General features: G+C 34.3%; 1 protein-coding gene across 3 annotated transcripts; it reads left to right on the top strand.

Moving 5' to 3' along the window:
- Nucleotides 1-1,367: 1,367 nt before the first annotated feature.
- LOC149083403 (uncharacterized) lies at nucleotides 1,368-18,817 on the top strand. 3 transcript variants are annotated; one of them, XR_016193254.1, is made up of 10 exons: nucleotides 1,368-1,783; nucleotides 4,467-4,788; nucleotides 5,011-5,199; nucleotides 6,706-6,832; nucleotides 7,721-7,832; nucleotides 8,737-8,842; nucleotides 9,880-10,060; nucleotides 10,281-10,794; nucleotides 15,297-15,435; nucleotides 17,142-18,817. XR_016193254.1 is itself a non-coding variant. In XM_089236687.1 (9 exons), exons 1-9 carry the CDS (start codon nucleotides 1,655-1,657, stop codon nucleotides 15,339-15,341), a joined length of 1,725 nt encoding a protein of 574 aa, XP_089092813.1. In that variant the 5' UTR covers nucleotides 1,408-1,654; the 3' UTR covers nucleotides 15,342-16,808. The 3 variants fall into 3 exon arrangements, 2 of the variants coding, with proteins under 2 accessions (XP_089092813.1, XP_089092811.1); XM_089236687.1 differs by lacking the exon at nucleotides 17,142-18,817 and having other exon boundaries at nucleotides 1,408-1,783; nucleotides 15,297-16,808; XM_089236685.1 differs by lacking the exon at nucleotides 15,297-15,435 and having other exon boundaries at nucleotides 1,449-1,783; nucleotides 17,142-17,351.
- The last annotated feature ends 42,787 nt before the right edge of the window (nucleotides 18,818-61,604 follow it).

Here is a 61,604-nt window from a genome sequence, read left to right as displayed (position 1 = left end):
AAATTAGGGAAACTTATTTGTGCCCTCTCAAGAAGGAGCGCGTTAAGACCGAAGTAAAAGGGCGGAAAAATGGGAAAACAATTTCTTCCCGCTCTAGGAGCGCTAAATTCATCGAGCTCTAAGGCTAAATCTAAGGTAAAAGGGCAAAAAAAAAAAAAAAAAAAAAAAAATTCGACATGAGAGAGATACGTTATGACATAAAATATCGCTGTTCCTTTGAACGCATCGAAACGAAGCGATTGAAACCAAAGGTTTTTTTTTTTAACTGTGGGAGGTAAGTCCAGCTCGGATAGAGATTTTGTCTCAAGCCCCGCCCCTCTGCCTCTTGTGAATGGTGAAACAGAAATTAATTTTGGATGAGAAGACACTATGTATTTCGTGGGGGGGGGGGGGGGGGAACTTAGAGGAGAAAAATTGAGAGCTTCATTTCTCCTCGATGGGGGGGGGGGGGACCAACAGGGCCAGATCTTGAATCCTGCGAACTACCCGTTGTCACAGAAGGCGCAAACTGAAGGGAAGGGGTGGGGCAGAGGTGGATTTAACGGCGGGCGCACAGAGCCTCGACTTCTAAAGGGCCAAAACTCCACACTTTTTTTCTAATTTAAGGAGCCCAATATTTTCTTTTGCGTCCGGGGCTTGGGCCGACTTTAATCCGCTACTAGGTGGGGGGTTTATCACTGAAACATATATTCGCTTACACTTGGAAAAATGTCCAGAATAGAGGCCTCGCGCGCGCGGAACCTTATGCGTTATGCACCTGTGGTGCTTGGATTGAGCTTTATATGGCAAATTTTGATTTTTGAATGAATTTTAGTAGGGGTGCTCAGACCAGTGGCATAGAATACTGTGGGTGCTTGAACACCCACTGCAACCCCGGCTCCGACGCAGGGCCGTCTTAAGAGCACCATGGGTCCTCGGACCAAGTGGTTTTTCTGAGGCCTTACCAAGTAAATTATAGAAAACTCCAACCAAATCTCACTTTTGGGAGGCCCTCTTCTCTTGAGGCCCCCGGGACATGCTCGGGTAGGCCCATGCGTTAAGGCGGAACTGCTCCGACGACACTGCTTCAGACAGAACCATTCTTGGGGGGGCTAAAATAAAAGACCACTTCCATCACCAAAAGAATTTACCCTTGTAAAAGCTTATTAATGCATCCGTCAGATGACATTGCAATAAACTGAAAAAAGATGCATTTCCTTTCCTTATAGCTCAGGGGGTCTGATAGCTTGATACAATTAAATAGAACGTTGCAATATCATTTATGTATATTTGAATCAGAAACCATTTTTGATTTGTCAGTACTGCACCCTCGTGCACGCGTGTTGCCACGCGAGAGCCGATGCGGATAACAACCACTACTAATTCTCGTAAAAATCGATTTATCGAGGCTATAATCGCCGTGACGTCATATTTATGAATATAGTTTGTTATTAAACATAGTAAATATTGTCTTTTTTTATATATAAAAATACAAGCGCACAATCTGAGGTTGTTTACACGTGAAACTTACGGATGGCATTTTTTGGTGACGATTTCGGTCGGCGATTTTCTCCGATGTTCGGGCGATTTTTGATGTCGGAAGAGGCCTAAATAATATCGCCGTAATATATCGCAGCGTCCGTAATATTTATTTATTTATTTTAAAGCGTTAGAAATGCAGTCCAACAACGTGACGCTAAACACTCCGAATCCCAACATGGATTTCCATTCGGTCATGGAAACGTTCGCTGAGGCCTGGGTCGCTGCCAATACCCACACTCCCCTCATAGAAGCCGCTGAACAGGTAATTAATTAATTCATTTATTTTAACTCAACGCTAGTAATCGCTGAATTTTAATACACAAGCATTTTGCAAATTGTATTCAGAGCGGCGCGACATTTTGCTCGATATGATTAAAACAATCTATTCGTATTATCCCTCTTCAAACAAACAATATAGCAATGCGAAATTTCGAAGGTATCAAATCAGTCGATACTGATTCATATGAAGACCATAGGTGTAATCTTGCATTGGGCCCACGGGCTGAGAAAGGCCCTGATCCAGGACGATAGGATGGAAGGAGGGTGAATTGCATTAGTACCTTTGATCGCCCCGTATTTTATTAGACAGAACATTTCCGTATTATTATGTTCTTGGCACCCTCATATGCCATTCACATGGGCAAGTAGGGCATTCGCTCAGGGCCCAATGATTTTCGGGGCCTAAAATTTACACAACATGAAACCATTGACCAACGAAGCATCTTTGACATTAGCCGCATGGGCTCCATAATTTATGCTTTGCCCAAGGTCCTAATCATTGGCTTATGCTGGGGGGGGGGGGGGGTTAGTACCCCACTCTTGAGCTGAGATTATAGTGTTATTTTGCAGGAAAAAATTTTAAAACTCGCTTCAAGAGGTCAAAAGAAATGCAACCCTTCCCTTGAGAAAATCCTGCTTACACCTATGGTCCTCATCATATTGAAATTGGTTTCTGCAACTAGTACCATCATAGAGCACCATTGAAGTCCCCCCCCCCCACCCCAGGGAGAGATGTTCTGGGGCCCTCTACCCAGGGCTTCAGACAGAAATTGCTTTTGGATAGGGTGACTCCTAGTATTTTGCACATACAGAATTAGGACGATGTGAAGGGAGGGGTGAATTGTGTAACTTAGTTTGGTCGTCCTATATTTTATGGGGCAGACAAATTTTCCCATATTAAGCCTATTTGTCTTTTGAGGGGGGGGGGGGAAGTGGTTCCCATCCTTCCTCTGGATGTGCACCTGAGCGAAATCGGATATCTTCAGCTACAAAAGGAGTTAAGGCAGGCGTCGTCAAATGTAAATAAAGCTGCAAGTATCTTCAGCTGCAAATGAAGCAGAAATAGATATCTTCAGCTCTGAAGCCAAGGCAGACATGTAGGCCTACAGCTTCGAATGGAGAGAAGGCAGACATTTTCAGCTGTGAATGAGCAGAGGCAGGTATCTTCAACCTGCCAAATCATCCCCCCCCCCCTTATCTGTGCCTGAGCAAAGGCAGACATCTTCAGCAGCCAAAGTTTAGCTATGAATGGAGCAGAGGCAAACATCTTCAGCTGTGAATGGAGCAAACACAGGAGCCCCAAAGCAGAATGTTTAGCACTGTTCTGCGACGAGCCCTCCTGACCGGAAATGTTCTGCGGTAAAAATCCCCATACATGTAATAGTGGTTTTTTGCACTTTTTCTTCCAAATTGTTCTGCAGTAGCGCCCATATAATTTGTTTAAAATACCTGCCCATGAATTTACATGCTTAGTCTTGAAAATTTTAACTAGATCTGATTTGGCTGATGCAAAGATATATTTAGGAGAGAGAAAAAGTTCTACTGCCCTTGCATGGAATTGAACTTGTGTTCTTTTTTACTTCCCCGTTGAGTGCACTAGACTACAAAGGCAACCGAACATCTCAATCTTTCCTTGGAGCTTGTTTGCACTGAATGGGACCGTACATGGACAGTCGAACCTAACTCAGGCCAAAGCTCACAATTGCTGTCACTGCCACCAGTTGGGGACTTATCCGAGGATGTTGTAATCTCTGCCAGACTGGCAGTTTTAATAATAATAACGCGATCCTCACGTATTCCCAAGGGATCAGCATGATCCGTCCAGGGAATTTGTTAGTGTTAGTAAACATCCATGCTCAAACCGGGATTCGAACCCAGACCTGCACAGTGAGAAGCTAGTTCCCTAACCACTCGACTGCCAGGCGGCCCAGCCAAATTGAGCTGGTTTGAAAAAGGTTTGGCAGAAAGTTTTTAACTTTGGTGGGTGGTTTTTTCGTGGCAAATTACAATTTTTTTTCCTTTCTTCGAGAGCAAAGAGATTGTTCTTTTCATTCATTCTTCAATCCAGTACTGTCTTAATGCGCGGGCCCACCCGGGCGTGACCCGGGGGCTTCAAGGGAAGAGGGGCCTCAGAAAAATGAAAAGTTGTTACAAGAATTTACTATGTATGGCATTAACTCAGAAAAATCACTTTGCCCTGTGGTCCATGATAGGATTGTCTTAAGAGCATCATGGGCCCCCGGGCTAAGTGATTTTTTTGAAACTCCACCCAGTAAATTTCAGAAAATTTCTACCAGATCTCATTTTTGTGGGATTCTCCCCTTCTCTTGAGACCCCTGGGCAGTGTCAGGGTGGGTTCATGCATTAAGATGGTAATAGCCATGATGCTCTTAAGATGGCCTTGCTTCTCAGTTCCCAATACAAACATGTGAGTTTGTAATTTCTTGATGTAGATAGTCTACCTTTAACCTCAGAGAATTCAAGGCTGTTTACATAGGCCTGTGCGGAGTAGTCACCTCTCATCTCCAATGGCTAATTTGAGATACCAAAGTTTGATTGCAGGGCCCTCGTTTATTGAGATGTTGTTTCAAACATGTTTTTATTATTGCATTTTTCTTCATGTTTTGTTGAAAATTCATTGATATTATTTAATAAAATACTTTCAGGGTTTGATAAATGGCCCATCGAATGCTCCACCTACTTCACACGCATCAGTAGGACAAAATTCCTTCACTCAACCTGTTTTACATGAAAATTCGAATGAAAGACACGATGCTGAAACATCCACTGATACAGCATTTCTCAATCGCCACAGCCCAATGGATACACAACACAGCAGTCCTTTAGACACTCATCATAGCAGTCCTGTAGATACTCGTCACAGCAGCCCAGTGGATACTCATAATAATAGTTCAATAGATGCACATCAGAGTTGTTCAGTTATTGCTGAGTTGCGACCTCCTTTGAAAAATCTTTCGAATCCTCATGGTAAGCAACTATTCAGATACTAAATTAAAAAGCGCATATAATTACTTACTCTCACGCTTTTTTTACCTAATAATTTTTATATAGCATATTTTAAAGATTTTAATGCAATGTGTAATCGGTAGCCCATGTGTACATAGTTTGGATTCCCTATTCTTATAGATGAAAAAGACTCATGATTTTTGGTTGCGTGCTTATAATCTTGTGAATTGTTTTTTCCCCCAGGAATGAACAAATCTAAATGCATTCCCATACACTGCATTGTAGAGCAAATACCAGGTCCCCAAGCTTGTGGTCAGTATGTTGAACTTGACAGCTATGCAATTATTCCTGGTGATTCCTTGTTCAGCGAGTTGGTGAGAAATTCACTTATGAAGCTTGGTTACTCCGATAAACAAATACTCGGTGCAAAAGGTATGTTATATGAATACATAAACCACCGTATATTATATCACAGGGTTGTTTGCTTAATTGAATAAATTTGGCATATCAGTGTATTTTAATAAAAGAACTTTTACATTTTTATAAATTACAAAATCATAACAAATTAAAGAAAAAAAAAGTACAAACATAGAGGAGCTCCACCGATAGTCATTGATGTCTCACAGTAAAGTTGAAATTGGTAATTGAAAATTTTTTATTGCCACAGATGTTATCTTCTCTTTCTCTCTCTGAAATATTTGCTATGAGATATATAATATTATAGCACACAACATCTCACATTGGGAAATATTTATGACCATGAATTTGGGATGGGACGAATAGTGATTTGGCCAAATGCCTAAATATTCATCTACTTTTTTTTGGCAGAACACTCACACACACACACTGAATATTTCGTGGCAGAATATCAGTTTTCTAAAAATTCATCACAATTATTAATAAAATTGGTTTTTTTAATTAAAAATAAAGTTATTGGTAATTTTAAACTACATTGAATGTTAATTATGCAATTTATATTATTGAAATTGGTAATTGAAAATTTTTTATTGCCACAATACTGAAAATCCAATTTAACGATGATACATTGTATTTTTTAATATTACAGTACTTGTAGAATCGGTTTTTCTTTTCAACACTTGTTAAATTTTACATCTAATTATCCCTTTCGGACCCACATCAAATTCATTGGAAGAAAAAAAGTTTTTCTATAGCAAAAATATGCAGGGTGGTTCAAAAGCACAGTTACTGACATAAATCATGGCAATGTTGCCAGCGTATAAATATAAATCTCATTCAGTGGAAGGATTGTTGTCAGTACCAAAAACTCAATAATGAACCTTATCACGTGATAAAAAAATTTGCTGTGAACATTCGAAGGTTATGTCCATTGAGATGGACACTGGGTCTGAAAGGGTTAAGAGAATGTCTTGACCATTATTTACTCTTAACTAGTAATGCATCATAAAATTTATGACTTATTTGCTTATTTTTCCTCTTTAGATGTTTTTGCCCTCCCTTTTGCCTCTTTCAGTAGCTCAAAGTGCTTATTGTCTGGGTACATCCTTCAGTTATTGCCTTACTTCCACTTTATTGCAGTAGGATTCTATTTTCAGTTTCATGTTTTTCTTATCCTAAAAATTCATCCTGACATAATCTCTTTCATAGGAAGGGATGTACACCACACAATAAAATATAATTAGTAAATTTTTAAGTTATGGCAAAAATTCTAATTAACATAATTTTTTAAAATTAGTTTGATGTACTGTACTAGTCTTAGATTTACACAGATATTTGGCTAAATACCTAAGCATTATTTATCCTGCCAGACCGAATATTTTGCAAAAGGGCCAAATAAGCCAAATACCAAATAGTTGCCAAATATCCGTCCCATCTCTACTATTAATGTACAAGCTTTGTATCATAGTATTTATGTTATTAGATAAAAAATTATATTAATTGTTACATATTTATTCTCAGGCGCTATACAAATGAAAAATTGGAAGCCTCTCTCATTCGATCAAATCACTGATAACCGGCTGGCGACTCTAGTAGATATTCTCGGTGATTTGACAACTGTTGCGACTCTTCATATTAGACTATACAGGTGAATACACCCTTTTTTAAAGCAGTTATGTGTAGGATTACATTTCTTGATGTAAAAATTTACTGTGATGTAATTTAACAGAAATTTCTATCTGTAGTCTTCAGGACCTTACTGATTCTGGATTAAGAGTTTCCGTATTATGCATCTGTTGTCTGCCATTGAATTAATATAAACATTAAAACATGTACTATTGAGAACGTTCAATCTTATCTTTCTTGAAAAGATCATCAGTAGAGCAAAGTATCTATTTGTAATACTATTGAAAAACATTCCTTTTTAATTCATAACTTCTAATTTTCGTTTACTGTATCCAAATTAAACATCTACAAACCCCTTTACTTGAAACATTTTTAACAGGAATGACACTGAATTTATTCATTATTTTCTTTTGTTCCATGAACTCTGAGTTATGTTCTAGGTTTTCTTTTATAGGCCTATTTTGTAAAAAGTTATGATCTTATTAATAGCTATAGTGATTCAATATTCTAGACCACTATCCTAAATAATTAACTGAGCAGCTCTCTTTGTTCCATTATGTGTTTCAGATTGCAGAGTTTCTACTGTGATGTTTATCATTTAATCAGCAAATGTGGGTTAACAGAAAGTGATGGTAGAGATATGGTGTATAAACTGCCATGTTAACCTGCTTCGTGATGTTGCGCTTGTGCATCTTGTATTTTTTACTGGTATTCAAAATTAAGAGAGTTCACACATTTTGTCAAATTTCTAAGAAAGTAATGGACAAATTTTAGTGAAATATGATGAGATGTCACAGATTGCGAACAAGAATAGAAAAAAAGATTTATTTTTTGGGAGGAATTTTTCTTTTTATATTGTTTTGAAGTAAAAAAAAAATTTTTTTTCTATACCAAAACACATTTTTTTTAGTGTACCAGATAGTCTCCAGGAATGGACAGATACAACTGTTAGGAATGCTGTGCTTGAATTGCTCAGGGAAATGTCTCAGGTCAAACTGGCTAAGCTGTGTCCTCTATCTCAGGCAAGTAATAACTCTGACAACTTTATATGCAATCTTAGACCAAAGATATAGTGAATTAATGTAGAAAGATTATTTCTTGCAGTTGCAAATTCAAGTATTTTTGTTGTAAACGGTTCATTATCTGTTCTCCGGCAAAACCCCTTTCACAAGGACACATTACATGTGTCATAGTAGAAATCATTAAATATTCTTTAAAAGATAGCTGGGCTGGTGGTGATTTTCAAAATAAGAGGCTAAATGCGCCATAAAATAAAGAGGTGAGATATCTTGTCAGTGTCAAAATACAGCTCGTCTGGTTCTAATTTCTTGTAACTTTTCTTAGTTCTTTACTTATGCATATGTTCAGATCCAATTATGATTTTTTTTGTCTGTCTTGCATAAAAATGGTTTTTACAATAAAGAAATGCTCATAATATTTAAAAAACCAAATGTACACACTCACTTAACTACACTTCTAAGATTAATTCTTTTTTTTTTCTCTTTTTCTTCCAAATTTTTGTATGGTAATTTATTATGCAGCTATCCTAATGTTTTTAAGAACTGCACAATTTATTTAAATCCTAGTTTCTCTCTGACATTGCCAGATCAGTTGTATCTTTCTAGTGTACTTGAAATTTTTCTCTTATCAAAATTTTTTAGCTGTAAGTTTTTATGGTGATGTTTCTTATAAAAGCAGCACAAATTTTTTTAATCAAAAAGAATTCACTTAATTTTAATTGGCTTGTGTGATTAGATTTGAATTGTAATTTATTTTAAATGATCTGTTAATGAAATGCTACGACACACTTTAACTAGCAGTTTTAGCGGGGTTTTTTTTTCAATTATTGAAGTTAATTCCTTTTTATTTTGCAAAAGTTTGTGCAATTAGTCTGTCTTTTAACCAGTTTTATCTATTTTATTTCAGCCAATGTTATCAAATATTATAAATAACAGGTATATGGGAAAGATAGGAAAAGAGAAGTGCCAAGAATTTGGGAAATGGTATCTAAATTATAGGAAACAGCATCCTGGTGAGAAATTTTTAGGTTGTAGATATGTTTCTCAAATTTTTAGTATATATACAGTCAAACCTAGTTAATGCGTCACTCTTGGGAGAGCAAAAATATGACTTAGTAAGCGGAGTGACGGAGTAAGCCATACCTATGCTAATTCCTGTCCCAGGACAATTGGGAATTCCAAAAAGTGACCCGATAAGCGGAGTGACGTATTAACCGGGTGACACACTAACGAGGTTTGACTGTATATACTGGAAGACATTTATGATTTGCTAGCTATAATACCTGGTGCTTGCCTGGGTTTTCTTCAATTACTGGGAGGATTGGAAAAGTCACAAACGGTGACTTTTGAATAAAGGCATAGACTATTATACATATACTGGCAGGATTAAAAAAGTGACAAACCACTGTAATGGCATATACATTTCAGAAACGTGTTGTAAGAAACCACGGTAACCAAAGTAAACATTCCGAAAGTGATTTTTGAGGCCCAGGAACCATTGTTGCCCATTTTGGGTATTTATCCAGCTCTGATGAACTTTTAAAGTGGCCTGTCGTTCAAGTCGGGTCCTGTTTGGTATATAGCAAAATTTGGCAACAATAGATCTAAAATTGTAGATTTGTATAGAGAACATACAAACTCACAGACAGAAAATCAATTTTATATATGTAAATTGTACTCTTAGTTTCCCTTATATAGTTTTGTAATTTCCTTATTTATTTATTTTTTTTATGTATGGGAAATTGTTATGCAATTTGAATGTACAGGTGCAATTTGAATGTACAGGTGCAATTTAAAGTGCAGATGCAATATAAAATTTAAAATACAAGTTAAAATATTTAATTTAAATTTTTTTTCTTAAACTTTTAAATTGAAGCGTGAAGCTTTTTTAAGTTTAAAGGATTGATTTTTTTGGATGATTTAGATTTCTAATTGAATGCCTCAAGCTTGATATTTCTTCTGCTATTAATTGCCTTTTTATATTGGGAGCCTACCTAACTAGAGGTGGTCTATTTAAAATTAACAGTGTCTCATTGTATTAATTTTTTAGAAGGAAACACGCCAGAAATTGTGCCATGTAATAAACCTGTTGATGGGCGTTTGACGTTTCATCCAACAAAAGAGTTGCCAGTGATGCGTGATTGGTTCCAAAGTTGCAGAAATCCATCTCGAAAGACACTGCAGATGTATGTGGATATCCTTAATCAAGGACCAGTTCGTCAGCAAGAGAGGTACCAATTCTGTCGTTAATTAGTTAATTAATTAATTCAAAGTTTATCTTATGCTCTGTGAGTTTTTAGCTTCAGGAATATAATCCATGCTTTTTCTTTAACATATAATGATGTCACCCGCATTTATTAAATTCAGCTCATTAATACATGTGCAAAACCATAGATATCATACTTTTATTTTCATTTCTTTTGTCTCAAAGGTTTTTTGTTTTTCTTTCAGGCCAAAAATTGCATACGTAACGTTAAAAAACTGGTGGAAGAATGAAAAACAAAGAGAGAGGAAGCAAAAAGCTGAAGGAGGTGTTGGCCATGAAAACAAAAAGAGACGGCCAAGAAAGACTGTGCCAAGACAAAAGCAAGATATCCAGAGAGATGAAGAAATTGATGGTCGCCTGGAAGTTATAGAAGTTTCACAGTTGTCCGAACCAAGAAATTTGTCGATTTCTGAAAAGTCATCCTCAACTTCTACTTCATTGTCTTTTGTTAATGAGCCTGCCGATATGAGCATGAGCAGGCACTCTGAACATTCCCTTCTCAACAAGGCAGACTATGTTGTTCTTCAAGTACCTGAACGTAACAAGACACCTATGATACTGAACAGTGTTCCTGGACATGTGCAAAGTCCTAGTGGCTTATTTCAAAGATTACCTGGCCATTTTGCACATGCAACTCATATGCAGAAAATGTTCCCCAACATACCTGAACGCTTTTTCATGCAAGCGGAAAATCCTAAGGTATATTATCCCAGAGTCTCTGATAAAATGTATGATAAACATCATCATTATCATAATCAGATGGGTTTAGACCATATAGTTGTTGATGTTTGATTATTTTCTGTTATGAATTTGGTGATTTCTTGTGAGAAGTCGTGCTGAGTATATTTGTTTTTCTAGTGAAAAAGTTTTACAAAACTTGGCGATTTTATAACTGATTTAGGGTGATGATTTTGAGCATAAACTATAAATTTTGATATGGGAGTAGTTGAGGGAGAGTTTGGTTAAAAAAAACTGGTTTTGAGACCAGTTTTATGGTCGGGGGAAGGGGAGGGAAGATATCTAACTTTATACAACCAGACTGTGGTTAAAAGTTCAACATTGGTACCTTTTTAATGTGGCTTAATTTTCTTCCTTGATATTATGTGACTTTGTGAAGAAATTTGGAGGATTGTATATCCAATGTGAATCCTTATAACATACTTTCCTTCCAACCACCATGATCCATGATTTTAAATTGCTGATTGCTCAATTTCTTTGTTGAATGCTTTTATCATGAAAAAAAAAAAAAAAAAAAAAAAAAAAAAAAGAAGGTAAGAGTGAATTTACTCATAAAATAAAGTAATATTTGGGGGGGGGGAAGATCTGGAATGCAACACAGTAATAGCTCTAGCTAGGTCGGTGGTGTAAGGCATGTGTTTGATGTGCGTAATTGAATATAGTAAAATTAAATGATGGAGGGGGCATTTCTCAAATGCAGTAGTAAAATTGAAAACCATGCTTTGACATTTTTTCATTGCTTTGCATCAATACCACACTTTTGAATGATGGTAGATGGCACAAACACTGCACAGATGTGACAACATGTAACATCACTGGTTTTGTCTCCTAGTCAAAGAAAGGTAATTCTTCTAATTGTTAGGAAATAACAGGTCGTTCACAATTCCCTGAGTTTAGCGAAAGAAAAAGTACAGTTGATGCTTCTTTTTTGTGAACCCGTATGGATTGGAAAAATAGTTCATAAAATTGAAAGTTCATAAATTGAGAAGACATATAAAAAAATAGTATATTGCTTGGGACCACAAGATTAGTCTGTGAAAACGTGCAGTCAGTAAGTTGGTTATTTGATTATCAAGCTCTCCCGAAAGTTCCCATCGATCCACAAAAGCATTTATGAACACAGTTAGTACTGCCGAATAGCAGAAGAACAAAAGTTTTGTGTTAGACAAGTTAAGAGTTTCAAAAGTTGAACTTATTTTCAAGTTATACAAATTACCAAACATAGATATGGATACTAGAATCTTTCTCTTGTTCGTTTTCAAACTCCATTGAATTATATATATAGAAATCTCATGTGCTTGATAGCTATAGAAGTTTGTTTAACCTTTTAAGAGGTTTTTAAAAATTTCCTGATCTGCATTATAACCCTGGGCGGAGATACGGGGGGGGGGGGGGGCCCAGCATCAAAAATGGAGTAGACTGATCTAATGTATAAATGTATATATGAATTGACATCATCATCGTCGTGCCCCCCTAGCAATAATGACCGTGCCCCCCCCCCGACTTCCAAGTCTATCTCCGCCTATGATTATAACTGCCACATTAGAAATGAAAGCGTGTTTAGAACCTAAGATATTTCGGAGTGACCGAAATAAAGCAGATCAAGTTTGATGAGATATCGAGATATCTCGGGATTGCCGCTGTAAGGGTTATACGTCTGAATAAAGCTTACCCATACATAAATCAGTCATAATTTATATTCAATTCACATACAGTTTTGAGGATGATTGCTATGCAATCATTATGTTCATTCTCTTTTACAAAAACAGTATTTGCTTTTATAACATGAAATCTGGAAAATGACAGGTAATTTTCTTAAAAAGTTTTTTTTGTGTGTGTGTGTTTGAAAATTAAGCATTTGGAAAATGAAAATTTTACTGTTAGAAAATTGTGTATACAATTCAAATGTGATTGGTGTGAAAGTGTTATTGGATAAGTGAGCACCTGATTTCATCTGGTTAGTGTGACTGATCATCAACTTATTTATTCTTTCTTTATGTGGTGTTGGTTCGATTTGTTGATTACTGGAATGAATTTATTATAGGAACATGTGAACATGTGTATACATGTATCTCAAATTGTGTATATTTTCCTGGTGTGATGGAGTTTTTCTATCAGAACTACTTCTTTGCTGGCATATATCATAAAAATGATGATAATTGGAAATATAGTTGTTATTATACCATTTACTAAATAATCACTACTCATGAAGTGTAACCATAATTTACTAATCTCTCTACTGAATGAACCAAAAAAAATACCCTTGTTCTAAGGAAGATAGAATACTAATATATAGAATTTTTTTTTTCCATTAATATCTCTTGCTTGGTGAAATGAAATGGGTGCATGCATTTCTGTTACTCTTAGAAAAGCACTATTTTTTTCTTCATTGTTACATGGTGGTTGGATGCACTGTTACTGAAAAAATATTTTTCCTTCCTATGAAATTCTTTATTCATGTTGATTTTAATGTGGTTCTTATAGGAAGTTCTTTTCTAGGAAGCATTTTACATTGCAAATGACATTTAAAAAAAATTATGTATTTTTTAAAAAGTCAATTGAAAGCATAAAATATAGGTGTAATGAATGAATGAGTCATAAAAACAGAGCATAAATTTGAAAATTGCCTATTCCTTGTCAGAAACTTTACTTACACTGAGGTACAACAGAAATAATGATAACACAACCTCAGAATGCATATATATTTGTCTCTGGAACCTGCGGATCTTGAAACACAAGCATAAAAGAATATGTTTTTGAATAATTTAAACAATTTGTAAAAAGTAATGATGTTTTTTTAGCAAATATTTCAAGAATTCATCCGTTAAGTTGAATGATTCAGCTAGTCATAGAGTTGTAGATTGAATTCACTTGAGTGAATAATTTTTAGGTGTTTAGCTTAGCAACAGTGTTATTAAAAAAAAACTGCAATGTTTTAAATTTTGATGGCTGAGCTTTCAATTCTAAAATGATAATTAATCAGATCTATACACCAATCTTTAAATCAGTATTGTCACTTTCATTTCAGAATATAAGTATAATTTTAAGAAACAAATAATTTTGATGATATTTCTTTGAAATTACGAAAATTTACCCTTTTTAACTTATTCAATTTAGTGATTCTTCCTGCATTTGCTTTATAAATTTCATTTTCAAGTTTATGAAGCTGAAAAAGAGGAAAGAGGACACAGTAGCCCAGGTCAATAATACCTACTGTTCCAAAGGATGCTCAGAGGTGTAGAGAGTTTGATACCAGAATATTCCTTGTCAGAAACTTTTCTTACACTGAGGTACAACAGAAATAATGATAACACAACCTCAGAATGCATTGCTACTGCAAGAAGTCCTCCACTAAGGGGTTAGAACACCAACCTCAACCTGTCGATGAGACACACATATGAAAAAATAAATAAATTCAAATCGACAACAAATTATAGGTCAGGATAGGTTCTTGACCTATGGGTTGTGTAACTCTTAGAATCCAATTATAAATCCATTTGCTGAATCACTGATTTTAGAGGTGTCTTAAGAATTTGGTGGCTTGGGTTTGGGCCCAGAAATTTTTTAGGCCCTTTCGAATCATGATTCTTATGTACAGTATTTTTAATTCATCATCCAATGTGACATGAAATTATTGCAGAATGCATGTGAATGCTGAAAATTATCTATGTCAAATTATGAATGCATTAAACAAACATTAATGGAAATTCGGACGTGATAAGAAATGAAAGAACAACAGGATTCTAGAATTAATGAAAAATTTTCCCAGAACTAATGAAATTTTTTTAAAAAGGAATCAACCATAATCAGAGAAATTAATGAGAGGAAAAATTCTGAAGTTATCTGTTTCACAAATTCTAGAATTCGTGATGGTTTTCGAAAATTTTGAGCCTTCCCTCTGTTTGATTCTTGTCCCTGCTGTCCCATCTTTTAAAATGACATGAACTGGTTTAGCTTATTTCGAAAAACTGAACGTTTTGTTAATCATAAATATCTTACACAATTTTTTTGTTGAAAAAATAGACAGATGGGTTGTAAAGTTGATCAAGATGTTGATTTTAGATTGTGGCTGAAAAGGTTGAGAACCCCTGCTGTAGGTCCTGGTCCAATTATCCCTCATGTGTGCAGAAGTGATTGTGGTGCGGAAAAAAATTATCAATGAGCTGAAAAAGATTAGTCCTTGTTACTTCACAATGCTACATAATCGCCATATTATATATCAATTAGATAAGAAAAACCTTATTGAAAAGACTTTTTAATACAACAAAGCATATATTCACTAATGCCAAGTACTCATGGTTGAAACTTAGAATCTACAGTTTCTGAAATAATGATAAAGGTCACCATCTTTAATATAATAGGGAAATTAATAGTTTTTTGTTTTTTTGTTATTGTTTTTAAGTATGTTATTTTCATGAGTTTTATTTCAAGTTTTATTCTTTTTTACAAACAAATTGATATAGGAGGAAAGAAGATTATGTCGACAACTGAAGATATGTGGAATGTGAAAACTGAACAGATTTTGCATAAGGCTGTACTATTAGATTAACCGCCGTCCACAACCATGAGAAAAAGTCTTTGCTTGATTAGTGCACCAACCATGTAAAAAAGTGCTTATGTTGAATTAATCACTGCATAACAATATAATTTTTTTTGTGGTCTGCCTAACAAAGAACTGTGTAATCATATGTAATGCATTTTAGAATTATGGTGTAAGAATTAATGAGCTAACAAGTTTTCATGTCCATTCGTTGAATTGAATGTTTGGAAAAACCGTTGTTTGATGAGTGGAAAGCGCTGAGTGATTTTCAGAATGAAATAATATTGCTAAAAATTCTAATCTAGCACAGTTAAAATGATTTCAACCATGTAAATTGAATGCATGTAAAAAAAAAGATGTGAGGTGACCAAATAGTTCTGTTTGTTTTTGGTAGAGAGTGATGCATTATCTGGTTTTTGTTGTGAATGACTCTCATGAAAGCAGCACTTTGATGAGTCGCATACCTTTGAGAATCATTTCGAATTGTGAAAGACCATAGTTTTTGTTCTTTCTTTTCTTTTTTGTAGCTAATCCTTTTACAGGCAACTTTTTTTTTTAAATTTTTATCGTGGTTTTAGGGGGGATCAGGATGTCGATGTGTTTAACAAGCAAAATTTATGTACAATTTAAAAGAAGCATTTATTTTTCTTTCAAAATTTATCAAGGTCACCATCCATAGGAAGTCCTTAAACAGTCTCTTTTAATTTCAGCAGACCAATGAGCATACAGATGCTGGAATTCAACCAGGGGCCTATGGTTTCTGACCCTGTGGTGTCATTCATCATGGCAGCTATCATTATGATGAAGAGGTTTATATATCTATATAGAAGATCCTGTTAAGAATTTTAATAAGTGAGACACAAGCCATTAAAAACCTTAGGTTCTTAATCTTTTTGTGTTTCACAGACCCTTTGTGCCAATGAGATAGAAGCCAGGGATCTTCTTTGACAATGAGGTGTAGACCACAGACCCTATTACTGAATGACATTCAGCCCATAATAATGTAAAAATAAGTCAATTGTATTCTTATCCAAGCTCACCAATACCCAGAAATTCCTCTAACCCTTTGAAGGGCAGGCATTTTTTCAAAACTCATAGAAAACCATGTAAATGGGTGCGAGGTCATTTGTCCCCCCCCCCCCCCCCTCAAAGGGTTAAGGACTCTTGACTAAGAACAACTGCGTCAAACCACATCAAATCAACCTTTACCATGCTTTACATTATTAGATAATGTAAAAAATGTAAGCAGGACTGATAGCAGATGACAGCACTATAAAAAGCACATAGAGACAAACTTCATGTTAGGTTCACAATACATGCACACATTTTCCAGCATGACCCAGGCCTTCGATCACCTGCTTGCATCTCTTCATTGAGACAGAGTGGCGGGCAATGACCTGGTTAGGAAGAAGAGGTTAGCAGGATCCACACACAATGATATCAATACGTCAATGAGCTGACATATTGATATTGGAAGAGACAGATGTCCATCATATAAATTAATTTCTTTTTTTGGATTTTTTGTTCATGTTTGATGGAAAATAGATCTATAGCTAATAAAAGTGTAAGGACACATCAGTTAAAGATCTAATCTCCCATCTCTCTTCCCTATTGTCATGTAGAAACGTTTATGCTCTATGTATGATGGAATAGTTTTGGCTGGAATTGTATGCATTGTGTTATACAGTACAAATTATTTGTAATATTAATCACAATATAATATGTTATCCATCAGACATGTAATTACATCACATATTGTTTTCTAAAGGCCAAACAGTTACGGCTGAGGTCTACGCTTGTCAACTCAAATGTCAGCTGGATGCATTGATTCACACAGAAACAGCCAGGGCTCTCGGAGAGGAAATAAAGTGAAGTTCAGATGCAGAACAATGCCAAACCGCATACATCAAATAGTTACCTATAGTGTGATTATTGCTTTGGAAGGAAAACTATTCATCCACATTATTACTCTAACATTTCTCAAATGCTATTCTTGTTGTGGACTAACATATGCAAAAACGATACTGTGTTGATATGAAACAAAGATTAAAGGTGTGTTTTTAATGCTGACGATAGACGAATGCTGTTACCTCAATGGGCGAAAAGTTGTTTGGTTGTGATCACTTATATTTTGTGTTTTCAAAAGGCAGAACTTGGCAGAAGGTTGCCTTTTACGATTCATTCTTGTAATGATAAACTTTTTAAAATAGTCATGGATTGAGCAGACCTCACATCACTGGAACTTAACTTTTGTTTTTTATTCAAATTCTGTCATTGTGCAAAACTTTTTTTTTGAAAAAAATGAGTTATATTTTCCTTTGTCTGAAATATAAGCTTCAAAATTGCTGCATTTGATAGTGTTTTAACCATTTCATTTATACAGTTAATTATATAGTTGCAATATGATTGAATACATGATGGACATATCTGCATATTGATGTAGGGTTCCTATATCTAGAGTGAATTGGCTATGAAAGCAAAAAAAAAATATTTACTTTTTATTCAGTCTCTTTGACATCCTTTGTTTTGCTAATGTATGAAATATGCAATTGCGTCGATAATACAAATTATGCAGTTGTTCTACTAATTCTCTTTAATCATGGTTAATATTTCTCTTCTACGGAAGAGTAGTAGCAAGTGATTAAATATATGCAATTGCGTCGATAATACAAATTATGCAGTTGTTCTACTAATTCTCTTTAATCATGGTTAATATTTCTCTTCTGCGGAAGAGTAGTAGCAAGTGATTAAATTGATTTACCAGTTTTTTGTCTTCCAGCAAGAATTTACGAATTGTACATTTTTGTTTATTTTCATTGTTTACTTTGATGATTATTGCCACAAAGAAGATTGAAATTTTGTTGTTTTTGAATAATGTAAATTTGTGTTTTTATTGCGTTGCTAATAGAATTTTATGTACTGATTATCGAATTGATTTTATTTGCATGACAGTTATAGATGACGTGACTTTCACTGTGTTAAGTAGAAAGAAAAATTAATTAATGAAATGAGTTTTTAAAATGAAGTCTGCTATTGGTAAGTTCTTAGCAAATTGTGGTATTTGCTTAGCAAAGAATAACCAATAAATTGCTGCACAGAATATGGTTTCATTAAATAAGAGTTCATGGACCGCCATTGAAAAAAAAAAAGAAAAGCACTGAGTGTAGAAATTTTTCACATTGTAAAAATATTCCTGTAATTGGAGAAAACTTTTAAAAAGAGATATACCTGTATGCGTGTCCTGTAGTACACTATAATCGTATGAACAAGAGAAAAAATTTTCCTCTCAATAATATTCCTATAATGAAATGTGTTTATATAAAGAAATGAGTGAATGTGCTTTTATGAAAAATTCTAGCATTTAATATGCAGCTTCCTAATTTCATCTAGTCTTTTTATATACGAATTAGTGTTTTTTAACAATAATAAAATTGTTTTTTTTTTATTTGGTTTGAGTTTATGTGGAAAAATTTATGATGTTGATCCCCCAAATGTTGAATTAATGTGTTCTTTTGTAAGTAATACAGAATCCCTAAAATAATGAAGTTTGGTTAAAGGATCCGTTCAAGTATTACGTCATCGTGGAGGGGGGGGGGGGGTTTCCGATTTGCTGACTTTTGATGACAAGGGGGGGGGGGTTTGGATAATGTTTACGTCATCAACCACCCTTTATGAAAACATGAAATATTTTTATTGATATCTTAGGGGGCCGTTCAAGTATTACGTAAGCAAATTTTTAGCCATTTTTGACCCCCCCCCCCCCCGTCAGCAAAATTTCGTCATCACTGCCCCCTACATCCTCCTAACGCATATTGGTGGGATCAGAAACGTACGCGGGGGGTCATGGGGGCTCGTGCGGCTTCCCCCCAAACGAATTTTTTTAAGGCAAAAAAAAATTTTTTTTTTTTAATTAAAATTTTGGAAGGAAATACCTCTATATGTGTTATTATAATCAATTTCTGTTAATTTCAATGCCATTTAAAACTCAAAATTTTTCTTTAAAAAATTCATTGCGACCCACTGTTTAAGCCATATATGGTAAACCCTTGACCCACAGACCAAATGTGGCCCTGAAGGTTATCTGATGTGGCTTGACCCCCCCCCCCCCAAACCTAATTTTGTAAAAATGAGATAAGCGGTACATTTACGAATCGCTTAAATTACCCGTGGTACAATTCCAGAGCATTTAAGTGGCCCGTGGCACATTTTCAGATCAGTGAAGTAGCCCTCAAAGATCACTTTCACATTCAAAGATCATCTAAGTAACCCGCGACACCGTTCCAGAACACTTAAACGATCCGTGGCACAGTTTTAGAGCACTTAAGCGGCCCCCAGTGTAGTTCTATATCACTCAAGTTACCCGCGGAACATTCCCAGATTACTTAAGTGATCCGCGACACAGTTTCAGAGCACTCAAGCGGCCCGAAAACATTGATAAGTGCCCTACAGAGCCACTTTAGTGATCTTTAGTGATAATGTTTCGCGGATCCAAATGATCTGGCAATGTGCCCGGGTCGCTTAAGTGCTCTGGAACTGTGCAACGCATCACTCAAGTGATCCGTAATTATATCCCGCTTATCACTTAAATAATCTGAGAATGTGCCGCGGGTAACTTGAGTGATGTAGAACCGCACTGGGGGCCACTTAAGTGTTCTAAAACTACATCACATGTCACTCAAGGGATCTCTAAATGTGTCACGGATCACTTAAGTGTTCTGGAACTGTGTCCCGGGTCATCTAAGTGATCTGAAAATGTGTCACGGGCCACTTAAATGTTCTGGAATTGTACCACGGGACACTTAAGCGATCTGTAATTGTGCCGCTTAGATCATTTTTACAAAATTAGGTTTGAGAAGGGAGGCCGCACATCAGATAACCCCCAGGGCCATATTTGGTCCGCGGGCCAAGGGCCTTTATGCGATTTATCATTATATGGGTTAGAGGGTGGGTCGCAGTGAATTCATTAAAGATAAATTTTGAGTTCATAGCCTTCAAATAACATTGAAATTAACAGAAATTGATTATAATAACATATAAAGGTATTTTATTCCGAAATTTCAATTAAAAAATTTTTTTTGCATCAAAAATAAATTTTTGATCGTGGGGGGGGGGGCGCATGCGTGAGGCCCCTATGCCCCCGTGTAAGTCTCCCACCAATATGCGTTAGGATTCAGAGGGACAGAGCTGATGACGAAATTTTGCTGATAAGGGGAAGGGGCAAAAATGGCTAAAAATTTGCTTATGCAATACTTAAAATTATACTGTACTATGAAAGGAATATTGTATATATATAATTTTTTCAGTTAATTTGTAATTTTTTAATTTTCAAAAATGAATTTAAAATCTTAAAAATAAGATGAGCATGTTTTCAAAAGGGAACATTTTCACTTTTGCTAATTTTACAGTAAAAGTAAAAAACGTATTAATCCAAAATAGACTGCTTCACAAAAGTAGAAAATAGAAGTGGTGGCATATGGGAGTAGTGGAAAAGTATTTAAATACGGTTTTTTTTTGATCAACACATTCTCAAGAAAGTTATCTACATTTCAATTTTGGAGATGTTCCGTTTTGATTGAAATTGGAGCTGGTGAAGTCTGAAAAATTGGAAACTTCAGAAATTCTCTTCATAATCTTTGACGTCTTTATAGAAAACAAAATGGGATGAAATAAAAATGAAGTAGCGAATTGCGCATAATGCAGTAGAAAACTTTCAAAATTACTTAAAAAATATAAAAGTAAATAAAACAAATGTTACACAAAAAAACAGTCTGAAATGACAAAGGTAACCTTATATTCCTGACTAAAGTAAGCATAACTGTTATTTCAAGCGTGATTCTTCATCAAAACAGATACATTCGTCCTCTTCGTCTTGTTCAAGATCTTAACGTCTTTTCTCCTGGTCATGAAATTATGATCGGTACTAGAGATGGGACGAATATATATTCGGTATTCGACCCTTTTGCCGAATTTTATTTTCGACCGAATAATGCTTAGGTATTCGATCGAATAACTGTGTAAATCTAAGTACACAACAAATAAATGTGTGGTGTAGCAGTAGTAGGTAGGGGCTCGGGGATCCATGATGTTCTTAAGTCAGCCACCTCGTTGGGCAATTTGCCTGTTGTGGCGTTGTATTTGTATAATTAGATGTAAAATTGTAATGAGAGAGAGAGAGAGTGTTGAAAAGAAATATATATAGATTCTGTAAATAAACAGTGATACTTCGGTTAACGAACGCCTCAGCTTATCAACTCTTCGGCTAACGAAGATTTTTTTCGCGAATTTTCTGCCTCGACTGTTGAATACGGATTCAGCTAACGAACATTTTCGATATCAAATAGCCATGTCATGAGCTGAATTTTTCCACCAATCATCATCAAAAGCATTGACTAGAGCCCAATTAACTCATGTCCGACTCTGAATCTTTTTTCAGATGTTTGGGGCAGAAGATTAGTTTAATGAAAGATAATTTCAGCATTCATGACAGATAATTTCAAGATTAATCAAAGATGATTCCAGAATTACTGAAACAAATAATTTCAGCATTAATGAAAGAGAATTTCAGCATTGATGACAGATTATTCCAGAATTAATGAAAGATGATTCTAGAATTAATGAAAGATGATTCTAGAATTAATGAAAGATGATTCTAGAATTAATGCAAGATGATTCTAGAATTACTGAGATAGTTCCAGAATTAATGAAACAAATAATAATTCCAGAAATTGATGAGAGGTAATTCCAGAATTAATGAAAGAAATTATTTAATTTTTTTTATCCTCAGAAGTTCTCTATCGTTTTTAAATCCTTAGAAGACAATTAATTGCAATATTTAGAGATTAAACTGTTCATTTCAATGAGGAAATTGCCTGGCAAGGACTGTGTTACTAAACACGTCACGAGATATCATTGTATTCGCTGTTACTTCGGTCGCAGCGTCTCCTCTCTCCCTCCAATAATATAATCTTGATAGCCTGACAGAAAATACGTTTTTCTGGATGTTATGCCGCAACAAATTTTTTGGAAAGAAAAGTTGATAAAACAAGGTGTCTTCCCCCGGTCCTCTTGTTTTTCGGGTAAGTGCGCTAACCAATACATTAGGGACACAACCTGCATTTTCTGTTCTCAAGCCTTATCAGCGTGAGACAGAATGGAGACATTTCAAAAATGATTAAAATAGAATGGAAAGTGATATAAATGCGCCGTTGTCTGCATTGTGTTGTTTCACTAATCGCAATGCAGAAAATAGGTACATTTCTAACACTTTCCATTATTTTTTTTCAGGTGTTTTTAATTTTTTAGCTAAAATTAAATTAAATTTTTTAGCTAATTTAATTTTTTTCGCTAATTAGTAGAAATACCGTGTACTCAATTATATTAACTTAATCCCTTAATAACTGTTCAGTGTAGCTTATCAAGTGCAAGACTAGTAATTAAAAAATAAACAATGTTTTTTGTTCTGAATGTTTTCCTGTTTGAAGCGATTTTATCTTATTATATCTTGAATATCCGATTGCTTCATATTCTGTAAGTATATTTGCATCAATAGATGGCGCCACAATTATATCTTCACAGTAACAGTCATGAAAGTGACGACTCACTTGTAGGCTTTAATTTCATAATTTCAAACCAGCTTTTTCTGCACAGTGCAGTATCTGTTTATTTATTACTTCAATCATACTCGTATTTATATAATCCAAAGCAAATTACATAATTGAAATTCCATCCGTTAATTAAGATTTCACCCCAGCCCTGAGAAATAATTTTGAAAACATAATTTACTTTTGCAAATTCGTTTATGCTAATTATTAAGAATTGATTTGTTTTCAGGGGAGGGGTACGAAAGGTAATTATTTATTCTGAGCTTGAAATTTCATTAAAAAAAGAAGAAAATATTAATTTTGTGTCCAGAATAATTTGTAAAAATAAAATTCAATTTATTCAATATAACTCAAATTGCATGTTGATTTATTTTCTTTTGAAGATCAATAATGAAATTTCATCATCATGAAAATTTTTTACAATATCGAATCTCATCTCAATCATTGAAAATTATGGCATTAATTTCATGAGAATAGAGCGAAACGGTCACTGTACTTTGACCGATTCATAAAAAAAAAGTATTTTAGCGTTAAGTGGCAATTAGAAAAATGATTAATTATTAATGAACGCAACTTAATTAGTTATTAAACAAAAAGGATTTCTGCAGATAAAGTTAACATGGGAAAATCTCAAAAAACAACATTCTATTATTTTTATTAGATTCCCCTTATCTCCCTTTTCTACTACCCAATGGCGCAGCCATGCAATCGCTTCTCTTGTCTTCATTATTATTCGATTCTTATTAAAATATTTTATTAATTATTTCGATGATGTAATATTTTTCTTCCTTAATTAAATTAGATGAGAATATATTTTTCTTTCTAGTTTTTTTTCATTTTGCGGATTCTACATGGAAAGGTGATGTAGCATCTAATTACTATTTTCTGACAGTTGATGTTTTACATGTTAGATCAGTGTAATTGATTAATAAAGTAATTTAAAAATATTTTTGCCTCTCGTAACTATTATACACATTTTTTTTAAATACTTTTCTTTGAAAATTAAGTAAACAGCTAATTAAAATGCTATATAAGATATTCTTTTGTGATTTCTTGGGGAAAATTATAAATAAAAAATATTTTTCTCATAATTGAAGTTTTGAAGGATTTTATTTTTATTTTTCGTTTTCCTGCAAATAGGTGCTGTTTAATCAATGATTATTGTTCTTGCTGTAGTCTTGGATGAGTTTTAACATTGATTTTCATTCAGTAAGAGCTTTTCCCTTCCATGTGCTAAGAGTTTTCCCGTTTGCTCTAATTTTCTGATATTTTTATCCGGTGTGTAATTCAATGCATAATTGTATTCCTGAAGAATGGGTTTTCATAGTTATATTGAGTTTTTTGTTTTGCTATATAGATATTTTCTTTTAACGAATTGGATATCTTGAAATACCGAACGTTGTATGATGACTCCTCATGATCCGAAATGCTCCATTATGCTAATATAAGTGCAGTAGGAACCTGATTAACCGAGTTTCGGGTTATATCGGAGGTGCTTTTCATAAATTGATTTAAAAAATTTCAAATACGATACGAGATCGTATCGGTTGTCTTATCAAGGTGACGATAGGGTTTTTTTTAGAGAGAAAAGGGCGATGAGACAAGTTTGAAATGTACTAGACTGAACAAATATCTTAAATCTGTTGCCAGCGAGCACCATGGTGGAGTTTGAGAGTGCTCGATGACGGAAGACAATGCAAGACTATTTTTCAAAGTATTCTATGTGAACTATTCTTCAAAATGTTGTGTCATTTATTGTAAATATATTTCATTTTTATTTGTGTTGTTCACTCCCCTTTTCGGAAATTTCATAGGGACAACAAATTTTTAATTTATAGCACTCGAAGCACTCTCAAAGCAAAGTCTTCAGATTCTACAGTTTAATGTAGTAACCTCAAGAAATCTTTATATTTTTAATTTTCACCACCCTCCCCACTAATAAAGAAACCTTTCTTTTGATTAAATAATGCCAGGAGAAAGACATTTTTATATGTTATGCAACAGTGATGTTGAAAACATGTACATTTCAGAAATAAAGAAGTCTCTCAACTGAAACATGTGGTAAAGTAAAGTGAGAAAATAATTTACAATTATAAATTTTTCACAAAAGAATTAGCCAGGAGAAGGACATTATTAATAAAAACATTCGCCTCTTTTTTCCTAAGTAACTCTAATTTGTAATATAATTTCAAATTCTTATTGATTTGAAAGAACGTTCAAGTGATGCTTACATTATTCTTAACCTTTCAAACACAAAATTTGATTGGTTCAAGTCCTACAGCACCAGTTGCCACCCATGTTTTGCAAATGTCACAAATGGGAAAAAAAAACCTTGGGGAAAATTTTTAAATTATCATTTGACAATAAACTATTGATAAAAATATTTGAAATTATAAAAAAGACGATATATGAAAGAGAAAGAGTATACTGGTAATAAAATATATATTTAAAATAAGAATATATTTTTCTTTTGAGATAAAATGTTATCATTGTAGAATTTGAAAAATGGGCTGTGGACAGCAAGAAGGAAATTAAAAGAAAAAGAAAATTTATACAAGCGAATTTTAAAAATCTATCGAAGATAGATTATCGATAATTTTACAAATCTAATTATAATTAGAGTTTCATCATGTCAGAGTGAGAAATATAAATAGAGAGTTACGAAAAAACACTTCTCTCTATGCCAAATATATTTAACGTAAACTGTTTGAGACACAACTTGATCAATTCCGTGAGAATGACCCACGTATATAAAAAACTGTGACAAAAAAACGTAAACAACAAAAAACCAGCAAATTTGGCATTAAGTTGCATGTGACCAATCAAGGAAAGCAGTAGAACTAAAGGATATTTCGCAAAAAAGTTTGCAATGTTTAATATGCCAAACCGAATTTGGTTCATCTGTATTCGATGAATGACGCCGCAATTCAGTTTACGTCACGTTTGCCATTGTTGTTATTATTATTTCCTTTTTCTCCAGCGAGAGCGATTACTGACTATTTCTCTGGAATTCTTCCGGCATTCGAACACTAAGTAAAATTGATGACTTTTTTCTGATATGGAAGGATATAATAGTATTCTTCTTGCTGGATTTTGCGCCCATTCCCTCGTATCAGGAATACTGGATTAGGAGCCTGTAGTGAATAGAGAGTGGGGTAGGGAAATAAGAAAAGAAAAAGGATTCAAATTTTACGTATAAATTCAATAGGAATGCATTCGGAAAAAAAAAGAAAGACGAGAAGAAGTGAAATTGCTAGAAAAGTCTCGAATTTTCGATTAGATTTCCCTCTTTATCACGTAGAAAACTCCTGGAAAAGTCAATTCGACTTGCCTCGGCTGCTCTTGCGTGTTGACAGAGTTTATTTTGTGATTCGGAAATAAGAGGGAAGAAAATATAGTACTAGTCTTAGGGAAAAAAATTCCTATCCCTAAGAAATGTTTGCCAATAGTGTTACTTTTTTCCGAAGGTTTCCACAGACTCTCATTTGTTGTCTCTTGTGTATTTTCTAGTTTGAAATCGATCAAATTGGAATTCAAATTGTAGAGATGTCTTTCGATACTTGATGGGAAGCATTCATTAGCTGTTACGTAATATTTTGATGAAAGGAAAAGAAATTTATATGATTTAAAACAATGTTATTCGACAATTATGCGTGAATATAATATTGCCGTAGGCATTTTTACGTAAATGAAGTAATTTTCATAAATTTCGGGTCATTATTGAAATTTAGGTTATTATTGAAATTTTGGGGGGGGGGGTATCAGGGGGGGGGCATTGCCCCGCATTTCGAAAATACACTGAAAATGGTATATATATATATATATATATATATATAACATTATAAATACATTGAGTACATGTTCTTTGCCCCCCACCCCAAAAAAAAAAAAAAATTAGAAGGAAATTGGGATATCGAAAGAAAATACCCTTCATATGCAATATTAACCAATTTCTGTTAATTTAAATGCTTTTTGAATAGCGGTAACTCAAAATTGTTCGGGAAAAAAAAAATTTGTGCCCCCCCTCCCAAGATCGACCCTGCCTATCCTCGTTTGACTTATCAAAAAGTAGGGAGCACGTTTACTTTTGAGCCATCTGCTGGCGATTGTAGAAACTTCACGCACAATTCACAAGAAAAAGAATCAAACCTTTGAGGAGTTGCTTAGAAGCATCAATGTCAAAAAACGAGCTCGAATTGTAAAATGTCTTTGCTTGAAAAGTATAAGAATTTCATGACCGCAACAGGATCAAATAAAAGGTTACACAGTATACAAAAATAATGCGTCACGAAAATTTATTTTTTATTTCAAATTTTTAATATATTTCGGGATAAAATTTTAATCGTGATGCATTGGCATAGCTTTGAAATGTTGTTTCGACGACAATAAAAATCATTGGTGATTGTATCAAAAAATGAAAAATATTTTAAATAAAGGAACTAAAAATATCTAAATATATAAAATAAAAAAATGAGAAAATGATATACTCAAAATATCTAAAAGAGAAAAAAATAAAAAAAAAAGTTGAAAAATAAGAAAAGTGAAGAAAATGAAGAAATATCTGGAGGAATAAGCGCTGAAATAGTTAAGCGTAAACACTAAAAAAAATTTACCAACTGAAATGTCCAAAAAAAAAAATAATAATACACGTTTTCAAAAGCAATATCAGTCTAGATATTTTAGTTCAAAATTGCTGAAAATGAAGAATATAACAGCATATTTGACAAACTGACAAACCCGAAATGTAACAAACACATTAATATATGCACTGTGTCACATTTTATGTGTTATGTCGAATTTTTTGTGATACAGCATCTTCCGCAAGTGAGATTTTTAAACTTTTATTTCATAATTATTATATTTTGTTTTTACTTAGTTTATCAAAAAGCTCTAGTCCAGTGATGGGAAAACTTTCTTCGGAGCAGGCAGGCAAAAAAAAAACACAAAAAAAAAAAAACACAAACACACACAAACACTGCGTGAGAAACCTCGCGCGATGGAAGTGAAACTTCTAGGTTGTTTTGTTTTGACATCATTAGATTCACCTCATGTCACATCTATCTTTCACAGGTCACAAGATACGGAAGCGTGGGAACATACACTCCTTCCCACTCCACCCTTAACCAATTTTCCTTTCTTCTAAACTGTGTGCATCGCCCATCTACACTCTCTAAATCTGCGCACATACCGTTACCGAGAGGAACGTGGTACAAACATTGCGACTAGGAAGAAAAAATCCCATGGGGGTGGAGGGATGTGATGTTCGCACATAGCATAGTAAAAGAGCGGTAGGATAGAGAAATTGACTGGCGGGGTTGCGAAAGTAAGGGTGCGATCGTGACCCTACGCAGAAACTCAAAAAAAAGGAGGAAACGGACCAATCGTCAGATAGCGAAAATCAGCAGATCGAGGGGAAAATAAACTTGTTTGTTTAAGTCGCTCACTCCTTCCTCTCGCTCCTCGAGCGGTGTAGAATAAAACAATACAGCTGTTTTCATCGTCAATCCCTATTATACGTTCCCGTACCTCTTAGTCGCCCCACTATGTGTGCGGCTTAAAGGGGACCTTCTACCATTCTGGCGGCGTCCCGAGGGGTACGGAAAAGTAATAAACTTTGTCCGACACAAACCGCAAAAATGGTTTAAGTAACCGTTTTTAAGGGAAAGGAAAGCTTACGTTATTTCTGTTCCTCCGTTTCACTATTCCTGACATGGATCTGAAAATTCACTACCCCACCTAAAGAAGTCTCACTTCAAAAACATTTTGGTCGGCAGAGATATGGTGGCATCTATATATATAAAATTGATTTTTTGTTTGTGTGTGCGCGCGTATGTTCTCTATACAAATCTACAAATCTACATCGGAGCCCGAGTTGAACGATAGGCTACTTTAAAAGTTTGTCAGAGCAGGGCAAATGCCACAAATGGGCAAAAAAACTGTCGGGCAACAATAATTTTTGGGCCTCAACAATCGCTTTCGGAACATTTATTTCGGTTACCGTGGTTCCCTATCAATACGTTTCAGACATGTATATGCTTTTACAATGGTTTGTCACTCATTCAATGATGCCAGTATTATGTATGATAATTTATATGCTTTTATAATGGTTTGCCAATTTTTCAATCGTCTCAGTAATTGAAGAAAACCCGGACAGCGCGGGTATTATAAATAGTAGATTCATAATTGGCATTTTTATTCTTAGAGATGAAGGGGCGAGATGTGTTGTATACTTTGAAGACTCTCACGGTTTCACTGCCAATTAGATACGATGGTTTATCCTTTACACCTGTGAAACTAAAAATAAGTATATTTTAAAAACTTTATGCATATGTATTTCATTTTTCGCATATGCAAAATGTTTCAAATCAGTTTCTGTTTAAATTCTCACCACTATGTTTCTCATATCAAAAAAAAAAAAAAAAAGACTTTTCCCCTCTTATATGATTTTTTTTTAAAACACTCACTCTAAAATTGAAAATTTTCATACCATTATTTTTAGATCTCTATCTGATCGGAAGAAACCTCTAAGTGGGCTGCATCTGGCCCGCGGGCAGTAGTTTGTCCAACACTAATCTAGGCCATGATAAGTATTTCAATGCAATCTGCACCCTTCATGTCAATTGATCGATTTTTTAAATTAATTTTTGAAGTTTTTTCAGGACTGTATATGTTTCTCTCTAACGTGAAGCTATTCTTAATAAAATCTCAGAAATCATGAAAAAAAATCAAATCATTAATATTAGAGGTAATTGAAATTCCACCCAAGCAGGCTCATCTTCAATTATATATTATAAAATTAAATATATATAGAGCAAGTGATTGCCCGTCAACGAAGAAATAAAAAAAATTTAATATTAAAGAATAAAGAGGAATATTTTTTTATGGGGATTTACAAGGAAAAAGTAGTTAATATATCAATGCAGCAAAAATGTTTAGTTTAATTAAACATTATTGCGTTAAAAAAAAGGGGGTACTTTGCGAAAGTTCTTCGCGAATCTTCAATTAACGAATTTGATCCATCGTTCGGAACAACGACTGACAGCGGCGATAGCTTTTTACCACATTACTTATAAGAGAAAAATAGATGGAGGGAATAAACATACTCCCGATTGTATAATTAGTTCATTCATAATTAAAATTAGTAAATGAATTAGTAGCATCAGTCATAGACACCTGTGGTATGTACACGTGTATCTTATGAGAAATTGCATCTCTTCATATAAAATTTCTTGATGACTTTGTACCTTAAAAAATGGTAGAAAAACGTGTCTCCAGATGAAAAAAGGGGGGGGGGATTACTTTTTTGATACAATGTTTATCGTTATTTTCAAAATATCAATATTTTTTATAATATTTTCATAAGGTGGGGGTGTTGCCCTACTCCATATAACTTTTACGTAGTGCGCAGAGGCGGGTATATGGTTTTGCCGTCTGTGGGGGTATACAAATTTTTTTGCCCTTCACCCGTTCTAGTCCAATTTTCTTGACCACTCATTCCTTAAATTTACCACCCTAAGCCATAGACCACTTAGGCCCCCCCCCCCGTTGCTAGGTCATTCTTTTAGATACTCACAACTCATATTTCTTGGTCACTCTTTTGGTCGTTCACTGATCAGGTCTTGAGCTCTCTAAGTCATTCTTTTGACCATTCACGTGCTTGGACTCAAGACTACTCTTTTTTGTCGCGCAACAACCTGGTCCCTCACTGGCCTAAAACTTCATTCTCTAGGTCGCTCTTTTGGTAGGAAACATATCTGACCTAGAGGTCACTCACATGCTCGCAAACTCTCTGGATCACTCGTTGGTCTCTAAGCAGAGGTGGATTTATGGTTTCACTGCCAGCGTGCTGTTCTAACCAAAGCTGTATTAAATCTTGAGCCGCTTTGGTTCTAACCGTCTCGCCATTCTCTCAAACTTGCTACCCTAGGTGAGAGGCCCTCTCTCATAAGCACATCTCTATTAATGCTACCTTGGGCAACTACAGCACCAATTTTCAGGATTATGTTTTAGATTTAAAGTTACCAATGAATTAAAATTTGAATAACATTATATTTAAAAAAGTATTTTATGTAAACTATAAATCAACAGTCAATGCACTTTCAGAATATTTGTATATAAATTGAAAGAAACTTGAGATTGATATACCATTTAAACCTAATTTTATGATAAAAATCTAATTTTCATTCAAATAAAAAAAATTAAAAACTACAAAATTTTGTCGATAGAGAACGCTTTCCGTAAGAAACTCAATTTCATTTCCTGAACTAAAATTTATGTAATAACTATTTATCCGAAGACGACGCTTCCCTCCACTACGTAGGTTTTTTCTTTCCATACGAAGGGTTCCACAGCTGGCTAATGCGGAGATAAATCTAGGAAAGAAATTTCAACTGCCTTTCAGGGAAATGTGAGCTTTGGCCTGAGTTAGGTCTGGCTGTACATTTACAGCTCCGTTCAGCCAACACCACTGAGCTATAAGTAAAGTTACTTCAAGTAAGTTTACTTATAGCTGAGTGGCCAGCACCATCTATTGTAGAAGGCCTCATGACGTCACGGAAGAAATCCATTTCAAGTGTAGCTGTTGGATGTAACGGGCTGACGCACCCGATATTTCTACCTTTCTTTGCAGTATATCCAATGACTATAGGCCAAATAACTTCTTCAGTGACGACACCAGCTTCGCGCGGAATCTTACTGCTGTAGATTGTGTTGGCTCGATTCCCCACAAAGGCGTTGAATTTGCTTTCCTGGATTTGTCTCCGCATCAGCCGGCTGGTGAAACCTTCCTAAATATTAATTATTCATCATTTAATAATTTCATTTGAGATTAATCGCTATGCTTTCAATTTTGGATTATCGAGATTATAAATCATAGATGATACATTCTTAATAATCAGGGTAATACAGGCTTATCGGTTCTATAAAAGATGGCGGGAGTTCGAGAATTGATGGATAAAGGTCTCATTTTTCCTCATTAATCAACTGGTGAAATAATTCTAAGCATGAAATTCATTATTAATCTTGTAAAGTTTTAATCGCAGCAGCTGTGCTACGTGATGTTAGTCAGTCGAAGTACCGTTTTAACACATAAATTATTCGTATCAGAATAAGAATAACATATTCTTATGTTAGCACCAGTAAGAGGAAAATTCAGAAAATTCAAAAATTCATTACATCCTACGCCAGGAGCACCATCAACCTCTTGCGAGAAGCAATTTAGTGCACCTGGGGTTTATAATAATTATTTTGCATTCTTGCATTGAATTCAAATATTCATATGCATAGGACATGCATGTACGTATATACAAATATTTACACCAGCCATTCCGATTAACAGTTCGCGAGCAGGCATTTGGAGAGGTTAAAACTTCACTTAATCATGCATGCTTAGGGTTACCAACCATCCTCCTTTTTGATGCCATTTCAAGCGACCTCCTACGTTTCGGAAAATTTGCCTTTTTATTCCCCTTTTCAAGTTTCCGGAATTATTTTTCTTTTTTTTCTGGGAATTTTTTTTTTTCCTCTTTGAAACATATATTTCTTCATTGAGATGAGTGTCTCGCGATGCGAAACCGTCACTGTGACCCCTCGACCACCACAGCGATCACCATAGTTTGCTTATATTGTATTGGACGGGTGTACATTGTTGAGCACTGGTAGAGTACTTTCCTATCTCTAATCGCTATTTTGTCGGCGATGGTGGGTTCGCGTTCAGATTCTCTGTTTGAACCACACTTTTTTTTATTTGCTAGTCTTCACTCTAGTTTGACTCTGTCAAAGTCCGTAATAAGTTATACTGCACCAATTTGGTTTCATATTGAAAAAGCTCAAGATTTTTTTCTTCGCAAATTATTTACAACGTCCAGATATTGCCCTGGTTATATACTTATACTTGAATCCACCAGACGTCAAATATCTGTGACTCTTCTAAAAAATACACTTTTTTTTCTGGTACAAAATTGCAATGTTATTAGATAACAGACTCCCCAAAATTTGTTACAATGCCCTGTTGAAACGCCCCCCCCCCCACCACCACTGAATAACAGCCGTAATTGGGCCTTTAATATTTTGAGTTTACTTCGTATAACTGGGTTCCCATTCGTTTGGAACCTGCATTTTCCCACTGTCATTTCAAGATACATAGACCTAACAACTCAAAACGATTTTTCATTTATTCATAGGTCAACAAGATATGTTCACTACCACGATTTTTTTCCAGTCTCGCATCTGAAAATTATCTGCTGTTTAACATACCTTTGTCATGGAAACACCTAATTTTTCAAATTAGAACAGATAGTGGTTTTTCGCGTTCACCTAGTGGATATGTCATATTAAATCCTGACCATAATTGTCCTAATTGCAGCAGTAATATCAGTAATTTTTTCGACACATTTCATATTTTATTCTAATTAAAAAAGGCCATTAAAAAAGGCAATTTTTGAAATAAAAAGAGCTTCCCAACTCAGTGAAAAGTTACCAAAACATGATTTTATATATTTAATGTCTCGATAAATATTGCATTTAAGCATATGAAATTTTTTGCAAATGATCTTTCTGAGCGAGATCCAAAGTTCAATAACCGGAAGTTTTAGCATACCTGCAAAACAAGCAAATTCTTTATTTTTTATGTATACGACCCCTCAAAAAAATTTTGAGATTTTTAATGTACACGTCATTTGAAAATTTGTAATTTGAAGTATGTCTCTAAAGTCAACGGTTGCACAGAGATATCTGCAGCGCAAACAATTTGGGACAGCCCTGTACAGATGAAAAACTTCGTATATAAGAGGGGAGGAGACGAAATCGATCTAATTCTTTATAAAGGTCACACACATCGGAATTTCCCGGATTCCTGTCATTTGTTCAGTTCCGAATTAGAGGATATATATATTTTTTTATTCTAGCCCTTAACATGTTACACAAGACTCCCCCATTTCTTTTACACCTTCAAATGAACAGTTAAAGTAAAATGCTCCCCGTTTTTTTTCCTACTCAATATAAGTTGTCACAAGTTTCTCACTTTCACTTTTCTCTTCAATTTTTTTCATTTGCTAGAGATAAAAGTGAAGTTTTTTTTAAAAAAAAAAGAAAAAAAGGAACTGAGGACATTTCTAGTTTTTCCTTCCACTTTTATCTTTATCACCCCTCGGAGCGGAAAAAACTCAAACTGTGTGTGTGATATCTTGATGACACGCTCGTAGAACGAAGTGTAAAAGTCCAAGAAACCTAAAAGATACTCCCTATTTTCTAAGCTTCAAAACTTTACTGAGGAAAAAAAATCAGGGGTTCCAGCTTCTTTTTTTCTTTGAGAGGATCTGGACATAAAATCTTCAAGAAAAGGAATCGAAAACTAATTTGTGAGCGATGGGGTTTTAGGCAATTTAGTTGCTTCTTGTCCACGTTTGATGGTAGGAGAATTCAGTTTTTTCTTTTTTTAATTTTGTAAAGTGACACGAAATTCTGGGTTTTCGGTGTCTTAAACAAATACATTTCGGAATGGATGCAATTTAAGAAGATAAGAATGTTTCGCACTGTGTGTGGAGAGGTGACTCTTTGTTAATCCTCTATGGTTCACCCCTGTAAAAGCGTATATTCATTATTTTTTTCATTTTTTTACAGACACAGTCGTAAACAGGTGCTGTTAGCATATTTTTTTATTGAAAAAATGCATCAGCAAAGCAATTTGATTAATTAGAGGTGATTTTTTTTAATTAGCTAAAATGGTTAATTAAGAGTAAAATATAGAGTTTGCATTGATTTTACGGTTATTTAAAAAAAAGACAAATTCATGTGTTCAGCAAAAGTTAAATAGTTTTTGCTGTGAATTTTACTTTCGGGGTCCGCAATTTGATGCGATTTTATTAATCTCTGAACGCGCAAAATTTCAGCGGCTAGAAAGTGAAATCGACAAGGAAACAATTCTTTAGAGAGATATAGATGGCTTTTTTCTCAGCCAGAGATATCAAGGAAACAGTTACTTTCCGGATATTATGCTGAGGTGAGCTCGGAAAGAAAAGTCATCACGTCTCCGCCGGGACTCGAACCCAGGCCCTCTTGCATACCGGGTAAGCATGCTACCATCTACACCACTGGAGACACATGAATCTGCCTTCCTAATTTCACGCACAGTGTCGTGAGGCGCTGAAGTAGAGGCATTAGTAACCTCTCTTAACTTCAGGAAATGGCCCCCGAGTGGGACGGTTTAGAGAGATATAGATGGCTTTTTTAGCAAGAGGGCCTGGAGTCCCGGCGGAGACGTGATGACTTTTCTTTCCGAGCTCACCTCAGCATAATATCCGGAAAGTAACTGTTTCCTTGAAACAATTCTTTCTTGGTATACAAGCAGTGTGCATTTACATAGCTGTATTTCGTACTGAAATGACACTAAAACGGCTATTCTCCAAAATAGAAAATAAATAAATAAAAATAAATTGAGAAAGAAATAGGTATAATGGGTTTTTTTTTTGCCCCGTGTATTCAAATATATACGGGGCCACAGAAGGTTAAATATCTGACTTTGATACTGGATTTATTTTTTCAGTAGAAGAAAAAAAATGTCATTCTATTAATTTAGCGGAATAGGCATTCTTTAAAATTAGATATAGTCGACGCTCATTATTACGATCTCTATCATCCCACGACAAATGGACGCTGTATTGAGAAGTCGTTATATTGAAAGATTGACAAAATATAGCTCCTTAAAAGAATTCCTATTTAAAAGGAATAAAAAAATATATTATTCATTTTGAAATAATGCAAGCGGTTGCAGTGACAATGCATCAGGTTAGAAATAATAATAATAGTAATAGTGATACCATATCACTGTGTTTCTGGGCCTAAGGTAACTTTTCTACAAACAAATTTGTCTTAGAAAATTCTTTGCTAAATACTACTTAAACGTACATGCACCTTGTAAACAGTGTTCTGAAGAATTTCTAACAAATTGATAGGAAGGCAGGAAAAATGAATGGAGAAATGTAGGAAATATAGAAATTCATGCGGGAATGTGTTGTGTGTGTGTATGCACGCATGGCTCTAACGTGTTTATGTTGTCAGAGTTATGCTTGTTTTGTGTTATTATGCTAGTTAACGGTACATGCAACTCGTAAACTTCCCTCTGTTGAATTTCCAACGCGCAGGAACATGTTGTCTATGTGTGTATAAAATAGCTTTAACTTATGTTGTTATGTTTGTTTCTCGTTTTTTTTTTGGTGCTGCCACCTGCTTTTCATATTCTGAAGTGAAAATGGCAAATTCCCGAATTTTCGTGTTATGTACGTATCGGGTTGAAGATTTGTCTGTAGAAAATTTTTATAAATTTTTTTTAAATAAATAAGCTTTTTCAAATGGGAGACTGGCTGGCATTTGAAGTTGGAAAATTGCTGAAAACCAATTTCAGCCGACTAGAACTCACCTGCAACGGAGTGCAAACCTGGATAGTCATGATGACAGTTCAGCAAGGATGCTCCACGACCGCACAGTGGTACGCTACGAGACTACTTCTACTTAACGGTACATGCAACTCGAACGCATTCCTTTGCGGAATTTCTAACGTATCGGTACATACCAAGATGTGTGTTGTATGTGGGTAGTGTATGCGTGACCCTATCGTAATTATGTTGTCGGAGTTGTACTCGTTTTGTGTTCTTGCTGATGGATGTCTTTCATTTTTTTTGAACTGAAGATGGTAAATAATTTAATTTTCCTGCCACGTAAAGTATCACGTTGAAGGTCTGCCTGCTCTCTGTGAAGACAATTTTCTAAATGGGACACCGGCTCGCATTCGTTCCTCGAAGTTGGGTAACTGCAGAAAACCAACTTCAGCCGAACACTAACCAATGTATCGTCATGGAGCAGCACGTCCTAAAGATAGAAGGCCTCTTCATTGTTTGCCATAAACGTCATTCAGACTACCTAGCAAGTTTGCCACATTTTGAAACACAGCATCCTATTTCGTTTCTTCTTATTTTGGTGTTGAATCCTCCTGATTGTCTCACAAATACCGCATAGTGATTGGATGTGAGACATAGAAATCACCAATTCTGAGCCTGATCATTTCTTTTCCTCACAACGATGATACTGGCACGAGCAAGGAATTTTTTCCCCCTGAATATTGTCAGGGGAAATGGACTACTTACTGACGTCACAAGCGGAGTGCGGAGGCCGTCTATCTCTAGGAGATGCTGCATGGAGCGGTCAAACCTGAATCTTCGCGATGAGAGTCCAGCATGATGCCGACACGGCGGCATAGCTTTGATACCATATTAATGTGTTTCTGGGTTTTAGTTAACTATTCCTTCGTTTTACAAACAAATATATTTCTTAGAAAATTATTGTTCTCTCTCCACACACACACACAGTTAGGTGATACACATCATACGTTATGATAGATTGCAAACACGGGCCAAGGATCTCAATATAATAAGCTCTTTAAAATCTTAGATTACCAAAGGAGTAATTTCTTTTAGCAATTTATTGCCAGGAGCAATTTCATGATTTTGATAATAGAAGTCAAAGGAAAAGACCAATGCACATCTTGGTGATTGATATAATCTGTCATTCAAAAAAGGTATGCATTAGATTAGGTAATGAAGCTCAGTATCACATCTAATCGAAACTGAATGCGAAATCTTTTAAATCCAGGAAATTCGTCACTTACTTGTGAATTTTACTACTATTTCATAATTTTCATATTCTATAGATTACGTTTTTGAAACAGACCTCAGGAGCAGCTGTAGCGAGGGTGCACCTGGGCAGCAGCCTAACGTTTTGTTTAATAAACATTATTCATTTTTCGGAGCGGTCAAATAAAAGCAAAGAAAGAATTTGGGTTCTCACCTGTTCAGGTTATGGAGCACCCAAAAACTCTTCACACTCCCCCAGTTTCCGACCTGGAAACCTTGCAGTAGGTATTTTGGCGTTAACAAGGAGTTCGACTCTATTTTTTTTTAAATTGAGATTAATTAAAAAATTCAATTTTCTAAAAGAAAGGGAAAATACGATGGCTCAACAATAAGAGCTCTGATGTGGAGAAAGTTATCTGGCATAATTAAGAACGGTGAAATAAATCTGGACCAAAAGAACGGGACAGTTTCTTAAAAAGTGGGACGTATGATCAAGAACATTTTGCAGGCTAAACAATAGCATGCGACTTCGGACGGGTAAAAAACGGAAGTCATCCCAGATTAACCAGCCTCCATCAGGATTACCTTTAGGGCGGCACATGAGGTTTTGCACCCGGGTGGCAGATGAGGTAGAGCCGCCCCTGACAGACCTTAATGTTGGCGCCGTAAGGCTCCAAATGACGGATATGCCAAAAGAAAAGGTAAAAAATCAGTATCGTAAACTAGTCGCGGTCGTAACGCCAGTACGAAAATGTGTATCTGCTTCTATTCTTCATGACTTACCTAAAGCCGCTCTCAGAATACTCTAGGACGTTCGCTATATAAATAGAGGGAAAACTGTCTACCTGGTCCATTCATCACACTAACACAAACTTCAACCAGATTTTTGACATAATTTCCGCATTTCCATAATGTATGGACTTTGCGAGTGTTTAATTTCATGGTGAATTTCAATTAGTCAAGCACACAGAAATGGAATTAAACATTTTACATGTTCTTGCGTTACGTGGCATCGTACATTACTAACACGGGATAGTCAAGAGCCTCTTGTAAGACATTGGTATGGAAGCTAGAGATCGTCTACGGAGTGGTTAGACATTAGAGGTCTTACATATAGGGTCTTACACATACACTTTTTGGTAAATCACATTTTTACCCATTTTGATATTCAGTAGTAATCAGTTTTTTTGACAGTAATTAGCAACTTGACTTGCTTTTCACAATTTTGTTTGCTGTAATTGTCAAATTTACTTGTCTGATGATTTTTTTTTGGCTGTAATTGACAGCTTTACTTCTATTAGGCAATTTTTGGATAATAATTGGTGATATCCAGTTTGAATCTGTTTCTCGTATTTTTTTATGAAGGAATTATGGCCAGCCTAGTCATTTATCGAGTGTCATAATTGGTTTCTACTGGAACACATTTCGCGGGTCGTATGGAACCTCTTGGTAGGACTCATTTGGCTCGTGAGGCAGAGGTTGCGCACACCTGCCATAAACAATGACCTCTAAATGAACCCACAAGAAGAAGCCACAGAATAGAACGACTGTGGTGCCATCCGTTAGTTAAAATTGTAACTAATTTCAAAAACCAGTGTATTTAAAATCCCAGGCCTGCCCACAATACACTTGTTCCATTTTTGTATCTATCACTCTTCCTTTCTGACCCTGGTGCCACAAATGTGTGGGCTGTTTTTTCTCATAGACTTTTTTCTTTTGACCTCAAGGAATTATGCCCGGACTTGAAGGATTATGTAAATTTTGAGTTAGATATGAACTTTAAGGGGGCTTTCATCAGAAGGCAGCACATAAATTTAACTTTCAGGGATTTTTTAAGATGGCTTCCAGGTAAAGTGTTGTGATTTATTACATAAAATTTAGACGAATTAAAAAAAATTCTGGAAAAAAATGTATGAGAAGATTCCCTGCATCATCTTGGCTGAAAAAATCGAAAAAAATTGAACGAAGTGAACTATTTCCTCACAAAAAAAAAAATAATAATAAAAATTGAACTCACGTGATATTACTGTAATACTTCAGAAATATTTCCACGAAATTTCTCTACAGATATTTGTCATACGAAGAACAAAAATTGATATTTGAAAAAATAAATATTTACTGAAATTTATGTTTTAAAAGCATTTTTTGAGTATCAAAATGCAAAAACATTTCGAAAATTACAAAAAAATGAATGCTCGGGTCTGATCATCGATGCAGTGCATGAAAGCATTTTGTTATCATGCATACACAATTTATGTTTATTCAATGAAATGTGATAAGAGAGAATTTCTCACCGAAGGAAAAAAAACTATATAAATTCGCAGTATACCATTTGTTAGAAAAAAATCCTAAATAAAGAAATCAATATGTATTGTACAATTAGTAAATGACGTGAATATTTAAAATATTACATAACGGGGAGAAAAAAGCGTGTTTACCTCCAGGATATATTCTATAACTACCGTGTCATTTGAAAAGCGAGTCATATTTCTTGTAGCTTTCTTTGTTTTTATAATGACCCGAATGCCTATTAAACACGTTTTATAATTAGCGAAGAAGCATTTTACTTGAAGCTTAAAACATTCTTTTATTTTTTCAAAGAAACGCGTAAATCCTTAAATAATTTTCTCGGGATGCCATAGAAAATAGAAAATACTAGTACAAGGAAAGGAGAAGAGAGAGAGAAAAAAGAATGTGTTAATAAATATTTCTTGAGTAACAGCAAGACATATAATTAACAGCAATAATTTAAATTGTCATTGGTCACGTGATATTACCGTAACACTTCAGAAATATTTCCACAAAATTTCTCTACAGATATTTGCCATTCGAAGAAAAAAAAATTTTTTATTTATTGCCTTTAGAAAAACTCAAATTCACATTATTTTTATGAATTCAAAATTTTTTTTTGAGACAACTACAATATGAAATTTCATTTTTATCTCTCAGATATATAACTCGAGGGTGTAAAAGAGAATGGCGGTAGTAATAATAACCGCATGTGCACAACGAGAGAAAACAGTATTTTTTTTTAAATTTCCCAAAGAATATTGTTATACATCAAGTTTTCTTGACACTTTATATTTTTTTTGCTGAAGAATCAAATTCTTTTAACACCACCTTATATTTTCTACATCAATGTAGTTTTTTATATATATATAGGAGGAGAAATATCCAATAAAACAGCTAAAACTTTGCGAGTAGATATTTTTCTTTCCGAATTTCGTTTCTTAATACTTTTATTATTTTTTTCCTCTTCCTTCTTTTATGTTTTAGCCTTAGTGCTGATGCTTTCTGATATCTTTATAAGTTTACTATCTAATACACCGAGCATTTGTTCTGGCAGAAATTGTTCTTGGTATGTCCCAAAGTATCATGTTATCAGACTCAACCTGATAGTGGATAGTTCCAATGGATATATCCTTCCGTTCTAAAGGAAAAAAAAATCGTTCCTCATTTTTTCTTCTTTCTATCCCCCTTGTGTCTGATTTTTATATTTCATCCCCTTAGAACTATTTTATTGCTTTATTCTTGCTAACTATATATAGCAGAGTATTGCAGGAACGATAATTTTTTGGCGTTAAAATAAATATATCTCTGACACACAGAATGAAATTGTTTTTTTTTAACGAAGAAAAAGAAACCAAGATTAAAGGCACAATATATATTGGTATGAAGTATTGCGTCAAGTTTCCAACATCATATGAACGGATGGTGAAATAACCTAAACTTTGGAAGTTAGGAACTGAATGGAACTTGAAACTTATTAGAAATTGATCGAAAACTGAATTGAGGTAAGATTTTGATATTTGTATCGAATTTTATGCGTTCCCCTTATCTTGTGCAGGTCTTTCCTCTCTCGATACGATATTGAATACTCAAAGTTTAAAGCTGAATATTATCTCATTTTAACCTGGTCGATGAAAATCTGTTTCGCTTCCTTTTCGATTATTGAATTTTTATTAAGATCGGTTTCACATTGAGCATTATGAAGTTTTGTTTTTCGATTTAATATGATCCTTTTACGTTCCAATTTGATTATGAATAGCATTCGATTAAACTATTTGGATGAGCAAAATTCCAACCCTCAATAAAAACTAACTTCGGAGCGTGAATGAGAGCCAGCTTCCCCCTTGAACCCGTCACGTACAGGCTTTTGATTAAAACACTTTGACCCAGTTTTTTTTTATATTTTTATTTACCTATATATATTTTTCTATTTTTATTTTACCTATTCTCTCTCTATATATTTTTTCTATTCTAAGTACCGGCGGTAATTACAAACAACTAGTTTCCTTGTCGTCATATTAGGAACAGAAGGGAAAAAAAGAGTACAGGAAATTTCTCTTTCACCCTCACACTCTAGTTTTTACCCTCCCTTATATGTGTTCTCTTTCTTATACATATATGTAGTGCATAGTGGAAAGATCCATACTCCTTTCAGATCCTGGTGCCACAAATGCGTGGGTTGATTTTTGTCTGCGGAAATTTTAACGAATTTGTACATGTTGGAATGTTCGTGTATGTGTTGCGAACCTAACGTGAAGTTTGTTACTATGTAATGCTTGTTATGTGCAGTGATGCCATCTGGCATCAATTTTTCTAACTATGAGTGAAGTGCAATGATTGAATAATTGTACTGTTGTAAGCCTGTTCCTTTCCGTGGTGAGACTTTTTAAAGGTTTTCTCACTGTAGAACTTTTTTCTTTTGACCTCAGGATTTGCTTTTGACCTTTTTTTTCTTTTGACTTAGAAGTTAGTTAGAAATATGGTGAATAGGAGCTTTGGGGAGCTTCTATCAGAGGGCAGCACTTGAAAGTTAACATTCACAGAGTTTTTAAGATGGCTTCCACAGAAGAAAGTTGCTCCGGGAAAAGTGTGATTTGTTACATAATATTTGGCAATAAAATTCTGAAAAAAAATTGTAAGTGGAGATGAATATATATATATACCCTGCACATCATCTTGGCTAAAAAAATTTGAACGATATATTTGCTAACATATATGTTTAATGCATTTTTTGAGTATCAGAAATGCAAAAAATAAAAAAAAATAATAAATAAATAAAAATAAATAAAAAATAAAATAAAAAAATATTGAAAATTCCAAAAAATGAATGTTCGGGTCTAAAAGGGTTATATGTGTGGATCAAATCACTAAAAAGAAGTGTAGGAAGAACGGGGAGAAAAAAACAGCATCTGTTGTGGTACCGTAGTGCTAAGATAAAGTTTCGCGATGATGAGAATAGAGGTAAAAAATCAGGTGTGGAAATTAATTTCTTTTATTGGCGTTAGGACGAGACATCTCGTCCCTGATAGATGGGGAGGGGTTAAAAAAGTTTATCCACAGAAAGTCGGCAGACCCATAACACAAAAATTACGACCAAAGACCACTGTCAATTCTAATTTGAAAGATTGGTAGTACTTCGAGCACAGAGCACGCAAACTCCAGACCTTTATGTAGACGTCTTAGACATCATGTTTAAAGGAATACATAAACACTTTCCAGTGTCTACAAAAATACAACAACGCGGTCGTGTGAGCATCGCGTTGGATTCGCATTGCAAGGATCAGTGTTCGAATCCGTTGCCGGCACAGTAGTGATCGGCTGAAGTGGGTTTTCTGGAATTTTCTAACTTCGACTTGAACGCGAGTCGGATTCACATTTGAAAAAAAGCCTCTCCACAGAATGCATAACTTCAACACGATACTTACATAACATGAAGATCAGGCACTTTCCACTTTCACTTCAAAATATAGAAGCATTAAATGCGGGTAAAACGGTTTACCCGTAGTTAACGCTATTTTTCCCCATTTTTCCTCTATTTTCCCAATTCGAATATCTGAGCGAATATTGAACTTGGGAATGAAGAATATTTTTTTGTTCGCATCAGGAAAGACAGAGCAACAACTTTCTAATTGGTTTTTGGGCACACAGGGACTGCATAAAAAGGTTTTTTTTTTGTTTTAATAACTATATAACTCCTTTGAACATGAACGACATATCCGAGTAATGTAAGTTATTTGGATTGTTTTTCTAACTGGAAGTACGTCTCTAGGATCAACGGTTCACCAGTAAAATACTATACGCCCGGTTACATGTGCACCCTGCATATATTTGATGTTATAAATTATTAATATATTCTCGATAGGATTTCTATATATCTTCAAAGATCAATTTCATGCTAGCAATGAAATAATCAATATTTATTAAACTTTTAATTCCCTCATTTGCACACAAAAATGCAAAAAATTATAATCACGGGATCGATAAAAAAAAATGAAATTCTAGAAAGCAGATAAAAAATTTAACATAAGGTCTATAACTGAATAAATCGACTTTTATCTCCGAAACGATACATGAATTTATCAGATTAATTGAAATCGATAAATCGATAAGAGAAAGAGAAAAAACAATAATTGATTTATCGACATATTTTATCGATAGATTACAGGAAAGAAAATAAATATTTAAAAGGTAGATACATATTTCATGCAACATATATAGGGAGGGGGAAATACGAGATTTAAAATTTCCATGAGAAAAAAGTTTATCATTTACCCATGGTTTTTAAATGTACGACAAGAAAAGCTATGAATTCTGGGTATTATTTTTATACCTCACGTAAAAAGTATTTTTCACGCTGAAGTGTTTTATGCTGAGTGTATTTGCTCTTAAAAGGGAATGGAAAAGAAATCTTGTTCTGAATATTATTTTTGAAGTGCATGAAAAACAACTGTCATATGAAGAAATATACGTTTAAATAACAAACTGAGAAGGATTTACCGTCTTGGATGCAATCGTCTTCAATTTATCTTTAACCAAAGGGAATTTTATTTCCGTTTCATACGGAGGAAAATAAATCTGTTTCGAAAGCAAAGTTTTGTTAGTTTAATGCACTCCGAATTTCAGAAATATGAGGAAAAAGAGTATGAATGTATTCAACATTTTATTAAGGTGAATGTTTTTAAAACTTAATTTGTCTAATTCATTAAAAGTTGCGTATAAACTACAAAACCTGCATGTAAGTTTGCAGAAATAAGGTATAAATTATGAAAGTTACGAATAGGTCTTAACCCTTTCAGACACGAGCATTCATTTTTTGGAATTTTCAAGATATTTTTCCGCTTTTGATACTCAAAAATCGCGTTAAAAAATCTTAAATATAGGCAAATCTTTAAATTTTTTTACATATTTTTTTGTGTAGCAGTAATTCATTTCGTTCAAATTTATCAGCCAAAACGCAGGGTACATTCATGTTCTATGCAATTTTTTCCAGAATTTTATTGCAAAATTTTATATAATAAATCACACTTTATCCGGAAGCACTTTCTCCCGGAAGCCATCTCAAGAAACCTCTGAAAGTCCAACTTTAAGTGTTGTCCTCTGACGCGAAAGCCCCGAAGTTCATATTGTTACGAAAATGATGTAAATAGTCTTTGTTTATCATTTATTATATCATTTTTAAATAGCCCTTATGGGGTGTAAAAACAAAAATTAACACATTTTCCTCCGTATATCTCTCCAAAATGGCGGCAAATTTTGCGAGTTCAGTGACAGCTTCTCTTGGCGCCAAGAGAAATTTGTAGAAAGAATGGGATCTCTCACACACGAGAATGGTGGAGAAACTTCTGGAATTTTCTTTACCTTTATAAAAGCGCAGTTAAATCAAAATAGTAGTTGTAGTTGAGAGCGAAGACAAGTTTTCGTGTACGCTTGAGGAGCCACCAAACCAGAACATGGCTCCCACTCAACGCTTGAGAAGCCGTCTTTCATAGCCTCTCCGTTTAGCGTGTATTGCCAAAGCTCAACTTGTAAGTACGTGTAAAGAGCTGTTCTGAATGAATCTGTGACGTCCTGCATTTTGTTTCGCCCTTTAATCATTTCAAGGACTTCTGTGAGAGACATTATCTGGTACAATATTTACCACGTTTCTGACTCAAAATTTACAAAATCCTTTAAAAAATTCTACAGAATTTTGTGAGAAAAAGCAACCCACGCATTTGTGGCACCAGGATCTGAAAGGGTTAAGAAAACAAATGAAATTTAGGAAATTTATTTAAATTACAAATTAAAATGAAAATAATTATAGAACTGCAAATAAAAACCCAAAAAGTTTACAATAAATCACACATGTAAATCACAAAAATTATGTATGAATTTATCAATTTATACAAATACAAATACAAATACAACGCCACAACAGGCAAAATGCCCAACGAGGTGGCTGATAAAGGGAAATTTAAAGGGAAAAAAAAGTCTAAATCGTGAAACATTAATTTTAACAACAAAAATTACACATAAATTTAGAGAACCACGAAACTTACACATAAGTTTATAGCATCACAAAATTTTGAATAAATTTTAAAAATCACAAAAAATTACGGGTAATCTGCCAAAAATATACTTTCACATATTGCTTTTTTTTTGGAAAAAAGTTTGTTGTGTTTTTAAATCTTGCGTTTATATATATATTTGAAAATTTCACATTTGATTGAAATTCAATTTAAAGGAATTGAATTTCAATCACATTAAGTTATATAAAAATACTGACTTTTTTCCACAAAATTTTACAGAATTTATTGAAATTCATTACAACAAATTATAGCTTTGCATTTTATCAATGAATTTCGTAGTCTCTATGCAATTGTATATCGCATCTGTACAGTCTGTATATAATTTTCCCATACTTTTAACAACTGAATTATTGTTTTGAAATTTAAGGAAGCAGAATTTTGATTTGACTGTATGAGTTATATGTTTCTTAATTCAAGAGACAGTTCAAGAAGAATCCCTTATGAATATTTTTCATATTTAGGAGAAAATCTGAAGAATTATTTATACATGATCGATTTCATACCGAATCTACTACGATATTCGATGCTTCAATATTAGAGACATATATAATATATTACTCGACTATTTTTATTTTTCGAAAAAAGGTAAATAAACAGCTTTCGGGATTAATCATCTCCCTTCTCTCTCGTGTAATATATTCCCTCATATCTCTTCTTCTCTAAGTAAAGGGGAAAAAAATCTTTCTCTCTGTATCAACTTGAATAATAACGACACCGTAACGAACTCCTGGACGCAATTTCGATATTTTGTTTCCATCAGATGCTTAAGGAAAAAAAAGAAAGAAAAAGGAGCTAAACACAAGGAAGGATAGATGTCCTAATATATTTTCGAGATTGTCCGTAATATTTTCTGCTTGGCCGTTTATCCAAGGAATCCTTCGTCCAGTAGAAGACAGAGACTTTAACGGCTCATTACGGCATCACAAGAGCCACACTGCTTTCATGTTTCCTTTTTTTCTTATACTTCTTTTCCATAATTTTTTTTTTCCATCTCGTCTTTAAGCTTGTACATGGTACAGTTTTTTTTTTCCCGCAAAAGATAACTGCGTCCGTTCTTTTGGCTTTATTGGTATTTTTCGTGCTCCGGTTTTTATTTTTATGTTTTTATCTCTCTCGATTTTTTCTCCTTTGTATATTGTACCATCTCTCGCCTTTTGATCGAGAAGATGCTTAAGCTTCCTTGATCTCAGCCATCTCGGGTTGCAACAACACAAAAAAAAAGAAGTGAATGAAGCCAAAAAATGTCTTTTTATATGGAAATTCCATCGTTTATCACCCTAGATATACTCGTTACTTGTCCACAAAAGGAAAGAGGAAAGAACTTTTTAAATCCTGTAAAATTAATATCTCTTTTGTACAGACTACACAAACTTACTGAAGTATTTGCAGTTCACTTACTAAACTTTATTAAAATAACTAATTTCATACCTTATCTTTTAAATAATTATTCAAAAATTATAACGGAAAAAAATCGAACATCTCAGCAAATTTGATTATATCGCGTTTTATTGATGATTCGTGATTAAATTTATCAAAGATATGCATATCATCGAAGATCTGAAGCTATCTTGAAAATCTCATCGTTTACGGCAATTTGCTCGATGAATTATTTATCTTAATTACATTATTGGGAATCTATAACGATAACGTAGTAATCAAACATGTATGACTAATTACCAATATTGAGTAATCTAAATTTTATATTGTAATTTTTATATTAAAAAAATATTTATTTTTCCACTTACTATATTCAAAGAATAAGCGGATATCAAAAAAACTAAACGGTAAGTAAACTAAATGACACAAACAATAATTTCTTGAATCATTTGAAAGCACTTAAAGAAAAATTTTACTCTTAAATGTTTTTTCTTCAATTCTGCGTTATGTATACACACATATATTCCTTGTTATATTAATTATAAAAATGCTAATTGTGATATCGAAGCTAGGTTTTGAAATTCTAAATGAAAAAGTGATTTTCCATTACCTCACGTATATTATTTGAAAATCATTCTTCGAGATTTATGAGTTGTGTATTCAAAAAATTTAAAGTTAATGCTAGTATGTTCTTGAGAAATGCATTACGTATTTATAGATTTTTAAGTTCATATCTAAAGAATTTGGAAGTTCTTTACCTCAAAATTGACACACTTTTCATTTAAATTTCATACTTGAATGAAATTAAATTTAAATATTCAATGGAAACTGAACAAAAGGGTGTCTCTCCACTTTCATCATAAAAAAACTAATTCATAAAGAGGTTACTTTTACGGGTAACTTCTAGTAATGAAAAATACTTCAAATATTGTAATCGTAATTGTAGACATTCTTCAAGTCAAAAAAATTATTTCTGTGAACTTACAAAACTTGAATTTATGTGAAACAACACAACTTTTTACGACTGAAACCGAGTTACTGACTGAGTTACAAAGTTCAAGCATTTTTTGTGCTTAGAATTGAGCGGTTTTGCAAGGAATTATTTCAGACATAAGTGATTTTAACTAATACAATTTTTCCGCCAGGAGCACCTTAGAAAAACTATTAATGTTGTACTATTGAATGATGCAAAACACTTAGAGCTAGGCCGGAATAATGCATTTTCTGATAAGGAATATGGTCGGAAGTACATAAAATTCAAAGTGTAGTAGCTCGGAAAATTTTGGTCATAAGAGAATGAATTTGTTTTCGTTTAACATGCCTGTTCATGAAGAATATTTTACGAAATTCTACTCGTGTGTGTGTATGAGGTGTTAGTGATAACATAAATATTTAAATTTGTAACACTTTGTATATATATAAATATATTTATCTCACATATTTGTCAAACATGTATGTTTGTTTGTTTTTTTTTTTTGTTTTTTTTTTTTAAGAATTACATTTTAACTCGCAGTACCCATCATTTTCTGCAATTGACAATTTTCATCAATTTTAGAGATAGTTGGCAATATTACGTTTTTGCCAATTTTTGCGACTGGAAATGGCACCTTACTTGCCTTGATTTCTTTTTTGGTGATTTCCGGTACTTTTATTCAGAATGAATATGGTCAGACTTTTTTAGCCGAAAAAATTTTACGGGTTTTATGGAACCCTATGGTGGGCCATATTTGGCACGTGTGCCGAAGGTTGTGCACCCCTAGGCTACACCGATATAACCACTTCGACTTATAACGAGAATCTTCCTATTACGAGTGATTTGCAAGGCATTGTCAAATAAATATTTCGAAAGATGCAAAAACAATTCGGTTATAATGAGTTGAACATTAAGAAGCATTTATTACGACGTCGACAGAATTTCCCAAAAACTGCGAGATGCGTTTTTCCTTTCCTCAGTTCAAGAATTAAAGATGATGACGTGATATGTTATGGCACATACTGCTCGTAAAATTTACTATGAGACATTCTTAACAAAGTATGGACACAGAAAAGTCAAATTTTGAAAACTCTCCTTTTTCCTATTTTTGGGCTGCCCCACTATACATATGGGATATGTGTTGATTGCATTCGAAGTCTCTTCCAGTGATTAACTGACCACGAAAGCTTCACGAAAGTTCAAAAGCGTTTCCGAGTAACTGCACAAATCATGCTAGAAATAACTTCCGGATTAGCAGAAAAATATTAACGAGTCCATATAGCCATGAAAGTGAGGAGTGATACAATAATTGAGAATTTTAATTGTTTGGTTTGTTGAATAAATCGATTTATACGAAATTCTAGGCAGAAAAAAAAAATCGTCTTAGAGGGAATAAACTGCTGTGAGAGACCAAAAGTCAATTTCATAACTAGAGTTTTGCTCATTAGTTAATATTAGAACAAAATGATCTAAAAATCCTTCTGAAGTATACAGAGCAAAAAATTTAAATTTGTTTACAACGAGAAGTCCGTTATAACGACAATTTTTTTGTTGATTATGAGCTGTTGCAAAAATATGCAGTAACGGACCTTTACTGCATTATTTCTTCATGTTATAAACGTTCAGTTCTGCACTTATGAATATACTTGAATACCGTATAAATACAATATATTTTATTGAATTTCTTTAATAAAAGAAATAATAACAGTATTAATATGTTTTGAGTATAGCACCTAGCATTGAAAAAATGCGTTTACTTTTTTGAGAATGAAATAGAATTTCGGGCATTCTGTTGTACCGGTGGAATGTAGAGAACGTAATTCAGACAGTAATTTCACAAGGAAATGTTCGAATCATTCCGTTGATATTTCTCTCTATATTGTATTTTCACTGATGAAATCTGTTTTTGATGTTGTACTGAAACTTTTCCAGAAAATTGCTATCTTTCCCATCTCTTTTCTCTCTAAGGTTTCAATAAACTATATAGACGGAGTTATATGTCTATTGGGGAGAGAGAAGCAGAGCTATTAGCACCATATGTCAGCACCAGCCAAGCGTTGGAGTTTTTCGCCACCAACTCTTGACACTTAAAGCGATAAGTTCCAAGAGTCAGTGCTGCACATTAGAGAGATTTTTTCCCCCCAATATTACATACATATTTTCTCTCTTTCTCTCTCTTGAGTGAAATGAGTAGATTTCCCGGATTTTAAGCTCCGATTTCACGAGCGGAAACGGATCCTTACGATTATTGAGCCTTACAACATGTGTGCTAGAGTGAATTTACTTGTTGGGTTACTCTACCGGAAAAGTACGATTTGATTTTGTTGAGCTGTACTACAGAAAATGCGATGCGTCATCAACATTTTTTTTTTTTTGAATTATTTTTACTGAGTAAACGTTCCCAAAGAAGGAAAAATAAATGTTTCGTTAGAAATCGTAATATAAGGTTCTGATGATCCTCTTATCATAATGTTTCGGCATTTATATTGCATAATTAATACAACACAAGCGATTTCTCATGAGAAATGGCTCGAACGCATGAGAAAAAGCACCTGCGTGTTTGTGTGAGGATTTTTACTAGAACAGAAAAAGAAGTGAGTTTGTTACTATCTCGAAAGTCTATACGCAGAGGAAAAAAAAAAAGAAATAGTATATTTACGGTCTATAATAAAAAAACGTATTTGCATATTATCTTGGAGGAAGAGAGAGAGCTGGTCATAACCGTACATCATAAAAGGCACTAGGGGTTCTTGAAACTCGGTAACGGCATAAACTCGCGTCCGCTCACGTCACGCTCCCAAACAAGGGAAGAGTTTTGATTTGTTGAGTAGTTTCGAGTCGTATTGCATATTAGCGATAAATGATGGCTTTTCTTTTCTCTCTAAAAAGGCAAATATTTGCTAACGTCACAATGAGCCCATGCATCTAGGTTTTTCATTCCTTAAATTTACATCATAATTCTCCGGGATAAAACGGGATTTCCTTTAATAATATTTCACGTCATGCATATTCGTATACGCGATGCTGAGGAGGACGAGCTGCAAAAGTTTGAAAAAGACCCAAACACCATAAAATAAACTTTGGTCATTGTAGGAGACTATTTTCTTCATTCTTTATCGAGCACAACCACATTCACAGTGTTATGACATTCTTATTTTTCAGTGTTTCGTAATTTTTTGAGAGCTCGCAATTTACAAGAATTCAATGAACCTGGAAATTAAACAACTACTACTACCAGGTTCGCACTCCACCGTCAACACAGTGGTGGTCAGCTGAAGTTTGTTTTCTGTGGTTCCCAACTTTGAGGCGTGAATGTGAGCCGATTTCCTCGTTAGAAAATCTCGCCACAGAGCGCATAATGCCTACAACGGTACAAGTATTCAATCATTACGCTTCACTCATAGTTTGGAAAATAGGTGGTAAAAAATTCCCACAGGACACTAAATATCCATTCAGACTGTTAGGTACACATATACACTTTCTTCACAATTCATTCGGTAGTAACTTGGCATGGCGGTAGACCGGAGTTGTGCTCTGTTTGAAAGAATGAAAAAAACTACTACTAATACTACTACTAAACCGTACATGCACCTCGTAAACATTGGGGTAATACTATGTGCTTTTGAATTCGAATACTTTGCACTTGGTACATGAAACTATAATTCGAATACTTTGCACTTAACGTGACGGTATACTTTGCACTCTGCGATTTTTTAAAATGCATGTCGGAATGTGCCGGGTATGTGTTCTACCCCTAATGGTCTGCTTACACGCGTCACATAGTTTAATAAACAGCCAAGTGATTAAATTGTTATGTAGATAAGTCGTCAAGTACTAAAATCTGTTCCAACATAAGTAATCAAGTAGTGAATGCACATTAGATAATACGAGGCAGCACCCATGGGCGCATACGCATCTGGCCAATTTAACTGAAAAAAATAAGCCGGGTTCTACCCTACTTGCCAACTTGAAAACTAAATTATTTGACAACTTAACAACTGAACCCGTGTAAACGGCCCTTAACACGTTTGTATACATTTTAAAGTACTTGACGGCTTAACTCAATTTCAAGTCAAGTACTTTTAAAAATGTATAACTTCTTATATAAACTACTTGGTACGTGTAAACAGGCCTTAACGTGAAGTTTGTTTTCTGAAGAGTGCGTGTTGTGTGTTGAAGAAGTGATACCCTCTGTCTTGTGCCGAATTCGAAAGCTAACAAACAACTTGACAGATTGTTTTGCTTGCCGCATTATGCGTTAATTTTTTAAATGTTGTAAGCCTGATTACGCTCTGTGGAAAGACTTGTTAGAAATGGCACATTTTACATGTAGATGGCGCAAAAGTAGATAAGGATTTCGGGGGGGGGGGGACACATATTTTCAAAATTCGAAGTTGTTGCAATTGTTCTCTTCGTAACATGAGAAGAAATCAACGCGATTCAGTATAGAGGATTAGCTATTTGGATGAAACGAGATCGTAAAGCTTTATTTTGACGTCATCGCTCAATAATCCAGAACCAACACATCGTTTTGATGCGTAAACTACATGCATCGAATCGATTATTTAACGCTTGGGACGAAGACATTGCATACACTGCCCGAATCTCGATGCGGGGAGTTTTGGCAAGCGGTATCTAATTTCCACAGAAAGTTACCATTCAAATTGCTGGCTCGTTCACCGGATTTAACGGCCCTTGACTTTTCCTTTAGGACATCTTAAAGAGAGTGAATGTGAATAAACGTGCAACCACAGAGGCTGTTCTGGGAGAAATTTCGAGTTGAAATATCGGATTTAAAGCCCGATACCCCTGACACGTGTACTAATATACTACTTAGCCGTACATGCACTCCGCGGAATTTTGAAACGTGTACTGGAATGTACTCTTGGAGCCCGATTTCGTTAAGTGGAAGATAAACACTCACAGAACATTTTCTTCGATACTTTGCGTAAAATTTTCCATGGATGTCTGATTTTGTGGACAAATGTTACTTTTACTTGTTATAAAGTCAGTTACCTTAAATATGCTTCCTTTAAAACCTCAAATTTTAGAACTGTATCGTAATTCTTTTCAAGGGCCTCATGACAACAACGGAAAGGGTTATTCATTTTAAATTTTTGGAACTATTTTTTGCTTTTGATGATTTTCTGAGTGTGACTCACAACCATATTATCATTAGAGATGAGCGAAGCCACTTTAAATTCTTAAATAGTCTAGTTCTAACAGAGCTTTTCATATAATGACCACTGCTATTCTTTATATTAATTAAAGAAGCGTATACTTTTTATGAGACGATATACAGTAAAACCCTCTTTATGGTCACCCCCCCCCCCTCAGATGCGACCGTCCGTCTTTTACGGCAAAATAATAATTTTCCTAGTATTATAAAAGTATGCATCTCACGCCGCTGATTAACGGTTAAATATTAATAATACGGTTAATATTAAAAAAAATACGATATAACATTCTTTCACCAACTAATTTTTTTGTTTCACTAGTATCTGCAAAATGGGGGGATTTAGTAGATTTTAAGTGAGAAATTTTAGGGAAAACTCTCTCTCTCTTAGAGAAAAATTTACTTGATGTTTTATAAATGTTGCAGTTTGAGTGTTTCATGATGATATGACCTCTTGGTGAAATGGCTTGAAAATATCGATCAAATTATTTCAAATTACAGGTGCAGCACTGCTACATTCCTTTGTAAACAGATCGTGGATCAAGATTAACTAATACCAATAATGAAGGTGTCAATATGAGCCCAAATTTTGACATTCTGGTTTGGAATAAGTGGTGTAAAATATCAGAAAAAAAGTAATTTATGACAAGTTATAAAAGTTAATATGCATTAAATATTCATCATTTTAAGCATTTTGTAATGATTTCAGTAAGGATTAGTGATAAACATTCATTTTAATTATTAATTTTATACTTTATTTATAATCCTTACAGTTTTTCCTTTACTAGTTTTTTAATTCGTATTTTAATTGTTAATCACATGATTCGGTAATTACTAATTTTTAATAATTTTTAACCTTCTTGAGAGATTATTAAAGTAAATGGCGTAGGATTCAAATGAGTTTGAGTGTAAGTTTACTCAGTTCTTTCTGTGAGCTAGATCAGCACCTCCTAGAGATAGAAGACCTTCGCAGTCTGCTTGTGACGTCAGTAAGTTTTTTCCCTCAGAATATTCATGGAAAAAAATTCCCTGCTCGTGCCAGTATCATCGTTGTGAGAAAAAGAAATGATCGGGCTCAGAGAACTGGCGATTTCTATGCTCCACATCCAATCACTATGCGGTATTTGTGAGCCAATCCGGAATATTCCACGCCAAAGTAAGAAGAAACGAAATAGGATGCTGTGTTTCAAAATGTGGCAAACTTGCTAGGTAGTCTGAATGACGTTGTGCAGAGGCCTTCTACCTGTAGGAGGTGCTGGCTAGATACACGATCGTGATACGGCACTGCTCAATGAAAAACCATGAATAAGTAGGAAAATGATAACTGTTGGAGCCTGTTGAGTTGTATCTTATAATTGATATTTTTAGGGTTGCTGTATTTTAAATATATTTAAATTATTTCCACCATATTTTTTTTATGATCATTTTTTTTTCAGGCGCCTTGTTGAGCATTTTGCTTGTTGTGGCCTTTCTATTTGTCCCATTAAAATCGGAAGAAACAACCGGGGAGAAATTCATCAATATATAAGGTAAAACTCATTTTTGGGAAAGAGATTCAATCATTTCTCTACTTTGAACGGATATAGATTTAACTACTGCAATGTAAGCGAATTTATTGTTATTTGGAGTGACGGAATTCCATAAAGATACGTACCACATAAAAAAAAAAAAAAAAAAATAGTGCAACAACAATTTTCTTGTGCCTTGAAAATTCTTTCTCTGAATCGTTATATGTAACGCATATAGGATATCTGACAGTGGTTCGTGTCACAAGGAACAGCTTAAGTGATCATTACTGTGCTTGCCGATATTTTTTTCTGTTTTTATCTCTCTGTTTTCGATATATACCTTGTATATAATAACTGTTTCTATAATAGGGTTCGTTCTTCCCTACCATACTGTATATTGGTGCTTCACATAAAACAGGGTATTTTCTGTTTCCTATTCTTATATATGTTTGGTATATTTGTTTTTTTTTCTTCTGTTTTTCTTGATACATTTGTTTAACTTTGCTTGCTTATTTTATTTTTTTTGGGGATTCTCGTTGCTTCTTTTGCTCTTCCAAGACTACGGTCGATCGGTTTTTGGCAAGATAGGAAGAGAAAAAAAAAATAGAGAAGTAAAGAATCGCGAAATATAGGGGGAAAAAACACTAAAAGAAACAAACTAGCAGCGTTTGATGAATCATTCTTGGAAACAAAATAATGATCCAGCTCAAGGATGAAGATGGCTAAAGGAGAAAAAAAAAATAGAGAGACAATTTATATCCTCGCATTCTATTTTGCTTCTTTTTGTCTATTGAGTCCCGTAAAAAAAATATCCCGGGTTTATAGAAACAAGGAAAAATTGTTGCAAGATACGGTCAATCATCTTGAATGATATCTTCTTTTATGGGTTTTCCAGGTGTGAAGGATCATTGTAAGGAAAAGAGTTCGGGTTCAATCTTCGGTGGTCATCAAGTGGACGGATTTTCATGTCCCGGAATGGGATTAGGTTCTGTCCGATGTGTTGAATGAAAGTGATTGATGTTAATTTCATCTTTTGTCGTAAACATTGGTGACCGTCTTATAAAAAAAGAATGTGTTTTTCATTTTACGAACATTTTTATTTTTAAAAATCTACTAGAATAACTCGGAACATTGACAGATATTTTTAAATTTCGAGGTAAAGTGCACTATGTCCATTTTTGTCAATATTGGGATAACGATATTATTTGTCACTACTTTTGCTGTACTACACATAGGTATGGGATACCTATGTGTCCTGTTTCAACAGATAACAAAGATATTCACTTTATGAAACAAGCGTGCTGGACAGAAAGACATACTAAAAAAAAAATATTTTCATAGCTTTCCTGTGAAATTTCTTTTTTTGCGACATGGTGCCTCTACCTCCAGCATATAGAAATAAATACAAAAGATATAGGGCGTTGTTTCATTATGATTAGGTTCACCATGTTGAGACAAGTAACTGAATTTTATTTCACCCATAAAGAACACATAAATTACGAATTTTCATACGCAACGAAGTTTTTCCATTTTCCATAAATTTCGTATCACTTATCTGTGCTCTTATCAAGTGTGTACAAATACAGTGAAACCTCGCTATAACGATATATCCTTCTACAACAGTGGTTATTAAACTTTTGTTACACACGGCTCTCTTGTCCGATTCGTGGGTCATTTGCCTCCCCAAGAGAGTTTGATGCATATTTTCCTACATTGGATAGCGATTTCAAAGCATAAATAGGCACATAAATCAATATCTGCAGCTCGCCGTGATGCCCTAGGAGCAGCGACGCACTCTTTGAGAAACATTACTCTGCAACGACATTTTTTCAAGCTTTGTTTGGAAATGTCTATGCTCCAATGTTAAACTGCTGCCTCTCGATATAACGATGATCTCTCCATAATGATATTTTTTCTTGGTCCGCAGAGTATCGTTTTATCCAGGTGTTTCACTGTATATTAGAAAGTTCGCGTATATTAGATATTTTCGCTGGTTTCCCCCCCCCCCTGAATTGGTTATAAGTGGAACGATACAATAAAAATTAACACAGTAAAATGTGTCTTTAACGAACCTGTATTAACTGGAAACCTGTCTTCAGTGGAAAAAAAAATAGGGTCCCGTGTGATTACAATGTCAAAATACACATAAAAGAACTTGGATTAAACGGAACCTGTCTAACGCGGAAACGGAAAGAAAAATTTGTCCCTCTTATATAACGGAAAATTTCCCTAGAAACACTGCGAGTGTTTCACGAACAATAGACCAAGGGATCATGCGAAATGCTAAAAGTGCTCTAACGAAATTTTTTACGCAATCTTTGCTTGCCAATGTGAGCCCTACGCTTAAATAATTTCATTAATTACCATACGTCCCGCATTTGCCCCATATTCACGTAATTTAATAATACACGAAGGAAAATTTTTGAAAAACACAAGAAAAACAACTTGCAACTAGACGAATATTTTTCCACTTATATGGCCAGAAAAAAAAAAACCAGCCCTTTCGGAAAATAACTAAGTTGGCAACACTGCGCATGGGTTCTGCTTTCTCCCTAGTTTGAGTAAATATAAATATTATTAATAGGAATAAATTAATTATGTGAAAGCAAAATATTGTTCTTATAAATGTGTGCGCAATACTAGGCCTTAGTGCTTTATGAAAATAACTTTGAAATTTTAGATAGTTCCTATAGAACGAATTAATTGGTTTTCCATAGTCCGGGATTACACTTTAAAAGTTTTATAAAAATCGAAAATTTCAATCAATAAGCTTAGTGGTTGCGTTTTCTTGAATGCAACCGATGACCTTATTGGATGCATTGACAAACTTTATAAAATATCTTTTCTAAAACTTTTATAGTGTAATTTCGGTCTTAGAAAACTATGGGAAATCATGTTTCAGCTAACGAATGCGATTCCGGAACGAATTATCTTCGTTAGCCGAAGTATCCCTGTACATGGAAAAATATGCACCGAAAATAATAAGGAGCAATGACGGGGAAGTCATGCGTTATTAATAATAATACGGATTTGAATGATAATGATAATAATTGTAGTATAATGCGTGATGATTTTATATTCGGGAGGGAGGGGGGGGGTATCTATATATTATTAAAGTATTGAGAACGTCATCCTCTTAATTACTTTCCGAGCGACTTCCTTTTCTGATGAAACGCGGCCATTTCCCATTTTGGGCGGATCGATATTAATTTCTCTGTTTGAATTCAATGCCTTTTGGGGTATCCGCATAACAACTTTCATTATTCCGTAAACATAATAATTTCATCTTTGTGGGAGCTTTTCCAATCCAATATCATTTGCATTTCAATATGCTTCAACAATCTTAGAGAGAGATTGGAATTTTTATCACAAAAGAAAAAAAGTTTTCATTCATATCGTGAATTAATCGTTCGATTTCAATTGATCTTTCCTTTTCTTTTTCTTTTTCGTTTTAAATTTCATATTTATGTTATTTTAATAACATGGGAAATGATATTAATTCGTGGTGCATGAATATATGTACGAACGCATTATTTAGATTTAATTTCTTTTGTTTCATTACCTTCGTTCGGTTTTTTATTTTTTTGATTTTAGGGTTCGATGGTTTATTAAATTTTCAGGAAATTGTTTAAACATGAAATTCATTCATTACACATTTTATTGAAAAACCAAATTACAAAATACATTCTATTTGAATATTTCAATTGTCTTTACATTCTACGCTAGATAAACTTCGGTATTTATCGAATGGTAATATTCTCAAACTTGAGTATACAATATTATTAAATAATGTTTTAAAAATTAATAAATTTTTGTGATTGCATTTTTGAATTGGGTTGCTGTATTTTAGTAATATATGACATCCATACTTGTTATGGGCATCTTTTTCTAATCCACCTTGTTGGGCAATTTGCCAGTTGTGGCCTTGAATTTGTATTTGTATATGATGCAATCTTCGTTATGGAAAATGTAAGTCCTGATATTCTTGTGATTTGTTTTGAATCTACTGATTTCTCAAATTATCGAATTCATTGTAAGGTTAACATACAGGATGTAAGGGGAGGGGGAACAAATTTCATTAAAACTAAAAGAAAAAGTGAAAATTTGTGAGAAAATACTAAATAAATAAATGAAATACACATGCACGATGACTCGTCATACGGTGATTGCAGGTCTTGCAATATTCCGGAACGAATGCGTTGCAACCGATATGTCATAATTTGAAAAATATTCAAGTTCACACACAGGAGTGAAATATCACAAGCATCTCTGCATTTACGCTCGTCTGGGTGTATTAACTGTAAATTGGAGTGTCGCTATAACTGGATCGCACGGGATAAAACATTAGTAATAAATTGCCCTATGGTGTTGAAATCAGGGCCGTCATTTCAACTTTTTCCAGGGGGGGGGGGCAAAGCACATGTACTCAATGTATATATATATATATATATATATATATATACATTATATAAAAATATAATAATCGTGTCATTCATTGTGCAAACCCTGTATAATGAATATTTATTTTTCAGGTAAGAGGAGGTTTTCATCTTCAAAATCAGCATTTTCTTGTTTAAATTCATTTAACATAGCTGTCTGAAATAAGAGCAACTCTTGAACCTTAAGTTGCACGCACATTATTATTTATTATCCTGATACGTTTTCATTGAAACTACTTACATTAAAACAAAATGAATAACATATTTTTTATTCTATCCAGTTATAGAAACCTCTAGAAGCTAATTCTTTATTCAAATTTCTGCATAACAGCCTCCGATATACGTCTGTTCGCAGTGGAACGATAGGGGTCGTTATAACGAGCGTCGACTGTGATTATGTATATAGTTAACTAACCAAACATCTTCGAACCAATGCCTTCTTCGTCCCAAAATGTGTCAAGCCTGGTACGTTCTTGTAAGACTTGCACGAATGACATGAAAATGCATTTCAACCAGGCCCGTCATTTTGGGGGGGGGGGCGGCTTTTGAAAATACACTAGAAATGGTATATATATATATATATATACCATTTCTAGTGTATATATATATATACCATTTCTAGTGTATATATATATATATATATATATATATATATATATATATACCATTTCTAGTGTATTTTCAAAAGCCGCCCCCCCCCCCAAAATGACGGGCCTGGTTGAAATGCATTTTCATGTCATTCGTGCAAGTCTTACAAGAACGTACCAGGCTTGACACATTTTGGGACGAAGAAGGCATTGGTTCGAAGATGTTTGGTTAGTTAACTATATACATAATCACAGTCGACGCTCGTTATAACGACCCCTATCGTTCCACTGCGAACAGACGTATATCGGAGGCTGTTATGCAGAAATTTGAATAAAGAATTAGCTTCTAGAGGTTTCTATAACTGGATAGAATAAAAAATATGTTATTCATTTTGTTTTAATGTAAGTAGTTTCAATGAAAACGTATCAGGATAATAAATAATAATGTGCGTGCAACTTAAGGTTCAAGAGTTGCTCTTATTTCAGACAGCTATGTTAAATGAATTTAAACAAGAAAATGCTGATTTTGAAGATGAAAACCTCCTCTTACCTGAAAAATAAATATTCATTATACAGGGTTTGCACAAATGAATGACACGATTTATATTTTCAAAACTATTGCAAAGAATATAATCTACGATATACATAAAAATGAAGGAAAACATTCAAAGATTTGTTCAACATCGCTCAGTAGATGGCAGAACTTCCGTAGAAAGCAGTGTCTGCAATTAAAAATGGTGACAGTGAGACAAAAAAGTTTTTGTGTGTTAGACTATGCAACAGTTGTTTCCACTACTCCCGTCTTCTGTGCAGCGTGCATTTAGAAATGTATAACTGAAAAAACAAAAGAATGGTTCAGTCAATTTCAGTCATTGCATTCAATGGATGTGCCGCCATCTATTGAGCGATGCTGGAAAAACTTAATGTTTTTCTTTATTTTTATGTGTCCCAAATTATATGACAGTTTCAAAAATATAAATTTTTTAAATCGCGCCATTCATTTGTGCAAAGCCTATTGTATGACATATAACAGTCAAAACCATTCAATCCGGATTCCAAGAATCCGATTGATCTCGACAGTCACACTCAGTTATTTATCAGATATCCCATGATGCCTCCCGTCATATAAACAGATTAAACTGAATTCTGTTTCCCAAAGGTGAGAGCTGAATACACGTTTTTTCTTTGAAAAAAAAAAATGGTGTTGGTGCATTGATGAGTTCGGACGTTATATTAAATTGAACGATCTTCATAGGTCTCTACATTGGATGGAAAAAGTAACGGAATGAACAGGGAAATACATTGTGACCTATCTTACAGGACTTGGTAATGTAATAGTCGCTATAACGTACGAGCCTCGACTGTATATTGCTTCAACTTGAGGCCCTTCCGGGCAAATTCCTCATTTGTGTATGCAGAAAAAAAAGCAGTCTCACCTTCTGACTTCTCTGTACGTGATTACACCGCTGCCACAGCCATTTTTTGTGTCGAATTAAAAGTTGTGGGGTAGAATATCTTTGGTACAGATATTCAGCAAACAGGAGAAAAGCGTTAACCATCATGATGACCTAAAGAAACAACTCCAAATT

The sequence above is a fragment of the Pholcus phalangioides genome, unplaced genomic scaffold, assembly GCF_987345545.1.
Source record: "Pholcus phalangioides strain wild (caught in Gottingen) unplaced genomic scaffold, Ppha-v1.0 ptg000009l_1, whole genome shotgun sequence".
NCBI lineage: Eukaryota > Metazoa > Arthropoda > Arachnida > Araneae > Pholcidae > Pholcus > Pholcus phalangioides.
This window is presented reverse-complemented; position numbering and strand designations above follow the sequence as displayed.

Bases quoted from the DNA above. Each gene is read 5' to 3' on its own strand.
- LOC149083403 (XM_089236685.1), top strand. From the start codon at position 1,655: ATGCAGTCCAACAACGTGACGCTAAACACTCCGAATCCCAACATGGAT. The intron at 1,784-4,466 runs GTAATTAATTAA...AAATACTTTCAG, and splicing joins TCATAGAAGCCGCTGAACAG to GGTTTGATAAATGGCCCATC. The intron at 5,200-6,705 runs GTATGTTATATG...ATTTATTCTCAG, and splicing joins ACAAATACTCGGTGCAAAAG to GCGCTATACAAATGAAAAAT.